The following is a 60,948-nucleotide window of genomic DNA, read 5'->3' as shown; positions in this document are numbered from 1 at the left end:
AGACGCTCAGACACAGGATTTTCTCCCCTGTGGTGCCACTAACAACAGTGAATATTACTGTTGTGTTCTGAATGATGATCCATACATGCCTGCGGAAAAAACGGCCTGGTTTGATCACTAAGGGCATCATGTTTCTCCAGGACAATGCACAAGCTCATACTGCTCACCGCAGTACGTACACATTACAGCAACTTGGCTTGGAGGTATTGCCATATCCCCCTTACAGCACACAACTCGCTTAGAGTGATTTCCACCTGTTTGGACCCCAATGGTCAGCATTTCAGCACTGAGGACAAAGTGAAGTAGACTGTCCTAGGATGGTTCAGGCGTACTGACAAATCTTTCTATGCCAAAGCTTTCCAGTCATTAGTTAAATGCCGGGATAAGTGTATAAATGTAGCAGGGGACTATGTCGAGAAATAAAGTTTCCACCCCCTGAAATTTGTTCTTTTATTATATGAACTCAAAAGTCTTGGTTTGACTTGAATGTCCCTCATACAAAACAGGATTTGACTCTACGTTCCTGTGGTCATTCTCACCACATTCCTCCACATAGAGGCTCAGGCTAGCCTTCCAATTCCAGTTCTGAAATTCTGGAGGAAGGTCCTTAATAAATTTGTTTTTTGAACATTTTATAAATATATGCCTTAGGTCCGGTTCACACTGAGGCAGCACGACTTACAGCGCGACTGCCTCAGGCGACCTGGACGCGACTGCTGCGGCGACTTGCAAAACGACTTCTGTATAGAAGTCAATGCAAGTCGCCCGCAAAGTCGTACAGGTACCTTTTTCTAAGTCGGAGCGACTTGAGTTGCTCCGATTAGAACGGTTCCATCGTACAGAACGGCACGCTACTTGTCAGGCGGCTAAGTCGCCTGACAAGTCGTCCTAGTGTGAACCGACCCTTATTCTGCCACTGATCATGATGCTTTCAAAAAGATACAAATTTGCCCATATTGTTTACAACATGGTCTTTATATTTCATACATAAATTCTGATTAGACATTTAGCTGATACAAATTAACCAAATGGGATGTAGTTTATTCTTTTTAGGGAAAGAGTTGTGATTTATATTTTGTTACGCTTCATTTTAGACATTTTCCATTGAGTGGACTAAACAAATTGACATGCGTATTAAACCAAAACTTTTTCTGCTAGGTTTGTGTAGATGAGTCAGGTTTTTACTGCTATTTAGTGTTCCATCAGACAAATGAACCCTCATGTCCTGTTCTGTTCTGTAGCAGCAACACAGACAGGCTTATGCCGCGTACACACGGGCGGACTGTATGGCGTACTTAGTCCGTCTAAACACATTTCAGCGGACAGTCCGCTCGTGTGTGGGCTTCAGCGGACTTTTTCAGCGTGCAGTCTGGTGTACTAAGTATTTCGGATTTTTCGAAATTCTGTCCGTCGTACTTTGGTTTCAGCGGACAATCTGCTCGTCAGTAGGCTAGTTCGACGGACTAAGAATGGCGCATGCCCAGAAAGGATTTACACGGCGGAAGGGTGCTTTGCTGTGTATTGGACTTCCTATTTCTAGTCCCGTCGTATGTGCTGTACACGTCATCGCGCAAGCTTTCGACAGACTGTTTGGGTATCCGTGTGTGGTCAAGTCCGTTCAGTCGAAATTATGACGGACTGTCCGTCAGATTGTATGACGGACTAAGTACGCCATACAGTTCACTCGTGTGTACGCGGCAATACAATTATTTTTCTTTAGTGGAGCATAGCAGGGTTAAAATCCATTTCAGATTTTTATTTCACTTTTTGTGTGGTAAAAAAACACAACAGGAGTTCTAATTGCTCCCCATTGGAAATTAGAAGAACGTTTTGGCTTGACATGCACTTTAGATCTGATTTGTAGCCACACCTATAGATTAGATTTAAATTTCTGATGTCCAGTTATGTTCTAAATGTATTAACCATATTTTTTGAACTGGATAGACTTGTGTCTTTTTTTCAACCAGACTAACTATGTAACTAGGTAACCTGTAAATTCCAAAGCTTTTTATCTGAAATAAATAAATTTTTCATACTGACAGTCCATGAAGAGCAGTGTGGAATGTCTGTGACCATTGAGGGAATGTCTGTGACCAGGAGGAAAGTCCGTGATCAGGAAGGAATGTGGTGGTCACTGGGGAATGTCTGTGGCCCATATGTAAAAAAACTCCTATGAGATAGAATAGTGTAGCCAACAAACACAGCCATTTCCCACCCTCCACTAGACAGCCTAGCAGGAGACAATTATTGAACATAAACTGAAACCGAAACTAAAATTTTACATGGGAATGATATGGATTGGAACAAATGCTATTCCAGCTACATTTGATAGCATGGACAGATGCTACAGTTCAGCTGTGAGATGAACAAGCAATGTACTAGTGATGGGCAGTTAGGCCTTGTTCACACAGGCATACTATAGTGTACACCCGTGCAAGGGCCGCGTTGCCCACAGGCTCAAGTGTTCCATGTATTGCTGTGCAGGCAGCTAAACTCATATTAATTGGGATGCAGTGGTTGCCCGGACACAGTCGCTGCTCCCAATTGGCTGCAGGTGCATGGCCCCAAATCCCCGTGTGGGCAAACACGGCCCTAGTACAGACTTAAGATATAGTACGCCTGGGCAAATAAGGCCTTATTATTATTATTATTATGATTTTTTGTATTATTTGTACCATTGTTTCATAGAAATGCTAATAAGCATCCTTTATGTACTTTTTCCACATTCCCAAGTACCAGGTATTTCTCAAGGCCTTGATGACAGACCAGAATATCAGAGGGCAATAAGGTAGTTACTGTATATACAGTTGTGTGAAAAAAGTATTTGCCCCCTTCCTGATTTTTTTTCATATTTCTCACATATTTCTCACACTTAAATGATTCAGATCATCAAACACATTTTAATATTACACAAAGATAACCTGAGTAAATCTAAGATGCTATTTCAAATATATTATTTCATTTATTAAGGGAAAAGGGGTGTTCAAACCTGCCTGGCCATATGTGAAAAAGCAATTGCCCCTTCTCATGCTGAATCACGAATGAACTGTAATTAACCACAATTTTTTGGAAAGCTGAGTTAAATTTCACTTGCCACACCCAGGCCTGATTACTGGCAGACCTGTTGAATCAAGAAATCACATAAATAAAAGCTGTTTGACAAAGTGGAGCATGCTAACAGATCACAAAAAGCCACACATCATGCCACAATCTAAAAAAAAAAATTAAGAACAGATTAGAAACAAGGGTTTTAAAGCCATTTCTAAAGCTTTGGAACTCTAGTGAACCAAGGGGAGAGCCATTATCCACAAATAGAGATAATTTGGAACAGTGGCAAACCTTCCCAGGAGTGGCCGGCCTACAAAAATTACTCCAGGAGCATGACGACGACTTATCCAGGGGTCACAGAATGAAACTAAATGGATATTTGAGCTCCAAACTTTGACACCATTAGGGTTGAATGTGGAACTAGACCTCAACTGCTTCATTACAGATTATTAATGATTTTAATATTGTCTTAATCCTAAGAAATTTCTAAACTGTTCCCTCCAGTCCTTTAAACAATATTTACTTATGACCAAATAAGCTCTTATAGACATGTACTATTAGGGCTAATTTCTAATTGATAGTTAATGTTGTGATTCACATTACACTATTGATTTTTAATTAATGAATCCTTCTAATTAATTTTTAATTAATTTGATTTTTTCAATTCATTATTGTATTAATATATATAATTTAAATCACAGTGTCACTAAGTATAATTTTATATCACCTTAATATTCACTTTATTTGTCCTATTGAATTACATCCCATTAATCTACCTATTTATAGTTAAATTGTAAAACAAATTAATTGTAAACCTATTTTTCCCCACTAGATGGCCACATAAACGTCACTATCTTTCTGATGGTATTTGCTTTATGACCACTAGAGGACATTTTCACTATGTATTTCTAATTATTGACTCACTTATATACATATATTATTTTTTTTATATTATTTATATTTTCAAATATTTATAGATATTATGGCATATTAAGTAATAGTATATGTAATATTGTATTTCATTGTTCTAGAGGCTACTAAGCAGTAGCAATTAGATTGTAAGCTTCCTCAAGGTATATAGCAGGTGAGTCACACAAACAATTAACGATATCTGAAGTAAGGGTATAAATGCCCTCAACCAATATGGCGGAACTAAAACTCCCTGATGATGGCCCTGTAATTGGCCGAAACGAGTCAAGGTTTTACGATGATCAATGGACAATGATCTGAAGCACCACAGCAAGTCTACCTCCAAATGGTTCAAACAAAATAGAATTTGGGTTTTGGAGTGGCCTAGTCAAAGCGCAGACTTAAATCCAATTGAGATGCTGTATCATGACCTCACACAGGCCCGTTCATGCTGGAAAACCCTCCAATGTGGCTGAATTAAAACAATTCAGCAAAGTTTACTCCATAGTAATGTGAAAGACAAATTGCCAGTTATCGCAAACGCTTGATAGAAGTTGTTGCAGCCTAGGGTGGCACAAGCTGTTATTAGGTTTAGGGGCATTTACATTTAGACATAAAGCCAGGCAGGTCTGGACAGCATTTGTGTCTTAATAAATTAATAAATTAAACCATCATTTAAAAACCACACTTTGTATTTACTCGGGTTATCTTTGTGTAATAATAAAATTAGTTTGATGAGTCATTTAATGTGTAACAAATATGCAAAAAAAATAAAAATAATCAGAAAGGGGGCAAATACTTTTTCACACAACTGTTCATGATGTATACTGACAGGCCTTTTTCCCACATGGGTTTCTGCTTATATAAGAGCACAACAACAAGCATTGACAAAGTATTTGCAGAGCTTTCAGCAGGCTTTGTTGAAGCCTTTAAAGTACCATTCAACTCCAGTTTGTAAACGTTGAACACATATCCTAATAGAAGTGGTGATTGCCACTAAACAAGCTGCTAGCAAGCTTCATGACTTCTTGAAGAATGTTGAAAGCCTGCTAGCAGCTTGCTTAAGATGGTTATCAATACTCCCAGTAGGACATGTGTTCAACATTTACAAACTGGAGCTGAATAAAACTTTAAAAGCTTCAACAGAGCTTACTGAAAGCTCTGCAAAATGCTTTGTCAAAGCTTGCTGTTCATACTGCTCTTATACAAGCTAAAGCCCATGTGGTGCAGGCCGTAGGGTCCCATAAAAATGTCACATTCACATTTGACAGTGGAAGCTTTTGTTACAAAACATTTAGTTTCAATGATTTAAGGTATCAATGCACTACTGATAGGGTTGCCACCTCATCCCTTTAAACCCGAACACATATTACACAAGTTCTGAGGCTAATTTAATGCTGATAAGGCACCTATTGAGTTTAATTACCACCTTAATCAGCCACAGAACCTGTATAATGAATGTGTGTTCAGGTTTAAAGTGATGAGGTGACAACCCTACAACACAACTACTGACCATGTATGCTAAATATAAGTTGAACTGTGCACAAATCTCAAAGTGTGCCAGGGATATGGGAGCACATACATTGGGAAGTTGGCATGACTGAACTGCCGTGCGTTGTACAATTCTATATACTGTTATTTGAAACTGTAAAAAAAAAAAATCCCTTTAAATTACAAAAAGTATTGAAAAAAAAAATCTCTTTATGTGAAAATCTTCTGCATGCCAGGTTGGTGATACTGAATGCGGCACTGAGTAAAGATTTTGGCATGTGTTGTTAGCAGAAAAAACAATGCAAATGACTGAGCAACCTTCAAATACTTAAATCTGCATATATTTTATTTGTTTGTATATACAATTTGCAAGCATTTAAAAAAAAAACTTTAATGAACAATACTGAACATATTGATTTGATAGGTAGTACAGAAATAACACGTAAGCCAATATTTGTAAAAGGACCTTCATGTTGCAATATAAGACTCGGGGCTATAGTGGTCTGACAATTCTTCAGTGGCGGACACAAAAGCCACCACTAGACGAAGTCCACCGAGGTCGCCATTGTGTCGATGCCGCACAAGTTAACATTACGCTCCAACTTTGCATAACCTTTGTCTCCCCAACTTTCCGCCCAGCTAGAAAAGAAAAAAGAAGAGCAAAATGTATCCTTTAACTTAACTTATAGACTGAACAAAGTTAGATATGGAAGGAATTGGTCAGTATGTACTAATGTCGGTGATACATAAGTCTAAGTTCTATTGTGCTAAAAATGGCGCCTGCCAACTGACCTGAAACAGCCACTGCTGTCTCTCCAATGTGAAAGCCCTGAGGGCTTTCACACAGCAGCGGTGCGCTAGCAGAACAGTAAAAAAGGTCCTGCTAGCAGCATCTTTGGAGCGTTGACGGAGCGGTGTATACACTGCTCCTTCACCGCTCCTGCCCATTGAAATCAATGGGGCAGTGCGGCTATACCTGTAGAGGAGCTTTGCGGTGGTTTGTAACCCTTTCTCAGCCACTAGCGGGGGTAAAGCCACCCTGCTAGTGGCCGAATAGTACTGCAAATCTGATGGTAAAGCGCCGCTCATTTACTATGCTCTGAAGCAACTGCTCTTGCAGAGTGCAACTGCACTTTGCCAAGTGCACAGTCTATTTGCCTTTAGTAAATCAATTCTTTAGTAAATTAATTTTTACATACTCAACACAGATGAGAACAAGCTAGATGGTAGTAGGGTTCTTTCACATGGACAGCTGGGGGTATGGGAGGAGGGAGCTGTAATAAAAAGTGGCTGAGCTGCAGTTTTACTACGTCTCAGTTGCCCACCCAAATTCTAACATTGCAGTTTCACAGGGCTGTATACATGGTGCAGCTGCGATGCTTTGCTTTATGGCTGTGGTATTTGGTATTTGGTTTTTGTGGCACTGCCTGTCAAACTTGTCCATTGAGATCAATAGGGTTGCACCACAACTGTGAGCCAAACGCCTGGAAGAAATCTGAAGCATGTTTTAAAAAATGTGCTTCTTGCAACTTTGTTTTTCATCAATCAAATGAATTAAATAAATAATAATCTGATTACTATGGGTAAAAATTCACTTTTCTTCAAATTCTTGCCTTCTCTGTATTTTCAACAAGGTAGGGGTCCACCTTGATATCTAAAACCAACTTTGTAAAAGTGTATGTGGTATTCTAAAGACATTACAGTCATTTTTTGCATTAAAGCGGATCTCCAGGTTCTTTCAGAAAAAAATAAAAGTCAGCAGCTACAAATACTGTAGCTGCTGACTTTTAATATTAGGACACTTACCTGTCCACAAATCCAGTGGGGCCCTCACTCGAGCCGTTGTCTCAGCTAGGGGAAACCAGCAGTAAAGCCTTTCAGCTTCACAGCTGGTTCCCTAAAGCAGTGGTCATCAACCCTGTCCTCAGGGCCCACTAAAAGGCCAGGGTTTATGTATTACCTTGGAGAGATGCAGACTAGAATACTGCAATCACTGAGCAGCAAATAATATCACCTGTAATGTATTTCAGTTATCCTGCAAACCTGGCCTGTTAGTGGGCCCCAAGGACAGGGTTGATGACCACTGCCCTAAAGCATACTGCTCTTTGTGAATGGCCCGGTGGCAGGGGAAGGGGGGCAGGGGCCAACCAAGCTTCCGGCTGAATTCGCTGTGCCGAACTCACCCGGAAGGGAAGTGAGAGCGGGTACCTGTCAAAACCAGGTACCCACTCCCCCACCCCTTTTGGGTGGAGCTCCGCTTTAATATTTAATGATCTCTAAGCCTTTTAACATGAACAACATTTTTGAAAGGTCAAAATTCTGAAACAACACATTAAAACGAATTCATAATAGTAAGCACTTTGACTAAACCAAACTGAATTGTTTGTAGTCTGAATAGATTTAATTGAAAAAAGTAAAGTCAAAATGAAGGCAAAACTTTTTTCAGTAAAAACCCTAGGTTATAACCCCTGTCAGTCTTTTTTTGTCATTGGGGAATCCCATAGTCCAACAGGAACCACCAGAACGAGTCTTGTAAGATTTCCCCTCTATTCCTGTCCTGTTCTGGTGACAACTGAAAATTTGGGATTTTCTTTTAGTTCCACTTTCGGTGAGATTGATCATTAGGACAAATAGAGAAGTTGACTCTCCCTAGCGGGGACAGTTTTGCCATCAGCTATACCTTAACCCCCTGTATACCATGGTATGCTTATTAACGCCATGGTAAACAATTGGTTAAATCATACTCACAGCTCCTGCTGCAGTTGTAAATGTGATACCGGCTTAAAGAGCCAGCAAAAGGCTTTTGTACAAAAGTGACAAGCAGTTCCAGGGTGCAATTTTAAGACTTGACATGTTTGGTATCTGTTTACTCAACACAAGCTTATATTTTAAATTTGACCAAAAAATCGGTATAATATTTGTTTTGTTTATTTGCACTAAAATGTATTCTAGTGCACCATTTTATTCCCCAGGGTCTCTGCTTTTTAGAAAAGATATATTTTTGGGAGGGTTTTACAGTCATTTCTGGCAAAAAGAATGGGTCCATCTGAACCTTCAAGTTATTTTAACCATACTTCTCATGTGAGCCACAGGAGTGCACTTAGTTCTGCACTCCTGTGACCAGAGGCATTGCTAGGTCTACAGAAGATCTGGGGCTAGAGCCCATAGCAGCATCGTAAAGAAAGTCATAAGCTTGGGTGGGCATACACACCCTTGGGTACCCCTGCAGAGACTCAGGACAATGGGCCCTAGATTCGGGGCTATAGCCCCAAAAGCCACCCCCTAGCGATGCCACTGCATGTGACCAGGGCTGTCTTTAATATTGATTGGACCCTGGGTAAAAAAATTTCTAGGGGCCCCCCCCCCCCCGCCATGTAATTTTGCTCTCCACCTGCTCTGAGACATACAATAAATAGCTACTGGACTCAAAATCAGTTTACTGTATCAGATCAGGGAGCAATTGCGATTGGTTGCCAGAGGTTACAGTATATCATTACCGCTTATTGACTGGTTGCTAGAGATTACAGCACACATATGGCTCACATTAGTTGCTAGAGGTTACAACACATGATTTCTGCTTGTTGGTTCCTAGAGATTACTGTACAGTAATACCGCTCACTGATTGGTTGCTAGAGGTTACAGCACACCATCTCCTCACTGCCTGCATACCATGGACTGGAGTGGTGAATGGACCCATCAATAGACAGAAAACTCAAAGGGATCCTAGAACTCCGTGGATCAGTGGCAGTACTGGGGGGAGGGGAGGGTGTGACCAATGGCAATGCTGATTTTTTTTTACTGACTACCAATATAAAGACGAGTCTAACACTGGCCACCAATTTAATAGGGGTGTACACTGACCACTAATGTAATAAAAGCATTCACAGTAACCACCAATGTAAGGGATTTACACTGACCACTAATGTAAGGGGAGCATTCACACTGGCCAAGAGTGTGAATGAAAGGATTCTACACCAAGCCTCAATGTAATGAGAAGATTTAGCCTGCGTTCACATATGTGTGTTGGGAACACATGCAACATCGCTTTCCTGACACCACAGAAATGTGCTGCCCTTTAGCAGATACATAGCAGTGCCTCTGCACCCCCAAACCTCCCCCATCCTCTCCACTCCAACCCTCCCCCCTTTAACTCTACCTGCCTCCTCTGCTCATCTTTGCACCCACCTTCCTTACCTCCATACATCCCCTCCTTGCTCACCTGTGCACCCCAAGCTGTAATTCCTTCTCTGCCTACCTTTGCACACTACCCTCCCCCCACCAATTTGATTACCTTTACAGAACAGGCTGATGGTAGGCTTAATGACCACAATTACAGGCAGGACTTTCAAGCATGCCCCTCCCCAGTGGGCAGCATTCAGTATAGGTGATGGTGGATATGACCTCAGGGGAGCATGATATGCATAAGAATGCCACCTTTATTTACATATCAGTGCTGCAGGACGCTGCTATTTACATATAAATGCCGGTTATTTACATGTAAACACCGGGTCTGCAGGTGAGTCATCCATACACAACAATAGGGCAAAGCTGGGCAGCATTAGTAGCAGCACTTTGCACTGAGATATCAGAACACAGCACAGGACTAAAACTTCAAGGGACAAGGGAATTTAAACCAGGGTAGTTGGGAAGTATGAGGCAGCTGCTTTGGGCCCCCCAACAATGCAGGGCCCAGGGCAGCTGCCCCTTTTGCCCTGCATGTGACCCAGGTTCAGCCAACAGTGAGCTAAAGTCCAATAGTTATTTTTAAACAATCTAATATAAACCTAATTGAAACATTTCCTTTTTATATTTGGAGTGCTGCCTGTCTGCTGCCATCTCTTTTCACAACTTCCAGGATTTCCTGCATGCTTTGTAGCTTCTCCTCTGCTGTTTGCTTTCAATTTCTAAAAACTATATATCCCATGGTACCTTGCTGCCAACAAACAGTGATTTCTGTACTGACTCCGCCTCCTGAAACACAAGAGTGCCTACTCACAGGGCATAGTGACTGACTACATGTCACAGAATTAATGGAAGTAAATGTGTGGGGGTCTTTATAAAAGGATAACTAAAGGAAAAACATTTTTTTTTGGATAGAGTGGAGAGGGATTAGAACGCTTGTCATTTTTTATTGCTGCCTGTGTCCCGTTGTCCTGATTACCATTATCATTGAAATGAAAGTAAAAGAAAATCCAAAATTTCGGGTTGTCCTCAGAAAAGTAATAGGGGAAACCCTTCAATGGGGACAATAGTTCTGGTGATCTGGGGGTCCCCAAGGAATTCCCTTTTCTCTTACGTTCACTGACTGACACAGCTCCTTTAATCTTGACCATTGGGTTGTTACGCCACCTTCAGGAGAGGACTAAGCAGAACATGTAAACATGTACAAGAAAACAGAACTTTCTAGTTCCGCCCAAGGGGCGGTCCCTTCAGTAACAACCCCCGAGCCTGCTTCCTGCAGCCTCAGTTTTTTTCTGCCTAGTGAAGGAGTTGGATCTAGGAACCCTGTGTGTCCATCGGTCCGGGGATTTTTTTTGCAGAAGTTTTTGTCTTTTGCGCAAGATTAAGATCCTGTGATCTGCTATCAACAGCCGGCTGGGTGACAGGCTGCATACTCTTATTCTTGTAGTCTCCCCAGCCTGGCCAGCTAGCACGTGCAGACCATAGCTACACGGTGGGTCGGGCACAACATGCCCCTCAGGCTCCAGGGATGGCCGGTGAGTGCAATGCTTCAGGGCACACATATGACCGGGCTACTGATGTCACAGTGTGCCGTGGCCAGCAGCCACCCCGTACTGATCGAAGAGTGGGTATGTGATGGCATGTCCCCAGCTCATCCGGAATAGTAAGTACAGCTCTCGCTGCCTCGTGGGGCTGAGCAGCTGGGCATTCCCTTGGAGGTCGATTCAGGGGTCCCTCTCCTCCCTCTCTTCTCTCCCTGTCCCTATCTCCCCCCCCCCGTGGGGGATGCTGCATGGGCTGCTGAGTGGTGTGTGTGCCATATAGATAGGGGTCCTCTGGGGGGCTCTCACCTTGGGTGGGAGGCTGCGCTGGGTGGCTGTGCCTCTGGGTGTCTGTTGTCTCCCCGTTTGGTGTCTGGGGGTCTGCACATGCTGGTCACCATAGCGTTGTTCTACCGCAATTTTCTCTGTCTTTTTTCACTGTCCCTCTCTGTGTACAGTTGTTTGGCGGCCATGCTTGGTGTGACTCAGGGAGAAGCATGGTCAGGAACCATTACTGTAGTTCGGCGGCCATTTTCCATGTGATTATGTCCTTTATACTGAAAGCTTGACGGTCATTTTGTTGTAGCTCGGCTCAGTTTTTTTTCCCAGCACTGGTGCCTGACGGCTCAGAACAGCCCGATTTCTTCTCACAGACACCTGGAAGCTGTCACAGGACACAGGCATGACTAGCTGAATGGCACAGAACTCGGTCAGGGTGGTGAGTCCTGCGGTGGGGGACCCTCAGCCTGCAGCAGCTAGGAGGGTGGGACTGTGCACCTGTCCTAAGTCCCCAACAGGTGGCAGACAGGGTTGGTCAACATGGCTTCAGAAACTGATGTTTCTTCCACCTAACTCCCTGCAACCGGCTCGTCTGCAAACAGTGCAGTGCCTTTGGACGCCTTGTCGGTGGTCTTGAAAATGTTCATTGCCAGGGTGGAGGTGGTGTGCGGGCGCAAGGTGGTAGAAAGCGGCCCCTGCCCCCCCATCCTCCGGAGAGAGCTCTGACCCAGACCCGGGCTCTGCTGAGACTGGTGGCCCCTGCTCTGTCGTTTCAGATGACGCTGACCAGGACCGATTGGACAGTGAGGATGAGTCCGGGTCCGCACAAGAGAAGCGCTAGTTGGAGCACTTATCACAGCTAAGCGTGATACCCTGAAGATCAGGATACAGCAGGTCCTTCTGCTGCAGTAGTGGTCCCTTTTGGGTCCCATAAGCCAGCCCGTACACCTAAGGTGTTTACCGTATCTGACTTATTTCAATAAGTTCCTATACAGGAATGGGGGCAACCGTAACGGACCCTTTTGGTCCCAAAAAGCATGGCGGTGCATTACCCCCTTGTGGAGAGCCTTCTGTAATAATGGTCGGCTCCTCTGGTCGTGGAACCCCAAGTATCCAGGTTAGATAAGGTAACCACAATCCCGATAGAGGGGGCTCCTGTGGTTAAGGACACCACGGGCAAGAACCGAGGCAGTGGCCCGTTCCTTATTTACGGTTATGGGGTCAGCAATACGACCAGTACTGACCACAGCACTTGTGTTGCAGACACTTACTGAATGGGCAAACTTTTGCACCGGAGAAGCAGCAAGCCACTGTCGTCTGCATGGAACTAGCAGACCAGTTAGTGCACGGTCTTACGTACGCTTGGGATGCGGCTCTGGATACGCTTCCTCTGCTGTCCAGGGTTTCAGTGTCAGCAGTGGTGCTGAGGCGCCTGATTTGGCTGAAATGCTGGTTGGCGGACCAGGCATATAAAAAAGCCTTGACGGATCTACCCTTCCTTGGTGTGCGGCTCTTTGGAGCCTCGTTGGTGGGAAGAGTACCTTGCTCCCACAGGCCAGGAAGGCTAAGGAGCCACGCCACAGGCAATGCCCCTAATTTTCCGCTCAAAAGAGTTTTTTTTATCCATCCAGGACTTCGGCTAAATGCTCCCAGTCCAACAGGACGACCTCTGAGGGACAAAAGCATCCCTGGAACTGCAAGCCTAACAAGCCTGTGAGCAAAAGTGCTACCGCATGAAGGTTGACCCCGCCCGTCATACAGGTGGGGGTTCGCCTTCAGGAGTTGCAGCCCAGTGGGCCTCTCGGCTATCTGACCAGTGGGTCTACAAACTGATTTCCTCTGGCTACAAGATAGAGTTCCTGTCAGGTCACCTTGAGCCGAGGTGACAGATGCATACCGTAGGGATCAGGAGTGCACCGCAAGGTTGTGAACCCTAAGGCTGACTGCTGCGGACAGGAGACAGATTCCACCGAGGTTAGAGCGTACAATTCCCTGGGGAGCGGAGTCTAAGAGCCAGCAGGTGTTCACCAGAGCCTCTAGTGGTGAGGATGGACTTGGCTGCAACTGGCTCCAGGTCGCGACCCCCAGGGTCCCCCAGCTCGCACCCACAGTAGGCAACAGGAGGATAGGGATAGTGAGGCATAAATCTAAGGTCAGGGCCACAAGCAGACAGGAATAGTCAGGGACACACCAATCGGTCAGGATCACAGGCAAACAGGGATAGTCAAGGACACGCCAAAGTCGGTAACGGAACCACAGAAGAGCACACGGCAGGTAACAGGAAGCTAAACACACAAAGGAATACACAATGGTTGATCAGCAGGGTTGGCCTGCAGTGCACAGGTTAATATAGAGTTCTCTGATAGGAGCTAGGGTGGAGTCATGCCAGAGGATGGATTACAAAAGCAGTCAGGTGAGGGTCGGTTGGCCTCTAGAGATGAACACATGGAAACAGGTAAGCAGACAAACTCTATTGCATAACCATGACAGTTCCTCTCTTGGCCATCAAACAGACTCTTTCCCTCCAGCATACCCTTACTCCCAGGTTGCTGGGAGGCCCTATTGGGGGCAGTATGGGACCTGCTAAACTGCAGGGTGGTAGTGCCTGTTCTGGAGTCGGAAAGGTTTCAGGAGTTCTACTCCAATCTGTTTGTAGTCCCCAAAAAGGAAGGTCTACATCCAATCTTGGACCTGATAGCCTCAATTCAAGGTTCAGAATGGAATCGCAGGTGGTCGTCGCTGTGTTTCTGCATGCGAGTTCTGGGCCTCATGACTGGCCTCCTTCGAGGCGGTACCATAGCCCAGTTTCACACCAGAGTCTTGCAGAAGGAGATATTGATGAAATGGGGCAAATCTCTTTTATCCCTGGATTGGCAGATTCAGGTGAGCCACTCAGTCAGGCGTTGCTTCTCCACATGGTCGATGAGACTACGAGTGCGTCTGATCAGGATCAGATCAGACAACGCAAAGGCATATGTCTACCTTCATGGAGGAACAAGTAGCTCGGGTTCAGCATGGGAGGTCGCTCAGATCCTTCAGTGGACAGAGCGACAGGTACCGGCCTTTTCGGTCATTTACATCCTGGGAGTGGAAAACTGGCAGGTGGACTACCTAAGTCGCCAGATGCTGGGCCCAGGAGGATGGGCATTGCATCTAGATATGTTCAGGCTACTGTGCCTGAGGTGGGGCACACCAGACGTGGATTTCCTGGCCTCCCGTCTCAATCGGTAGAGGCAGAGATTTGTATCAAGGATAAGAGATCCTTGGGCAGATGCGTCGATCGCACAGGTGGTTCCATGGGATCAGCACCGACTGATCTACGACTTTCCTCCGATAAAGTTACTTCCACATCTGCTCCGCAGAGTGGTGACCGTGGAGGTCCAAGTAATACTAGCGCCCCGGATTGGCCTCGGCGTGCCTGATGCGCTGACCTAGTACGCCTGGTTGCGAAGGCTCACTGGTGACAGCTGTTGCGAGAGGACCTTCTGTGTCAAGGTCTGATTCTCCATCTTGTTTTACCATCGCTGGTTTTACGGTGTGGCTGTTGAGAGCCAGATGCTAAGGTACCGAGGCCTATCGGACTCAGTGATCTCAACTATGTTGGGAGCATGGAAATCTTCTTCTTGGAAGATATACCGTCGTACCTGGAAGGCATACTGTACATCTCTATGCGTGAGTAGAAAGGATGGCATCCGTGCACCTATTCAATTTACAGGATCCTGCTGTTTCCACAACGAGGAGTAGACCAGAAGTTGGCTTTAAGCACCATTAATGGACCAATATCAGCCTTGGCTGTCTTTTTTCAGCGACCCTGCCATCTCATTCTCTAGTGAGCACTTTTGCGCAGGGGGTCCAATTTGTAGTTCCTCCGGTGTGTACACCGTTACCCCGTGGGATCTGAACCTGGTGTTATTGGTGCTTCAGAAACCGCCATTTGAGAACATCAGAAAAAAATTCCCTTGTTGACTCTTTCCCAGAAAGTGGTCTTGCTAGTGACCATTACATCGGGCAGGAGGGTTTTGGAACTGGCGGCCTTGTATTACAAGTCATCCTATATGGTTACCCATAAGGATAAGGTGGTGTTGCGTCCGCAACCTTCCTTTCTGCCGAAGGTGGTTTCGGCGTTCCACATCAATGAAGATATTGTGTTACCATCTCTGTGTCCTAAACCGACACATCCTAAGAGGTGGCCCTTTATTCCCTGGACGTGGTCAGGGCTATAAAGATATATATTCGTCTGCCACTTCTCGTGGACCACCATTTCCAGGTGGATCAGACAGATGTGGTACAGGCCTACTCCTTGAAGGGGCAGGTGCCCCCCTTTCCTACCATGGCCCATTCCACCAGGACAATTGGGGCCTCTTGGGCTTCTGACCTCGAGTGTCTGTAGGCGGCGATTTTGTCGTCCATTCACATTTTTACCAAATTCTACAGAGTGGATGTAAGTGCATCGTCTGATGCATGCATTGGCCGCAAAGTTTTTTGCGGGCGGCTGTATAATGTTGTAATTCTGCATTTCTTTTTTCTGTTTAAAGAAAATACAGTTACCTTTGAGTATAATGCACTGTTACATTGTTACCGCAAGTTCTGATGCGGTTAGATAAGGTGGTGTCTCCCCTGTTAGGGAGCACTTCTGATTGTGGGAGAAGTTCTTTTATGCTGTTTCTCACACCTCATTATGATACTGCTTGGGGACGTCCCAATGGTCAAGAATAAAGGGGCTGTGTCAGCCAGTGAACGTAAGAGAAAATAGGATTTTTGTATTTACCGTAAAATCCTTTTCTCTGTAGTTCACTGGCTGATACAGCACCCTCCCCTCTTATTGATTGCGTTATACTGCTTGTTGACGTACTGAGGCTGCAGGAAGCAGGCTGGGGGGTTGTTACTGAAGGGGCCGGGGAACTAGAAAGTTCTGTTTTTTGTACATGTTAACATGTTCTGCTTAGTCCTCTCCTGAAGGTGGCATAACAACCCAATGATGAAGAATAAAGGAGCTGTGTCAATCAGTGAACTACACAGAAAATGATTTTACAGTGAGTACAAAAATCCTATTATTTTTCAGGGATTTCCACTAACTTCCTGTGTGGCTATGGGAGATCTTTGCAATGGGAAACAGATGGCAAAAAAAATCTGACAGGGGTTATAACCCTCCTTTACTCTATCTGAAATGAAAAAGAAAAGTTTTGCCTATAGTTCTACTTTAAGTTAATTTACCAGCATCAATATCATTCAGAGTAATAGGAGTAGGCTAGAAATAATTAAAATACAATGTGGAAATGAGTATACACTTTTACATTTTTAGCATAGGTACTCTAAGCCCTTGTACACGCGGTCGGACATTCCGACAACCAAATCCGTCGGATTTTGTCCGAAACTGTTGCATACACACAGTCGGACAAATTTGTCAGAAAATCCGATCGTACTTAACGTGATGACCTTATTTCGTTAGGACGAGACTACGTTCAGGCTAGTAGCCAATAGCTTTGGTCTAGGAATTTGATCTGAGCATGCGTGGCACTTTGTCCGATCGGAATTCGCTACACAAAATCGGACAAAGTCTGATCGGATCATGTTGTCGGAAAATTTTATAGCCCAGCTGGAAAACGTGGTCCGTCGGATACTCCGGATTATCCGACAACACGGTCCTATCGGAATGTCCGATCGTGTGTACAAGGGCTAAGTGAGAGGGAATATAGTTATAAAAAAAGTGAAAAAAGTCCAACCTATCTGTGTGATTATATATCAGTATTACATTGTATATCCCTGTATGTTGCAGTCGTTCAGGTGCTTATCTAATCTAAGTTTTGTTACGCTTATCTTATCTAAGTTTTTTGAAATTATCAATGCTCCCTGCTGAAACCACCACCTGTGGAAGGGAATTCAACATCCTTACTGCTCTTAGATGGCATTTTCGGCCGCTAGCGGGGCACTTTTACCCCCCGCTAGCACCAGAGAAAAGGTTAAAACTGCCCGCAATACTCCGCAATAGCGGCATTTTGCCGGCGGTATTTCAGTGCTGCCCCATTGATTACATTGGGGAGCAGTGGTGGAGGAGCGGTAAACACACCGCTCCTTCACAGCTCCAAAGAAGATGCTGGCAGGACTTTTCTTGATGTCCTGCCAGCACACCGCTCCAGTGTGAAAGCCCTCTGGCTTTCACACTGGAGACAATGGTGCAGCAGTTTGAGGGTGGATTGCAGATACTATTTCTAACTCTATAGCGCCTGCAAAACGCCCTTGATGTGAAAGGGGTCTTACAGTAAAGAACCCTCTACACAGTGTAAGGATATCATTTTTATCATATTGTAACAGGCTCAGCAACACATATTTTATCAGCTGTAAAGAAAAATATGCTAGAAGCTTTTTGTTTTTACTAGCATTTGGTAAAAAATAGTCAGATCTTTGTGGCATGTACTTGCCTAGTATTCTAGACAGTATTACATTAAAAATCTGGTCATCAGGAATATTTAAGTTAAGAAACATACCTGTTTTTTATTATCCAGTAGTCAGTGTCCTGACTGGTCTTTTCATCATATTCTGTGCCATATCCTACTATAATGACTGCATGAGTTACCTTTTCAGTACAGCTTCCAGTAAAGATACCTGATATTAATGTAGAGAGTAAGAGAAAAATCTGTGATTTCAGTCTACAGTAAAACCTTGGTTTGAGAGCATTTTGCAAGACAAGCAAAAATTTTAAATATATTTTGACTTGATATACAAGCGATGTCTTGATATACAAGTAGCGTCATGTCACAATTGAGTATAAAAGAGAAGAGAGGAGCCTCCAAGTGTAGCAATATGGTTACATTTAACGAAGGTACAACATTTAGCAACATATTTCTACACTTAGAGGCGCCTCTCTTCTCTTTTATACTCTGTAGCTCCTGCTGGGTTTTGCTTCTAATCCCCTTGTGGAGGCTTACATTTGTGGATGGACATTTTATGGTTACACAACCTGGTCACATTGCTATAATCTTTTTATAAGGACTATAAACTGAAGAACCTATGAATAAATGGTTGTGGAACAAATCATTTGAGTTTCCATGAATTCTTATGGGAAAATTTGCTTTGATATCAGTAGCAGCCCCTGCACTGTGGGTGCACGGACGCCCCCCCCCCCCCCCCCATCCATGCGCCTAGCCCCTTTCAGGACGCCGGACACATGGATTCCTATGGATTCCTAGAGGCTCTAATAGGCTTCAAAATAGGGTGGGCTCGGGGTGCATGTCCCCATCTTATCTACAGCGACTTTACTTTCAAGTGCTCTTGCAGTGCAAAGTGGATTTTCCTTTAGTAAATAACCCCCATTGTGGGTTTTTTTTGTGGAATTTATTAAAATGTATTAAAAAAAATACAAAGCACCTGACTTTGTGTATTATTATTGCGGTACCACACTGCACCCCACCTACAAGTAGTGCCACTGGGAAGTGACAGTGCTATAAAAGAACAACAATTGTGAGCCAGGTTCCTACATATTATGTGTGGATGCACTCACATAGGTATAACAATAGCGATCGGCCAGAAAACTCCATCCTGCCCACTGATTCAGCCAGGGGATGTCTGCAGAGGTTGTATATATATATATATATATATATATATACATATATATATATATATATAAACATACACACATATACACATGGTATATACATACATTTACTGTATGTTCTATAGTGTATTCTTTATTTTTGCCAATTGTAGCTTACCGGTTTTGTATAGCATAAAATCTTCACTTGCATCAATTCCAACTGCGATAGGTCCATCTCGTGCCAATGATGATGCCATGTTGTTTTCTTCAAGCAGAGTATAGAATTTGCTCACATTAAATTGTATCGCATCGTCATTTTTTAACAAGCAGGCGGATTGCTAAATTAGATGGCATGGAAAATATGGGGAAAAAAAGTCATAAATAATGTTTTGTAAGAACATTTTTGGAAGAAAAGAAAAGGCTTTTTTAACCTTGGTATGCAACTTCACTATCTCACTATGCACTTTTGTAAAGTATTTCACTTAAGCACTTTTTTATTTGCATTTTTACTCTGCCCTCTCTGTATAATTTCCACATTGACTTCTTCAATAAAATTATTTGTTTCTGCAACACAGGTGGATTGAAGGACAACCAAAGTTTTGCAGAGCATAGCTGGATTCTTACTGCTGTCTTCCTGGTTTGGTTTCACACAACGTGGTACTTATAAGGAGACATATTATTACCAAAGAAGCATAAGCAAATAACTTCCACCAAATGAAGAAAGGACTTATGTTTAAGGCCATATTTTACACATAAATCCGTTGTATATGTAATTCTTGAGGTGTTTCAAATATTAACCAGAACTACCAAACTTGTGCTAATGAGCTTACAGGTCTGCCATGCAAAATATGGCATTCACCAAAGTTTTTTCTCCTCAATGATCTGGGTCATTTCCTGGTTTACTGGCCTTCATCCTTTATTTCTTTAGAAAAACTATGCCTAGAAGCCAGCATAACTAAGTATGGGATTTAAAATAGAGTCTGCTTATGATATTGTCCCTATGGTACCAGACAGGAATGGATCTCCATTGGATGTACCCTTCCACTCCTATAGAGAGTTGGGAGAAGGTTGTTTCACTGTTACATATCTGATGGGGTTGTCCCTTAATCTCTCCCTTCTGGCAAAAAATCTTCACCTCTTACAATTCAATGTTTATTTCTAATATACAGGCATCCCCAGCAGTGGCTTTGCTGTTGATGATTCCTGGTTCCATCTCAAAGGTAAAAAAAAGTGTTCTGCAGCACAGCTTACTGGCAGCTCACACCGCTATCTCCCGACACTGTAAATTTACCTCTCCCCCCAGTTTATGGGAATGGACCTAGATACTTAATGAGATTATGGTCATGGAGACACTGGTTGTGGAAGACAGCCCCAGTTCCGAAAAAGACTGCACCTCCTGGATGTGCTAGAGGGCCTAGAACGATACAGATGCTTTTCGAGCCTTAATCTCCTAGTGATTGGCCTTTTTTCTTCTAGTGATTTTGATTGCTTAGTTATTCCTTTTCTCTCTCTCCCTTCTCTCCCACTCCCCTCCTTTTTCTTCTTTCGTGTTCCCCATTCTCACCATGTGATATTTGCTGTCACTATTGGCTTAAAACTGATTGTTTTATTCTCATGAGTACAATGTAGTTGGCATGATCTTCTACTCAACACATGTTGTTGAATCTTCTTTTTTTAATGCAAACAGTATGTTGCTCTTTTCTGTTAGGGGGTTTCGCCTGACATGTTTTTACTCACCATTTTCAACTGTTATTTCCTGTCCATGTATCAAAATACTTAACATTTTTAATAAAAAGATGTTTAATCTAAAATAGGGTATGCTTATGAAGCGTTTAGTCATACAAAACAAAACTTTGGGGCAAAAACAATTATATTAAATACTCCTACCTTTTCATTATATTCATAGTCTTTAGCCTTCATGACACCATGATGTACAACATAATCCAAGGCCTTTGCTGGAATTCCTCCACAGCAGCCTTCATTTGATTTGTCACAATCCACCAACTGCTGTTCACTTAGTTCAACAAGGTTTTTTGATTTAAGACAGTTTTGGGTTTCAAGCATACCCACCTTTAACCACACAATAGGAAATAATAATAATAATGGTTACTTTTGAAAATGTTACTTTACAATGTTGAAATTTAAGAAAAGTGCAAAGGCAGAATAAAACAATATACAGTTCAAAAGTTTCATATATGCTATAGGCATTGTTTATTATCATGACGTTACATTACTATCATGACACAAATGTTTATCAAAAACTAATGATGCAGGGACTCTATCACTGATTTCCAGCTCCATACCAACATCCCTATGTAAACATATTACAAGAGGGATATTTAGAACTTGGGACTTTAATGGTACTAGACAAGATTCAATATTCCACACGTGTTTTAGTGAAATAATAGCCTCTTACCAGATATTCATGATCTCTAAATTATAGGAGATCATTAAAAATGTAGAACACAGAGGTCTCCTTAGAAAAGCTGATCTTGTTCTAACATCTGCACCTCTTAGCCCTTGTACGCACGGTCGGACATTCCGACAACCAAATCCGTCGGATTTTGTCCGAAATTGTTGCATACACACGGTCGGACAAAGTTGTCGGAAAATCCAATCATTCAGAATGTGATGACGTTATTTCGTTACGACGGGACTACGTTCAGGCTAGTAGCCAATAGCTTTGGTGTAGGAATTTGATCTGAGCATGCGTGGCACTTTGTCCGATGGGAATTCTCTACACATGATCGGACAAGGTCCAATCGGATCATGTTGTCGGAAAATTTTACTGACAAGTTGGAAAACTTGGCCCGTCGGATACTCCGACGGAAACAGTCCGATGGAGACCACACACAGTCGGATTATCCGACAAAACAGTCCGATCGGACACATTCCGTCAGAATCTCCAACCGTGTGTACAAGGGCTTAGACTGGATCCTGTGCTGTATGGTTAGTGTCCCAGCCTCCACAAACCCTTATCCCAGTGTATACAACTTGAGTCAGCTGTATCTTTCACTCGGGCAGCAATAAGAAGCTCATGCATGAGAAAGAAAGGGGGTCATCGTGCAATGTTGTCACTCTATTTATTAATGAATGTTTAAAAAATATTGCACTTTCAAGATAAAGGATAATATCAAGTGGTAACGATAGGAACTAACCACAGAATGAACTAGCAGGTCAGAAATATAATGACGTCACAACGCCTGTATACACCCGGCACGTTCCCCTGTAAAAGGCTTCATCTGGGGTTGGAGGATGGAGCTGTGATGTCAGTTTCTAGTTTTTAAAGTGGTTGAGACACTGGAAGAGCATGTTAAGCATGCTAACCAGGAGTCACAGCACAATAACTGCTAACATATAGATAACACTACAAAAAAATAATTTTAATCAAAGCTTTTCAAGCAAAGAGAAATTATTCAATCAGAACTAAATTTAGTGAATTATTAACGAATCCCCATAAATAAATATTTTTAATTGGTTACATGCTAACGCTCTACATATAATACATATAAATGGTACAATGCCAATGGTACATTAAAATTCATAAATTTATAGCTACACTCAGCAAAGAATATTCTATATAAAAATATTATATTAAAAAATTGTAAAATAAGTAAAATAGTATATAAAACAAAAGGGCAATACTAAACAAGAAGAAGAAGTCTTATTCGTGTCAGCTGTTATTAACAAATTAATTAATAACCCATTCTGTGTTGAGACCCCAGTGCCTCAATGATTTTAAGTCAAAGATCCAGTGCGTTTCCTGTATGTGTCACCTAAGATCACTACCCCACCAATGAGGGTTGTATTTCTCTATCCCAATTACTTGCAAATAAGAGGGGTCTCTATCATGTTGCTGAGCAAAATTCTTGGAAAGACTGCGTTCCCTAAACCCCTTGCGTATATTCGTCAGATGTTCTCCTATCTGCACATTTAATGCCCGTGTGGTACTGCCAACAAATTGATAACCACATGTATACCTCAAAAGGTATGCTGCATGTGATAAAATCTTGAATTGTGTATGTTTTATTAGTGGAGCTGGAAGTAAATGACATGGTCCGTAGAGGTTTTACACACTTTACACCTCCTACAAGGAAAAAAGCCATTCGGATTGGCAAACATCATAGGTTTCAAAGGTTTATCTATTATATTGGGGGGCAAAACATCTAGTAGGATATGTGATCTCCTAAAGATCTCTTTAGGTCATTCAGGAAGGGCTGGTCTTAAAATTGTATGTTCTTTTAAGATTTGCCAATGCTAACTAAAAAGTTTAGTGACCCAAGAGACTAGAAAATGTAGTTAAAAAATTCATGGGAGTTTCCATCGGGGTGGGAGATTCCAATCATGGGAGAGCTAGAGGAGGCCCCCACAGATACAATAATCATAGAGGTGGTGGTTATGGGTATTACCCCCTACCCTTATCGTGGAGAGTATAATTTATAATATGATCTCAGGCAACACATATCAAGACAGGTAACCTGCTGGATCTTTGATTCAGAATCATTTAGGTCCTGGGTCTTAACAAAGAATGAGATATTGATTAATTTATTAATAACAGCTGACACCAATATTGCCCTGATGTTTTTTTCATATATATATATATATATATATATATATATATATATATATATATATATATATATATATATATATATATATATATATTCATTATTTTTTATATAGAATATTTTTTGTTGAGTGTATCTATAAATTGATGAATTGTAATGTACCATTGGTGTTGTACAATGTATTATATGTGGAGTGTTAGCATGTAACCAATTAAATATATTTATTTATGGGGATTAGTTATTAATTTACTAAAGTTGGTTCTGATTGAATCATTTATCTCTGCTTGAAAAGCTTTGATTCAAATGATTGGTTTTTGTAGTGTTATCTGTATGTTAGCAGTCATTGTGCTGTGACTCCTGTTTAACATGCTTAACATTGCTCTTCCAGTGTCTCTATCACTTTAAAAATTAGAGACTGATGTCACAGCTCCATTCTCCAACCCAGATGATGCCTTCTATGGGGAAACCCATCGGGTAGATACATAAGTTGTAACGTTCCTACATTTCTGACCTGCTGGTTCATTCCATGGTCGGTTCCTATCTTTACCTTTTGATTTTATCCTTTATCTTGTAAGTGCAATAATTTTTAAACATACATTAAATAGTGCGACAATATTGCATGATGACCCCCTTTCTTTCTCATGCATGAGCTTCCTATTGCTGCCCGAGTGAAAGATACAGCTGACTCGTGGTGTATGTACTGGGATAAGCATGTGTGGAGGCTGGGACACTAACCATACAGCACAGGATCCAGTCTGAGTTGTGCAGTTGTTAGGACAAGATCTCCTATAATTTAGAAATCATGAATATCTGGTAAGAGGCTATTATTTCACTAAAACACGTGTTGGGTATTGAAGCACCTTGGATTGGTCACATTTTTTTATTTGTTATTTTTTGGTTGATGCATTTGTAGGCCTTTTTTCACATTTGATTTTTTCATACTTTATTGTAGGTTCCTAGGTAGCAGACAGCACAATCTTTAAAATTTTTTCCATCTATCTGTATCATAGAGGTCCAGTAGGGAGGCTGTAACTCTACATGTTTCTTGGATCAAAGTCCATTTCTTTAGGAGGAAAGAAGTGTATTTATATATATCATGCATATTAATTAATAATATTATACAGTATGAAACGTTCACCAGGCTGAAACATCCAGAACCTGATGTTTTCAAGTCGCAAATGAAAATTACAATTTAAAATTAAATTTGAATGGTAAATCATAGATTTATAATAAGTGTGGGTAACTCAGGGATATACTGACTTCCAACATGATATTATAGTGGTAATTAGAAGTTGTCTCTGTTACTCTACTTAGGTCTGACCAATGGCAGTAGGTGCTCCATTGTTGGTCCCCTATAGCACTTCCCTTATTCTTCTCATGACCTCCACTTACAGCAGAATATATATGGTTTTATGTCCAAGACTTTGCACAGTGTTATTTATTTGTAAGTGTTGCCAGAGGGTCTGGATATTTCCGGTGATGGCTTTTTACTGTATTATACATAATGTATTTCTACTAGTTATATTTTATATATTACATACAATTTATAGATACACCTCCTTTCTCTTAAGAAAATGGACTTTGATCTACGACATATGTAGAGTTTCCGCGTTCCCTGATAGACCATTGGACCTCAGTAATATTGAAAGATGGACTATTGCACATTAAGGCTATGGGGGTTATTTACGAAAGGCAAATCCACTTTGCACTGCAAGTGCACTTGAAAGTGCAGTCACTCTAAATCTAAGGGGTAGGTCTGAAATCAGTGGAAGCTCTTCTGATTTTATCATCCAATCATATGCAAGCTAAAATGCTGTTTTTTATTCTCCTTGCATGTCCCCCTCAGATCTACAGCGTCTTTACTTCCAAGTGCACTTTCAGTGCAAAGTGGATTTTCCTTTAGTAAATAACCCCCTATGTGTACATGGAGTGTCTAGCCCCCGTGAATCCATTTTAGTGTACCAGGAGGCACAGGTGCAGTGTTCAGCCCTGTTGCCTGCAGCGTGTCCAAGTCTATCACAGGATGAAATACACTGCTGGATGTTGTACCGAGCGATACTTGTGTTTAGGAACCTATGCATTCAGGGACAAATGTCTGGAATGCAGATATGTTGCATTCTGTCTTTCATCTCTGAATGCTTATGTCCCTAAAGTGTTTTTACATAAGGATTTCACTAGTAGTTTACTATTAAAGCCACAAGTTCTATATTTCTGTATATTTAATTATTTTATTGACCCAGAACAAGTATACACATCAGAAAATTTTAGAAAAATCTGTTTTTTTTCCCCGCATATTGTTCTAGGTTGGGAACTCAAAATATTGAAGCAAGGGCATGAGCATTTTCAGTAGATCAGCAGTAGCACTCTATATTTTTCTCATGACATATTTATTTGACAGACTTAAGAGTAAAACACACACAGACTGACCGATAAAGGGCACAAAATCCAGTTCCAAATATCTGTAAAGCCTCGTACACACAATCGGATTGTTGGCCAACAAAACCGTGGACTTTTGTCCGAAGGGGATTGGCCCAAACTTGTCTTGCATACAGAAACACACAATGTTGGCCAACAATCACGAATGTAGTGACGTACTACATGGTTTTTCAGCTCTTTTCTTTATGCCGCGTATACACGTATCAGACTATCCGGTGGACAAACCGCCAGACTGTCCGCCGGACTTTCCAAACGAGCTACCTGCCCACACACGGTACTTTTGAGGTGGACTAGGTCCGCCGGTCTATCTGCCGTACTTTTGAAATGAACGGACTCGCCCACACACACGGAGGAAAATCCATTCATTTTGAGCGCGGCTCCAGGTAGCCGGGACCAGCGAAGGAAGTGCCGCTGGCCCCGTCATCTGGTATGGACTTAAAGAGGAATCCCTACGCTGAAAAAATGGCGTGGGGGTCCCCCTCTAGGTCCATATCAGACCCTTATCCAAGCACACTACCCGGCCGGTCAGGAAAGGGGGTGGGGACGAGCGAGCGCCCCCCATCCTGAGCCATACCAGGCCGCGTGCCCTCAACATGGGGGGTGCTTTGGGGAAGGGGGCCGCGCGGCCCCCCACCTCAAAGCACCTTGTCCCCATGTTGATGAGGACAAGAGCCTCTTCCCGACAACCCTGGCCGTTGGTTGTCGGGATCTGCGGGCGGGGGGCTTATCGGAATCCGGGAGCCCCCTTTTATAAGGGGGCCCCCGGATCCCGGCCCCCAACCCTATGTGAATGAGTATGGGATACAATGTATCCCTACCCATTCACCTGTGAAAAAAATGTAAAAAAAACACAACACACAAGGGTTAAAATAGTTTATTGCACAACTCCGGGGTCTTCTTCCATCTTCGGGGGTCTTCTCGCCGGACTCCTCCGCTATCTCCTGCTAGCTCTTTTACTAGTGGAGGAGCCCAGCTTTCTTCTTCGCCGCCACCCTCTTCTTTCCGACTTCGGGGGACTTGTCCCCCTCTTCGGTTCTTCTTGCCGGGCCACCGCGCCTTCTTCTAGCTCTTTTACAAGTGGTGGCCCGGTCTTCTGTCACAGTCCCAGAGGATGCTGGACTGTGACATCATAATGGGCGTGGACATCATCCGGCGATGTCCCTATATAAGTCGCTGCACGCCGCATGCCTGTCATTGTGATCAGAGACAGCGACGAGGCAACAGCTCAAGAAAAGAAGAAGAGAAGAACAGAAGGCGGTGACAGAAGACCGCTTGTAAAAGAGCTAGAAGAAGGCTCGGTGGCCTGGCAAGAAGAACTGAAGAGGGGGCCAAGAGCCCCGAAGAGGGGGACAAGACCCCCGAAGTCGGAAGAAGAGGGTGGCGGCGAAGAAGAAAGCCGGGCTCCTCCGCTAGTAAAAGAGCTAGCAGAAGATAGCGGAGGAGTCCGGCGAAAAGACCCCAGAAGACAGAAGAAGACCCCCGGAGCTGTGCAATAAACTATTTTAACCCTTGTGTGTTGTGTTTTTTTTACATTTTTTCACAGGTGAATGGGTAGGGGTACATTGTACCCCATACTCATTCACATAGGGTGGGGGGCTGGGATCCGGGGGCCCCCTTATCAAAGGGGGCTCCCGGATTCCGATAAGCCCCCCGCCCGCAGACCCCGGCAACCAACGGCCAGGGTTGTCGGGAAGAGGCCCTTGTCCCCATCAACATGGGGACAAGGTGCTTTGGGGTGGGGGGGCCGCATGGCCACCCATTCCCCAAAGCACCCCCCCATTTTGAGGGCACGTGGCCTGGTACGGCTCAGGAGGGGGGGCGCTCGCTCGTCCCCACCCCCTTTCCTGACCGTCCGGTAGCATGCTCGGATAAGGGTCTGATATGGACCTAGGGGGGACCCCCACGCTGTTTTTTCGGCGTAGGGATTCCCCTTTAACTCCATACCAGGTGACGGGGCCAGCGACGCCTCCTTCGCTGGTCCCGGCTACCTGGAGTCGTGCTCAAAATGAGCAGACTTTTCTCCGGGCGGGAAAAGTCTGTTCATTTCAAAAGTACGGTAGACTAGCACACACACAGCCTTACTGTCCGCCAAAATGCGAGTCCAGCGGACATATTTAGGTGCAAAACTACTTTCTTATTCTTCCGGACTTTTGGTTAAAAAAAGTCTGCCGGAGCCTACACACAGGTGGATTGTCCGGCGGACTTTTCCACCAGAGTGTTTGATCGTGTGCACGCGGCTTTAGCGCTAACCTTTGGGCTCCTTCTGCTAATATCATGTTAGTAGAAGTTTAGTGAGTGTTGATTTGCGCTTTTCGTTTCTCTCTTCAGTGTGCGCTTTTCATTTCACGCTTTTCATTTAGTTCCTGAACAGCCGTTCGTCAACCAGACATGTTGCGGAATTGGAAGAGATAACGTGTTATTTATTATTGGCCTTGGAGTTATTGCTTTAAAATTATTTTTTTTGGTTGGATAACGATTTGATTTGGTATATTTTCTATATTTTTGGATGCATAGAATGCACTTTTTGGTTAAGTTCTATTGGCAGATAGCATGTCTAATTATATTTGTTTTCTTTTTTAATACACAATGAAAAAAAATGGCTATGTGTTTTACTTCAAATGACAGTTTGGGAGTAGACAGTTATATTTAAAAAATACAATGTAAAATTGACAAGGGACACCAACATAATTGTCTCTTTGATCTTAAAAACGACAGGATAATGGTGTTGTGGTAACTTGCCCAAAAAAAAAAAATAATAATAATAATAATAATATTCATGATATCACTAGAAAAAAAAAGCTTTTGAAAATTTGTTTGCAATAACTCCATCAGTATCACCAGCAAAGCAGCTTCATTATCATCCCATTAAAGAAGAAGAGAATGTGCGCTTCATTTCGAGATTTCAAGCATTCTATAATAGATGAGCACAACATTTTTCACAGTTTTGCATTATTTTAATACTGACTTACTTTGAAGCTCATTTAGTTTTATAGCATCTCAGAGCCAAAAAGGAAGTCAATGATGGATTAAAGTGATGACAAGTCTGAAAAGGGACCAGATAGCTTTATAACATCCAGCACTTGCCACTTGCAGTGGTTCCCATTCATGGGCCAATTGGTGGGGAAATTGTATATTTCCTTAGTATTATTGGCTTTCAATATCTAAAAATTCTAAGCCTGGTTGCCTTAGATGACCTAATGCTAAAGGAATGCCATTATTTAAATGCACGTGCCTGATTTTGATCATCAGTGCCAAGCCAAAATACAAACGGACAGGACTCCTTAGCTAAAAGGCATCAATAATTAAGTGGTCTTGTTAAATTTTCCAATTTTTATTTATTTATTTTTTATCTGTATCTGTCATTACTTGATTAAATGTTATACATATAAGTGTTTGTGTGATCTTTCTTTACACATCTCGAATAAAGCCCCCAAAAAATAACTGTGATAAAATACTACAAGCCCAACATATACTATGACCGATTGTGAGCCCAGACTGTACATATGTATCTGTTCAATGGGTTGCTGTAAAGCAGAATAGGAAATGATTTAATTACCGTTGCAAATGCCCAGCAGGATCCACAGAGACCTTGATCTTTAACGCGGGCAACACATCCCGAGTCCCGCCAGTCAACTGATGGTGGAAGTTCGATGTTTTCTGAATAAGCCTTCACAGGGATGCCTGACCTCAAGGGGCTTTTTTTTTTATCAGAAATACAGCTTCGAGTGCTGCGTTCCTCTGTTGTCTGAAGAGAAACAATAGAAGAATTTTAGATCCTACAACTGGTGTTTAAAGCAGTATTAAACCCAAAATCAAAAATTTCATATATTGCAGCTTACAATCATTAGATATGGTAGCTACATTTGTTTTCTTTTTTTTAGGTTTCCCCTTTATTTTCACCTAGTAATCAGGCCAGTAAAACACATCCTGTATTAGAATGCCCCCACTCTGGATGAAGTAGCACAGGGTGCACCTTGGAAGGTAGCATTGTCCATACCTCCCAATTTTTTGAGATGGGAATGAGGGACACCTATCAGCAAAAGTAAGCAGGCATAGGGCATGCTCCCTAGTCACACCCCCTTAAAGGAGAATTGTGCAAAAAAACAAGATTGGTTAAACCCACAAGTGCTTTTTTTTATACCACTACTATTCCTTTATAATGCCTTTGGGATTTACAAATGCAGCAATTTAGAAATCAGATGAAAGGTTTAGCGCCAGAAAAAATTTTGATAGATAAAAAGTGCATTTTATATACAGCTATATAGATCAGACCAAAATGAGGGACACATGATGAGGAATGAGGGACAGAGGGACATTGCTCCAAATCAGGGACAGTCCCTCCAAATCAGGGACAGTGCTATGGCATTGTCAGCCTAAGGGAAGGGAAGTGTAAGATGGACTAGCAGATTTAGACTGCTAACAAATTGAAGCCAAACACGAGCTAACACTGCAGTTAGATAAGCAGTTACAGCAACAGATTTTTTTTTTCTTTTATAATAAAGGTTTTACGTGAATAAATAAAAGCTGATCATTGTAAGAACTCCTGTCAGTAATAAATGGTTTGTCTCAAAACTTTAATTGCTACATTTGCAGGAGAGTTTTTCTGTAAAACAGCAAACGTAGTGGCCAGATCGCAAACTGAAAATAAACGGAAGCCTACAAAAGAAAACAAAGCAGCCATCACACCTAAGAATTGGTAATCTGCATGTGTTTTTTTTTGGGTTCTATTTGTTTATTTATTTATTACAGGTATTTATATAGCACCAACAATTTGCTCAGCTCTTTTTTTTTTTTTTTTTTTTAATACTGTTTTTTTATTCGTCTTCATCACATACAAGATACACTTGTTAATCTTATTACAAGTACAATTGCTTATACATTGTGCTCAGCTCTTTATGTATATATTGTACATTCACATCAGTCTAAGGTCCCAGACTCGCATTCATACACTAGGGCTAATTTAGACAGGAACCGATTTCTTATCACTGCAGGGCTTTTAGAGTTCCCAATAATGTACGAAGGAAGATATACTGTTAAAGTAGATCTAAAGGCAAAACTTTTTGTCATTTTGGATTGTCAGTTTATTATTTGCCACCTGTGTCCCATTGGGGAGATTTACCTTCACTTCCTGTCCCTTAGTCAAGACAGGAAGTGAGAGGAAATCCCTGCAAATGGTTCAAAAGCCTTAAAGGTGTTGTAAAGTCTCAGGGTTTTTAACCGTAATGCACTGCTGAGTAACTTATTGATTTTCCAGTAAAGATTCAATAATTGGGTTAAGGTTTACCTAAACTCAATAAAAAAAGTAACATATTGCAGCTTACAGTCCTTATGTACTGGCTGCATTTGTTTTCTTTTTTTTTTTTGTTTAAGCTAAGAACATTTTTAGCTAATAAAGAAAACACCCCTTGATCTTGCCAGAAATGCAAAGTCTTTGTCACGTCCTGTGAGCATCGCCGAAGATTATCTTCCTTACTAGCTATTTACTGTAGAATACTAATTGCCCTGCCGCCCCCATTTAATGAAGATGAAAAGTGATATGGTCGTGTTTGGAGTCCATATCCGGACAGTAGCCTAGGGTGACAACCATGGCTCCCACCATAGATACAGTGGAGTTATGATGTAGCCATGCAGGGACAGGATGTATGTTAATAGCAGGGTTGCCAGATGAAAATAAAGCAAAAGAAGTAAAATAAAAAATAAAAATACAGCCACCACACCAAGCACTAATAAACTGCAAAATATTATGTTTTTAGTATTGGGTTTAGATACACTGTAACTATGGTGGGTTTAGATACACTTTAAGATGAATGGCAAACCCACACATTTTCTGCCATTTTAGGCCCTGGTATTTTCCATAGGTGAAAAAACTAAAAAGTTTACCACGCTATCAAACAAAACAAGAAAGATAAAATAAAAATAAAAATAGCTGCAGTTCAAAAATTGTGAGATATGCACAAAGCAATATATGTATGAATACAAGTAAAATACAAGTGACAATATAAATATTGAAAATAGATAAAAAGTCCCAATTGTGTCACTCAAAAACAGAAAACAATTATTAGATCCGTGAAATCAGATATAAAATTGTCCAATATAGTGAAGGTGAAACCACGAGTGAAATAATTATCCAGTGAAGTAAATTAAAATGACACCCAATTTTTTCCATTTTCCATAGGTGCCAGATTATCAGTCTAGGCCTGTGTTCTTTCTTTTACACAATATGTAGATTTTACCTAATTTCTTACATTTATGTTTGCCAAGATATAGTAGAAGTTTATACTTACCATATCTGCAAAATGATTCATCTCCATGCTGTATTTTGCCAGCCCTTGTTCATATTTTTGATTGTGGTTCTGCACCTTATGCCATGTTGCCTCCCAGGCATTCCTCCGAAATGTCTCATCATATGAAGTGGGATAGTTCTTTCCTAAAAGAAGGTAATTAAACAGCACTAATCAGTTTAGGAGGTCAACCATTTGAAATCAAAGCTACTGAATATACTGTACTCAGGGCAGGACTTACCATTGGGCTTGACTGGGCTCAAGCCCATGGGCCCCGCCCAATAGGGGACCCCGTCGAGATACATAGTGTACTCGGCTAGGCTCCGCTCACAGTCACACCCAGTCCTGCCCTAAGATGAACATAACACAGAGAATGGGTGTGACTGTGAGACACTCGGCTACTCTTGGCTCCACTCGGGACTGCGAGAGGACCCGAAAGCCACTGTAAGGACATATTCGGCGACCCATCGCGGTTTGCTACGGAAGTGACGTTCCGTCGCAGCCATCTTGCTACACCCCACACTCGTCCACAGTAAGGATACACTAATAAGGGGTAAAGCGGACATGTTGTTATACCCACCGGAGTTTTGCATTTTACACGTATTTAGTCAGTTTATATAGTGAAATACACTACTTACAACTCCGTCTGACTACTTGAAGATGTTGAATTTTAAAAGAAGCGATCTTCTGTCAGGTTAGCAAACCTGTGAGATGAGCAGGGTTGCTGCTGCTTTTAAAATTCAAGATCTAAGTAGTCAGACGGAGTTGTAAATCCTGTATTTTACTATATAAACTGACTTTACTGTTATAAATATGTGTAAAATGCAAAACTCTGGTGGGTGTAACAACATGTCTGCTTTACCCCTTCTTAGTGTATCCTTACTGTGGGGTGTAGCAAGATGGCGGCGACGGAACGTCACTTCCGTAGCAAACTGCAATGGGTCGCCGAATATGTTGTTACACTGACGAAAGGACCCGAGAGGCGCCAAGATACACAGGACTCTGTATCATGGCAGCGCCATTTTTAAACTTCAAGACTACAATGACAAGGCTGAAAATTATACTGGACATGGCTGCAGATGGATGGGCAAGGCTGCAGATGGACACTGATAAGGCTGCATTGATGGGCATTTAAATGTAAGTTTTTTTCCTTAAACTTCCCTCCTAAACTTGAGGTGCGTGTTATACACAGAGAAATATGGTAATGTATAGAAGGTAGGGCCCAAAAAAGTGACTCAAGCCCAGGGGCCTCCACCACCCTAAGTCCTGCCCTGACTGTACTGTATGCTAGTTGAATGACTCACTGTTTAAAGGCAACTACTTACGTTTTCTGCTGTTCACACTGGCTGAAACATGCTAAAATATTCTGCATCCAGCACACTTTCTTTATTTTGAATGCCTGATCCCCCACTGCATGCTGTGGTTCCTTCCACCAGCCCCTATGTCCTTCCTTTATCCTGTAGTGACGTAGAGGCTGGGTGATTGGAACAACAACGTGTAGAGGGGAGGGTAGGTATCTGACACTCTTAGTTGGATCCTAAAGATTCCTCAGCTTCCATAGCTCTGCAACAGAGCAAAGATCAGTGGCACAGGTCATCTAAGTATTTACCCTTTTCTTTACAAATGACAGTAGCCACTTCCAGGGGTGTTGCTAGGTCTGCAAAAGATCTGGGGCTAAAGCCCATAGCAGCGGTTACCAACCTTTTTGCAGGCCCGTGGGGAGTGGTAAGGCATATTTTGCGGGCAATGGCTGATGTTGGTGCTTCAATCATCATGGCACCATGGTTGATATGGTGTCAGGGTGATTGAAGCGCATTGTTTCTATTGTTACATTCTAATATATAATGAAGTGGTTCAATTCACCATAATTCAGAATCAGTGGGAGCCCTGGGTGTGTCACTTGCCCTATCTCTGGCCAACAGATGCAGCATGTTACTTGCCACCGTCACCTGCCCCCAGATGTGGATTGTCGCTTGCCACTTTCACCTGCCAGCAGATGTGGATTGTCACTTGCCGCTTCCACCTGCCAGCAGATGTGGATTGTCACTTGCCAATTTCACCTAGCAGCACATGAGGATTGTCACTTGCCACGTCACCTGCCACCATTTGCAGAGTTCACTTGCCAAGTCACTGGCCACCAGATGTCCATTGTCACTTGCCAACTGATGTGGATTGTCACTTGCCATGCCAGCCAATGCCACCAAAAGTGCATTGATGCTGCATTGGTGGCAGGCTGGCAGCACTGGTCCATTTAGTGAAGGCAGAAGAGTGGTGATGTGGGGCAGGCAGTGAGAGATGATGCCATCTCGCTGCTCTCCGCTGCACCTCCGACATTGAAGCAAGGGGGTCTGGCTGCAAAGTGGAGCTCCTCTGATGACAGGAAGCACGTGACCTCCACTCCACCACACTGTGAGGGAGGAAGAGTGCTGATGTGTGGTGGGTAGTGAGAGATGATGTAATTTCTCTGCTCCCCGCTGCACCTTGCTCCCACATTGAAGAGGCCCGGCAGTGAAGAGCTCTGATGTGGAGCGGGCAGAGAGAGATGTCATCCCGCTCACTTCTCCCCTCTCCTCCGCTTGTCTCATGCAGCTAGCCCATGGCAGCTGCATTGTATCCAGCAGTGTTTCCGGGCCTGGGACCATCCACATCATCTATCCCTCTGACAGATTTACAGCTGATGGCCTCTCCTCTCTGATGGCGACTAGCGGATGCTGAAATTATTATAATGCCCATCTATGAACCACTTTTGTGAGTGTATTTATTTTTTAAATCTTATTCAAATTTACAGTTTTACTGCACTTAGAAGGTGCCGTTCCTCTTCCATTTGTCTTTTTCAGAGCACTTTTTACATTTATACTCGGAACTGGCAGCCCCCTATGGTTAGTTTCTTTTTGATTATTTTAACAATTTTAATTATTTTACCTTATACTTCATGGACATTACTGACTGTAACAGCCCATTGTGGTCATTAATACTATTTATACTCTATGTTCACTCCCATTCAACACCATATGAGTTTGTTTACTAGTCATATTCAGAGTGCGCCGTATTATCTTTTGTTTTTTTATATCATAGCAAGAGCCCAGCAGCTATTGGGGACTCAATGTCCACCGGCACCTGCGAATGATCTAGGAGAGAGGCAGAGCGGCGGTCTGCCTATATAAATAAGGCAGATCGCCGTTCTGTCAGTAGGGAAGGCACGGATCATGTGTTCCTGCAAAGCAGGGACACAGATCCATGCCTTCCCCTAGTAAAAGCACCTTTAAACACAGTACACAAACAGAGGCTAGGCACACATTTAGCCCTTTGATCGCCCCTGATGTTAACCCATTCCCAGCCAGTGCCATTAGTACAGTGACAGTGCAGATTTTTCAGCACCGATCGCTAATAAGGTCACTGGTCCCGAAAAGTGTCAAGAGTGTCAGTTAGTGTGTGTTCTTTGTAAGCTGCAATATCTTAGTCCCGCTATAATGCGTTAGTCACTGCCATTACTAGTAAAAAAAAAAATTTGCGCAAACAATAATATACGCTTATTGGGATTTTATTTTTAACCAAAAATATCTAACAGAATACATACTGGCCTAAATTTATGAAGAAATTAGATTTTTAAAATTTTTGTATTGGATATGTTTTATAGCGGAAAGTAAGAAATATTGTTTTTATTTTTTTCAAAATAGTTTTGTAGCACAAATAAACCCCCAAAAAACGCAGAGGTGGTCAAATACCACAAAAAAACAAAGCTCTATTTGTGGGAATAAAAGGACGTAGATTTTATTTGGGTACAGCGTGGCACTGCCATTGCATGCCATTGTCACTCAAAGTGACACAGTGACGTATCGCAAAAAATGGCCTGGTCATGAAGGGCGTAAATCTTCCAGAGATCGAAAGGTTAAGCTATCTGCACATAGTAAATAGTCTTGTTCACAATAAGCCTGTTCAGTATATTCATTCTAGATTTCAAACTAGCACCATTCCAACTTAAGAGTTTGTATTAAACAAGTTTATATATATTTTATATATACTGTACCATATTTGACTTTCCAGACATTCCATTCTTGGTCAAGGAAGCGTGAAGAAGACACACAAATGATGACAGCAGACAAAACCAGGAGGTACTTATCCAAATGCATCCTACATGTAAAATATTTACAGGCAAATTACGACCAAAATTCAAGTTGTGTTTTCAATGTGAGCGGGCTTTTTAACATATTCAAACTCCACATATATGCCATTATTTTTTTATTGGATTGAACTAATATTTGAATATACTTTATGGTTGATGAACCCTATTCATGCTCCAGTTCCTGTGTATTGTGGCAGAGCAAATATCATACCATTGTTTGCATAAGTTAATGAGCGACCCTATCAAGCGTTATTTGTATGTAAAATGACAACAAAACCTAATATACTGCATGTAAAATAATGGAGTTGGTATACGTCCTGTCTGGAGCACTTGCACAAGTTTGTAAGTGTTTTTATGTTCTATGTGGTTGATGTACTGTAAGGCCTCATGCACACTGACCTCCTCTTCTAATATGCCTGTAAACGCCTATCTGTGCATGGACACATAGGGGTTAATTTACAAAAAATGGCGCATGCAAAATCTGGTGCAGCTGTGCATAGAAACCAATCAGCTTCCATTTTTTTTGACAAAGCTTAACCTCCCTGGCGGTATGATTATTTCAGCTTTTAGGTGCTGAAAGTGGTATAATTATTTTGCATGGAAATTTGGCATTTCATATTGTAGGCCTGTAATTCTTAAGCCTCATACACACGATAGGACTTTGTACAAACTTTCCCTTGGATATTTGTACAAAGGGCGTCGGCCCTGAACTTGCATTGCATACACACAGCAGGACTTTTTCAGCCAACTTTCACCAAATCATGTGTTTTTTTCATGCTCGTTACCGCCACCTTTGGTCAACTTCTGTATTGTTGGCTGATCTTTTGCATTGGTTCTGAGCATGCCTGTTTGTACTTTGTACAAAAGTCCTAAGGTTTTCTGTACACACGATCAGACTTTGCTCCATCGGACTTTTGTTGCCAGAAAGTTTGTCCGTTCGCACAGCCAACAAAAGTCAGATGAAAACCAAAAAAGTTTGTCAGATGGAGTGTACACACGGTCAGATGTTGCTCCAAAACAGCTAATTTGCATGTTTGTTGTCAAAAAGTCTGATCGTGTGCATGGGCCTTTAGGAATAACTCACTTAAATCTGTCTTGTAGACATCCCGGGTATGATAAAGTTTGAAAACACAAAATCATAAATTATAATATAATAAACAACTATAAATAATTATAACAAATAATAATATAATAAAAATAAAAATGATTCAATAATGTAATCAAATCAAAAACACTGAAATTTGCTCAGTTGCAGAATTGTTGCTGTCATTACTTTCAGTGTTTGATGACGAATTTCCCCACAAATCGCTATCACTTAATTCTGCAAGTGATTATAATTTATTATTGCTGATTTCTAGCTGGTCTAAAAGCATTTTTGACGTAAACTGACATTTTTTGGTTGCTATGGACAATCTCCAGTTTTCTATTTATTTTAAAGCCCGAGGGCTTTCACACTGTAGCGGTGCGCTTGCAGGACGGTCAAAAAAGTCTAAAGTCAATTTACCGCTCCTACAGCGCCCCTTCCCATAGAAAACAATGGGGCAGCACTGCAAACCTGCCTGCAAAGCGCCGCTTTGTGGGCAGTTTTAACCCTTTTTGGACTGCTAGCGGGGGATAAAATTGCCCCACTAGTGGCCGCATAGCGCCGCTAAAACAACAGTAAAGTGCCGCCAGCGCCCGCAACGCCCCAGTGTGAAAGTAGCCTTAATGAACCCCACACTTGCCTGAGACCTAATGTTATAATTGAATAGGGGTTACTTCTTGTACTCCACACATTGTAAATTCGATCTGACTGAATAAATGGCATTATTTTTTCCATTGAAAACTGATATTTAAGTGATGAATGGATGTTTGTGAACTAACATTTTGCTTTGGGTATTTTTTGAGGACTCAGAAAGTGAGGTGATCTTGTAGAGATATAGGGGGTTATTTATGAAAAGAAAATCCATTTTGCACTACAAGTGCACTTCGAAGTAAAGTCGCTGTAGATCCGAGGGGGACATGCAAGGAAAAAAAAACAAAAAACAGCATTTTAGCTTGCACATGATTGGATGATAAAATCAGCAGAGCTTCCCCTCATTTCAGATCTACCCCTTAGATTTAGAGCGACTGCACTTTCAAGTGCACTTGCAGTGCAAAGTGGATTTACCTTTCGTAAATAACCCCCATGGGTTTGCATCCCCTTATTGTAGATCCTATAAAGTTAAAATCCAACTAGATTGAGATTTCATGGGCTGAGGTCACATTTGGCATTTCCCAGAAGTACAAGTAATAGGTGGATGAATCTTTCTGGCACTAAATCTCAAATATCAGTTCTGAACACCTTAGTCAGATTAGCCAGATTAGAGCATACTTTATTAAGCAATTAATCCCTAGCTGATATGTAGAAATTGAAAGCTGAGAGCTGAAGTATTTACAGCCCAACCCCAGTCAATACCTTTTCAATTGGGGATGGAATGTGGAATGATTAAAACGTAATACCTTTAACATCCTGGCAGGGGAAGCTAATTATAAAGTTTTAACCCATTGGTACCTTGTGCCTTCTAGAGTGGCCAAATTCGCGCCTACTTATTTCAGCTCATTGCTCTCATGGCTGCTCTGATTTAGGTACACGCCTACATATTTGGTTGGACCTGTCCGATAGCCCAAACTTATTGGAAAAAAATCTTTGAAATTGCCACCAGAATGTTTGAACTAATGATACAGACAGAACCAACCACTGCACTGCTTAATCTAAAACCAGAATGTTTAACACATGCCCAATTCAAACTCTTTGTTCAACTCCTTACCACCGAAAAAACAAATGATTGCAAAGGCATGGAAGTCCCCCACTTTGGTGGTGGCTGAGACAAAACATAGAATGAATGTGTCCATGTCTCACGCCAACATGGCGGCGATTGAACGAGATGAACTCTCCAAATTTGAAAAAAAATGGTACCCCTGGATAAATTATCACCCTCCGCCAACATTTGATGAATCTGTCTTTCTGCCATGGTGACTGATTTAAATATTTAGATATTTGGATGTTTAGACATCCAGATATTTAATTGTTTGGGAGTTTATATGTTTGAATATTTGGATATTTGAATATCAATATATATAGTCATACCGTAACGTGTATAGGCTGACCCTGTGGACTTCTCTTGTCTCTCTACCCCTCATTCTCCCTCTTTGTTCTTTAACTTATTTTGTTTTCACAACTCATTATCCTACTATATACAACTCACTCCTCCAATATTACCGCAACATTTCCAATGGGTTTGGTTTAATAATACCAGATTGAATATATTGCTACACAACTCTACACCAAACCCTCAGGTTGTATTTAATCTTAAACGAATTGTAAGATATTACAAGCCTTCCTTTTACATATACAAATTTGTATATCACTAAGCTTTATTATTTCATTACTGTATTGTCTTTTTTCTTATGTGTTATTGACATACCTGTTATTACCTGTATGATTAATAAAAACTTTTGACGAGAAAAACGTACTATCATTGGATTGCTATCTGTGACTCAATTTGGGACTTCCTGATTTTTTGACAGATGTCAGGCAAAACAGGAAATAAAACACATTGGGGTTAATTTACTAAAGCTGGAGAGTGCAAAATCTGGTGCAGCTGTGCATGGTAGCCAATCAGCTTCTAACTTCAGCTTATTCAATTAACCTTTGACAAACAAACCTGGAAGCTCTATGCACCTGATTTTGCACTCTCCAGTTTTAGTAAATCAACCCCATTGTCTAGCACAATGAGAGAAGTTTGGAACTTCAATCAAACTTTTATTGATATGTGTGTCCCTATGACTGAGAGCTTCACTCACTTCCTGTCGAGGTAACTGGTATCAGACAGAAGAGAAGAAGAATCCTTTTGGGGACACAAGCAACATTTAAAATCTGACCTAAATCACCTAACTGCAGAAACGGAATTCTAATCTAACCCTTCTAGACTACTATATGCTTAAAAAACAGCGGGCTGAACAAAAAGAACAAACAGATTCCTCCAAAAGAACAAACAGATTCCTCCATCCAGACAAGCGTGGTGGATGGAGAAAACCAAAACAAAAACCGAAGAAATTCCCGGCTCACTTTACCGACCAGCCTGCAACCAACCAAATTATCCTGTCTGACAGTATGCCTTAAAAACAGGGGTTTTGTTTGCACATATTTGCAAATACAAGCTACAGAGCCCCGTCAAGGCCCCCCGGTATTTTCTGTAGTCCTAATTTTAACTGCACAGTGGAAGCACACGCATTATAATGGATAGTCAAAAGGCATTATGCTGCCTATCAGCTTCCAGGATTTATTGTCAAAGTTTACTTGAACAAGCTGAAGTTAGAAGCTGATTGGCTACCATGCACAGCTACACCAAATTTTGCACTCTCCAGTTTTAGTAAATCAACCCCAGTGTTCTTTTTTTACATCTCAAAGGAAGTGACAAATACTTCAGTATTTTTCGGACCATAAGATGCACTTTTTTCCAGAAATATGGGGGAAAATGTACCTGTGTTTTTTGGTGCGAATATACGCTTTGGCTTAGCTCTGGAGCAGCGCCCATCTTGATACACCCGGCGTTTGCAATGTGATCGCTCCGTCAAATGACGAACCGATCACTTGTGAACAAACCGGCGTCATGATGACGCCGGTTCCTCTCTCCTCTCTGTGTACAGATCTGTACAGTGGAGGGGAGAGATCGGATGGCAGCATCACTGTGGGCTGCATCTGTAGTGCCCACAGCGCTGCTCTGTGACAAGTGCAGTCACAGCCATCCCTCCATACTCTGCCAATACTCTGCCATACTCTGCAATACCCTGCCAATACTCTGCAATACCCTGTCAATACTCTGCAATACCCTGTCAATACTCTGCCAATACCCTGTTAATACTCTGCCAATACCCTGTCAATACTCTGCCAATACCCTGCAATATCCTGTCAATACCCTGCAATACCCTGCCAATACTCTGCCAATACCCCGCCAATACTCTGCCAATACCCTGCCAATACCCTGCCATACCCAGCCAATACCCTGCCAATACTCTGCCAATACCCTGCCTATACCCTGCCAATACTCTGCCTATGCTCTGCCAATACTCTGCCAATACCCTGCCAATACTCTGCCATACCCTGCCAATAGTTTCTATGGTAATGGTCACTCTGCATTTTCTATGGTAATGGTCACTCTGCATTTCATGGGCACTGGAAAATATTTTAGTACACCATTTGGTTCAGAATATTTTTTTTTCTTATTTTCAACCTCTAAAACCTAGGTGCGTCTTATTGTCAGGTGCGTCTTATGGAGCGAAAAATACGGTACATTGCATTTCTGGCAAAATTGACAGGTATTTCCACTACTTGCTGAAAATGCTCTTAGCCTAAAAAATTAAAACTAACGCTGTCATCAAATATTATCTGCAATGTATAAAAATTATGTTTTTACATTTAGGTATGCTTTAAGAGTCAGCAGGCACTGAAATGTAATAATTTAGTGTTGTAGACTTTGGTAATGTTTGCTGTGTCAGGTGTCCTATAGCACCCAGGATTAAGGTGCCAAATTATGCCTGAGCAACAGCAATGAATAAACAAAGGAAGGGAATGACAAAGTTAATAAGGGTCAACTTTTTAACAATACATTTTAGAGTAAAAATAATCAGCTTTAACTGCAATTTTTTTTCTATAAAAAAAAGTCATTTTTCTGCTATAAAACATTTTTGTATTTTGGCACTACAAATGCGAATGTAAAAAAATGTACATATAAACAATAAAATAAAAAATCTGCAAAAAGAAAAAAAAATATTAAGTAGGAAGCGAAGGTAAAGAAATTATGAGGGTTCGCTCAGGGCTATGAAGTAGCTAAGAAACGATTTTGTTTAAATTTTTATTTTTTATTTTTTTACTTATACTCTAAAAGCTTTTCTTGATTGAAAGCTACAATAGTTTATTCCTAAATTACCGCAAAGCAGTACCCGAGCTGTCAAACTGAAAGCTCAGTCCTGTAGCTCTCCTTGTGTGATTCTGAGAGCTGCATTACATTTTAGGAGTATGGAACAATTCCAAATTGGTTATAGGGTTTGTACAGCATTAGACATTATCTATGCAACCAATACAATGGCCATTCCTGGCAGCATAAAAGTATATATTGCTAGAATTGTAAATTCCGGATAATTTCTACTGTCATGTTGGTAGTGGATAATGAATAATCTTAACTAGAAAAAAAGAAAAAATACAGTTGGCATGTAATTATTTGTTGTGTTTAACTGTGTAATCTGTCTTCAAGCCATTGTATACAGTTTTAACCACTTGCCGACCACTGCACGCCCATATACATCTGCACAATGGCAGCGGTGGGCAAATGGGCATACCTGTATGTACCCTTTAATTGGCGGGGTTAGCGGGCGCTCATGCCCGCCGGGTACAGTGTGACCATGCCCACTGGACCCTCGGACTCGATGTCCGCCGGTCTCCAGCTGATCGTGTCACGGAGCTGCAGAAGGGGGAAGTGCCTTGTGTCATGACAGAGATCACTGCTCCCCGTCATCGGGAGCAGTGATCGCTGTCATGTGAGTTGTAGCCCACCCCCCCCCCCACAGTTCCACAGTTAGAATCACTCCCTATGACACACTTAACCTCTTCATTGCCCACTAGTGTTTAACCCCTTCCCTGCCACTGTCATTTACACAGTAATCAGTGCATTTTTATAGCACTGATCGCTGTATAAATGACAATGGTCCCAAAATAGTGTCAAAAGTGTCTGATGTGTCCGCCATAATGTGGCAGTCATGATAAAAATCGCAGATCACCGCCATTACTAATAAATAAATTAAAAAAACATGCCATAAAACTATCCCCTATTTTGTAGATGCTATAACTTTTGCGCAAACCAAACCATATACTCTTATTGCATTTTTTTTACCAAAAAAAGAACACATATTGGCCTAAACTGAAGAAAAAAATGCTCTGGTCAGGAAGGGGGTAAAATCTACTAGGCTGAAGCTGTTAATATTTAAGGCACCTCATAATAATTATTAATTAAAATATATCTATTGCCAAAACTTTTTATTTCGTTTTGGATAAAGTACGGAATGGTTAGCACCCCTGTCAATTTTGTTTTTGCTCTTTGTGTCCTGTGAGATTTCCTGAGATTTCCCCTCACTTCCTGTCCTGGAGACACAGCAGGATGCAAGTTGCTATCTCAACAAGGTGAAAGCAAATCCCCTGTTAGGCTGGGTTCACATCTTGGCGAATTGGAGGCGTTTTTAACCATGTCCAATTTGCATGACATGTGAATGTGACTGACCCTCAATGGAGCTGGTTCACACATGTCCGGGGCAGCCTCAGTTCAGTTTCAAAAAGGGTCGTGTGCGTTTTTGGGTCAGGTTCAAGTGCACCCGGACTGGTGAACAGAAACGCACCAAACTCCAGACTGCAAACCTCAGCCACACACATGTGAACCCGGCCTTACACAATATTCACCAGAATAGGTCCCCATTGGAAGATCTACCCTCACATCTTGATTCAATGATAGCTGTAAAATGTTGGATATCCTATCACTTTCTCTCCCAATGACAATGGTCGGGCAGATAGAGGAGGTGACTCTACCCAGCAGGGACACAGACTTCACCACACTAAAACAAAAAATAAAACCTTTCTCTAGACATACACTTTAAGAATATTTTCCTTATACTGGTATTGACATTCTTTATGGTCTGACCTTACAAAATAAATGTCTACATCTATTAGCCTTCTAGATTACAGTTCATTTATAATGAGACGGTACTTACCTGAATGATTTGTGAGAAGTGAGCTCTGATATAAGCCATGTACATCTCCATCTATATATGGGTTATACATTTTCCATTGGCATCATAATTAATCGATGAATCACCCACAACGGTCCTCAGAAGAATCTGATAACTGCCAACGGTAGGATAGCTAATGTCTTGTGATATTTCATCACATATCAGAAACAAGGATAAAGAAAAACAGTCACAGCACAAGATCATTTGTATTTTTATCTATAATTAATTAAGAGATGTAAAAGAAATTGTTCATAAAACAAGTAAATGAAGTTAGCCATTGAAGCAGTTTTTATAGAAAGTAAAGCTTTAAACAAAATCACAAGGGGATGTATTGGGAATTCTTATGAAGGTATTGGGAATTTTGAAAACTTTATTAAAAATATACATAGTTGTATAGTAGGATATAAGCCATTTACAGATTAAGCTTAAAGGTGTTGTAAACCCTTATTTTTTCATTTATAAAATGAAACAAACATGCCTATACTTACTTGCTCTGTGCAATTGTTTTTCACAGAGCAGCCCCGATCCTCTTCTTCTGGGGTCCCCCGCCGCCACTCCAGGCCCCTCCTCTTCAACGGGTTCCCCCATGGAAAGCCACTCGCCACTCGTGTTACTGGACAGCCATTGGCTCCCGCTGCTATCAATCTATCCAATGAGGAGAGAGACAGTGGCTGGAGCTGCTGCGCTTTTACACATTGGATCGGATTGGGTTCAGGTAAGAAAAAGGGGGGGGGGGGTGTCTGGGGGGAGCTGCATCACAGAAGGTTTATCACCTTAATGTATAGAATGCATTAACCACTTCAGCCCCGGAAGATTTGGCTGCTCAATGGCCAGGCCATTTTTTGCAATTTGGCACTGCGCCGCTTTAACTGAAAATTGCACGGTCATGCGATGTTGTACCCAAACAAAATTGACATAATTTTTTTCCCAAAAATAGAGCTTTCTTTTGGTGGTATTTGATCTCTGCAGTTTTTATTTTTTTGCGCTATAAACAAAAGAAGAGCGACAATTTTGAGAAAAAAAGCAATATTTTTTACTTTTTGCTATAATAAAGGGGTTAAATGTGTTCCCTATGTGTGTTTCTAACTGTGGGGGGATGGGAATATCTAGGAGAAGAGAGAGATCAGTGTTCATATGCGATCTTTCTCCTCTCCCCTGAAAGAATTGGGATCTGTGTTTACACACACAGATCCTGGTTCTCGCTCTGTCGTGAGCAATCGAGGGAGCCTGGCAGTCATTGTGCCCACCGGGCACTTGCATCGGCTCCGGGCACACCATCCAGGCATGCACACGCCCTTAGTGGCCAAAAGGCGAAGCAACGCAAAGTAATGTTTCGCCCAGCCGTGCCATTCTGCCGCAGTAAAACTGCGGCGGCTGGTTGGCAAGCGGTTAAGGTGATAAAACCTTGAGGCTTTACAACCACTTTTAGGTGTTCATAGAAGTGAGATGAAGTTGCTATTACCAATAGTTTTCTTACATAAGCGTGTACAATCGTACTGATCCTGGAAATACATTCTATTGGTTATATGTGGAAAATCAGAGATCGATGACAATTGATTGAGTTTACCTTACAACAAGGCATGTAAATTCCAAAGCATAAATGTGTAACAGGATGGAGCACCCTCTTGGGTAGGTGCTAGAAGAGAGTATAGTTTTTGGGTCTTTCTGCTTATGAGGAAGGCTATCAGGTGGGTTTGGATGCTCTCTGCCTACCAGTGAGCAGGGATCCATTGATTTGGTCTGCTCATGGTGTTCAGGTGCAGCTCATGCTGTCTGAATGTTTCACACTGGTCCGGGGGGGGGGGGGGGGGGGCATATTGGACAGTGGGAAGAGACAAGAGAGATGAGAGCACAGGCATGGTTGCAGCACTGGCCATTGGCAGAGGAAAGTACTTCAGTACATACTGGGTGACAGTATATATACCTGGAGCACATGTGCTCTGGGTCCTCGGCTGGAAAGTGGGGTCCTGGGGGGAGGGGGCGGCTTCCCCTCCTCTGTAGAAGCTGCCATGTGGCCTTAGGTGCCTGACTCGAGGGCCTGAAACTGAGAATAGTTGCAACTCAAATGTCCTGCAGAGCTGACGGGAAGGGAGACACATTAGGAAAGATTTGATTCAGCCTACTATGAGTACAGATCTGTATCATGGGACCTGTCCTGTGAGGGCCACCCCTTCAGCTAGTAGAGTCAGAGGACGGGTGTTGGCAAAGAGGGGATGCTAGTGAGTATTGTGAAGATAAACAGTTCACTAAGTCTGCTGCCACAGCAAGCAAAGAACTTATTCTTCCCATACAAGTGTTGTATGGTATAGCAGTAGGTCTGCACAGTAAAATCGTCAGTGTTAAATTTAACTCTGTGTCATTATATAAACACTTGACTGAGGGACCTGCAGAATGCTTTCAGTGCCATCTGACGAAATCTGTACCACTGGAAACAAGACAAAGCATCAGTCACTGAGTTATCAACTCCTGCAACTTGCACAATTCCATGGACAGTACAATGGGAAAACAGTTCCCAAACAGCCAAATTATGCACTAAACCAACCTCCCTCCATTCCACTGGACACTGTACCATAGAATCATTAATTAAGTTGGCCTTACCCGCTAGCGACATTTTTAGGTTATTCCATGTATTTATTTTATCCCAAAACCTAGATAATAAAGGGTTTATATTTAGGGAACAGTAATCCCCAAGTTTTGGCGAAACCTGTACCCCCAGGTATTTAAAACTGGTGACCAGAGGAATGGGGCAAGAGTCGGGAAGGACCACCTCCTTCCCAACTCCTTCCGGTGACATTCTATCTGCCATTCTAATTGTCGCGGAGAGGCATAGGGCACGCAACAAACCCGAAGCCAAATTTACCCAGAACTGCCCACAGATATCTCCAACTGACACTGTCAAATGCCTTGTTGGCAACTAGGGATAGGAGGGCTCTGCGTCCCCCATTGTCTGCTTGCGTTTGCATGTTGACAAATAGTCTCCTTAGATTTGTGGCTGTGGATTTCTGTGGCATAAAGCCTGCCTGATCCTGGTGAACAATAAATGCTACTACTTGACCCGCAGCGCCAGGACCTTGGCTAAGATTTTTATATCGCTCTGCAGCAGAGAGATAGGCCTATAAGAGCCAGGGGCGGATCCAGGGGGGGGGCAACGGGACAATTGCCCCCCCCCAAAATAGTAGCACTGTCTGCACTGACATGACATGTCTCCCATTCTCTGTCACTGCCTCTGCCGAGTCTCTCTCACATCAGCCGATCAGCGGTGCAGAGAGAGAGACTCGACTAATACCAGGAGCAGGAGGAACAGGTGGGTGGAGCCTCTTCCCTGCACTCGTTGCTAACGCCTGGGCCACCTGGCGTCTAGCAACGAGTGACGTCAGTGAGTCACGTCGGACTCCAGTCTCACTCTCAGAGCCGACGTGACTCACTGTAACAGGCCAGGGAGAGAACAGTTGCAGTCACACTCGCAGTTGCACTGAGACTTGAGTCTCAGACGAGTGACGTCAGTGAGTCACGTCGGACTCAAGTCTCAGAGCCGATGTGACAGGAGCTGAAGCCTCAAATAGGGGAACAGTTGTTGCTGCAGTTTAGAGTTTAGACAGACTGTTAAAATGTCCAGCGTCCACTGTAAGTGGCTGAGCGACAGTATTCTTCCTTCTCCGCCCCCAACTTGTGGCAAGTGACAATCTGAAAAGTGTGGCAGGTGACGTGGCAAGTGACAATTCACAACATGTGGTAGATGACGTGGCAGGTGGACAATCCGCAACGTGTGGCAGGTGACGTGGCAAGTGACAATTCACAACATGTGGCAGATGACGTGGCAGGTGGACAATCCGCAACGTGTGGCAGGTGACGTGGCAAGGGACAATCCGCAACGCATGGCAGGTGACGTGGCAAGTGACAATTCGCAAAATGTGGCAGGTGACGCGGCAGGTGGACAATCCGCAACGTGTAGCAGGTGACATGGCAGGTGGACAATCCGCAACGTGTGGCAGGTGACGTGGCAAGGGACAATCCACAACGTTTGGCAGGTGACGTGGAAAGTGGACAATCCGCAACGCGTGGTAGGTGACGTGGCAAGTGACAATTCGCAACATATGGCAGGTGGACAATCCGCAACGTGTGGCAGATGACATGGCAAGTGACACGCTCAGGGCTCCCAATGATTCTGCATTAAGGTGAGTTGAACCATTTCATTTTATATTGCAGTGCAATAATATAAATAATGCTCTTCAATCATCCTGACACCATAACAACTATGGTGCCATGATGATTGAAGCGCCAACACCAGCCATTTCCCTCATAAATTGCCCGCAAAAAAAAAAAATTATTTTCTGGCAGTGCCCCTCCCGAGAGTAAACTCTGGATCCGCCCCTGATAAGAGCTCGGGTCAACTGGATCCTTCCCCGGTTTTAGTAACAGGATCACATTTTCTTTGGCCATGGAATCTGGAAGTTTACTTTCATCAAGGCATGCATTAAATATCTTCAACAGTTCTGGCAATATTTGTTCTTCAAATTGGGTATACACCTCCATGGGGAGGCCATCCTCTCCAGGTGCTGTGCAGGTAGGAAAAGACCGGGCCGCCTGGTGCAGCTTCTCTATAGTGATAGGGGCCTCTAATTGTTCTGTGGCCTCTGCAGACAGCGAGGGTAAATTTATGTTGGATATGTATGTAGCCAAGTCCTCGTCTGTGTAAGTCTCCCTTGACCTATATAGGTCCGCATAAAAAGAGGCTAACTTCTTTACAATGATTTCTGGGGTATTAACCACCTTGTCAGTTGAATCATGGCACTAATGGCTGGTGACTATTGTTGGGATCTTGCTATTTTGGCTAGAAGGCAGCCTGTCTTTTCCCCCCTCCTCGTAAAATGCGAGTTTTGTAAAGAACCTTTTGCGCTCTGCAGTGGAGGATCTCAGGCAATCCAATGAATCTTGGGCCGACATCCATGCCTCTATTGCAGAGTCAGTAGGATTGGTCACATATGTCAGTTCCATCCATTTCACCAGACTCCCCGCCCTCTCCAATAACTCAGAGGAGTTTGGTTTCACAATTTGTATTTCCTGTATAAACATACCTCTCAAAAAGGCTTTAAAGTTTTCCCATTTTGTCAGGCTGTTCGTATGCTGCCTATGTGACTGGAAAAAGTCCTGTATCGGTGACCGGAAGTCGAAGTGGACGGACGTGCCAGGGCTGAGCTCCGCCGAGGCCTCTCAGCATCCCCGTCCATCCTCGCTCGTCGGGCGTTTTTTCGCCCCACCGGATCCTCCATCTGACCGGGGGAACGTCCTAGCTCCGGACGGAGCCATTATTTTCAGCCGATCCACCGCTGAGCCTGTAAACAGGGCCGCAGACGACGTGACAGGCTGGTCTCCGCCGCCATCTTGCGGCCTACTCCGCATCGCGGAACGTGCGAACGGCGCCTCGCGGGGCTCACACCGGGCCGGCATCCAGGACATCGCCCACCGCTGGGCTCATGGGACCCCCCCGCTGGGGACAGGGAGCTGCGGATCGTTCGTTGGGACCTGGAGGAGAACCAGCGCTGAGAGGTGAGACCCGGCGGCCATTTTGGTACACCTGAGGCCTACTACAGTTCACCTGCACCCTTCCTCCCAGCTGTCCTGCATAATCCTTCAACGAGGACAGTACCCCAGTTTATGCACAGCCTGTCCCCCCCCCCTGGATGGCTGCCTGCCTGGATCACCCTTTTCTTTGAGTCCTTTGTATAGTCTAGGCCTTGTCGGCGGCCATTTTGGTACACCCGGTCCCTTCTTCCATCCTCCTGAGGCCTACTTCTGCCCATTCTACAGCCTGTTTAGTGCCTGGACTCTCCCTGTACCTTAGTGTGGCGGTGTTTCTTGGACTCCCCCTCCCCCACTAGCTCTCTAACCTGATACATTCCGCTTCGGGGTCACACTCCGGGTCCCTCTGCTTGACAGACATGTGATCACTTCTTGTGAGTCCTACCCGCCTTCCAATGCTCCCTTACCGCTTACAGTCGCTTCTTTCCCATGGGGAGCTCCACGTGTAATTGAATGTATGCCTAGTCCCATCGCCTCATGGTGAAGTACGGAACGAAACACCTCCCTCAGTCGCTGTCTCCTGATCTGCGGCCCTCACAGACTCTAGATCGCTTTCTAAGCAGACCGGCCTCCCCTGTTCCAACTCCAGGCTCTTCTACATATGCACAAGTGGCTTCCCAGTTGTCCGCACCAGATAACCCAAGTCCTCTGTCTAGGAGCCACTTGGACACGATGTCCGCCCCTGTTACCGTCGAAGTACTGGATGATAAACTGCGAGCTCTCCTGCAGGACTTGACCAGCAATGTCTCTAAGGAAATGGGTAAACTCGCCCATGAATTGCGGGGGGAGCTTGCTCAGATTGGGGAACGGACCGACGTTCTGGAAACCAAATTTGACGACCTACTGCAATATGTACACGTCTTGGAAGAAGACAACGCCGGTTTGAAGCAATCAGTCTCGCAGCTCCAATCTCAACAGGAGGATCTGGAGAACAGGGAACGCCGCCAAAACCTACGCATCAGAGGAGTCCCTGAGACGGTTAGTGAGGGGGAGATTAAACCATACCTACTCAGCCTCTTCAATGTTGTCGCCCCTAAAATTCCAGACATAGATTGGAGATTGGATAGGGCCCACAGATCTCTAGCCCCAAAGCCCCCAGCTGGAGCCAACCCTAGAGACATCATTGTGCGCTTCCACTACTACGACAGCAAAGAAGCGCTGACCATGTCCACCCGTAACAAGTCCCGTCTGGAATTTAAAGGGGCCAAGATACAAATCTTCAGCGACTTATCCCCTATAACCTTGGCCAAACGTCGCAGCTTTCGTCCTGTGACTACGCATCTGCAAAATCATCAGTTCCCGTATCGCTGGGGTTTCCCCTTTCGTCTCTCGGCCTCTAAAGATGGGACTCAATACTCCATGAGAGATCTTCAGGAAAGTGAGGCTTTCATACGCAATCTGGGTTTACCACCCCTGCCAGATGAAGACCCCATCCCGCTTCCAACGACGCCCAGAGCCTCGTCTATCCCGGCACTGATTTGGACACCAGCTCGCCAGAAATCGCAGAAACCCTTCTCTACTCCCCAGCGTAACTTGCACCCCAGATTGCCTCCTTGAAGAGAAATCTCAAACGTCAGGTTTGGTTGGACTCGATTTCGGTCCTTGTTTCACCATGTTTTTTCCCCTTGACAGGGGATGTACGCACCCTTAGTTATAGGTTGTGACTTTTCTTTTCTTCCCATTTTTGGGTGCCTGGGACTATGGTATATTGTTCCTATTGATTGTAACGTTTGCTGGAAGGTGGCGGGGTCTCTCCAGATGAGCTGGAACCCCTGATGTGCCTCCTTTTGTTCCGCGGCCGCGGCTGCGGACTCCTGGGTGGTTTTTACCCCCCAGGCCTTTTTTCTGTTACCTATGGTTTATTTTTCAATTTTTTAGGCCTTTTTTTTGGCCTTTTTTTCATTTTTTGCTTATTTTGGATGCCTTCTTTATCACTCATTAGATGCATTGTTGATATGTTATGTTTTCACGTGCTTTTCATCCCTAGGATACACCACGATTTCCAGTATTTCCTTGGTCTGTACAGGTATATTTGGTTACTGTATGTTAATTATGGGTACTTTAAGCTCCAATTACTTCATGCACAATGGCTTTGAGGGTACTTACTTATAATGTTAAGGGCTTGAACTCTGTTCATAAGCGTTGGTTGGCTCTGAAGGAGTTCAAGTCCTCCAACGCAGATGTGGTCCTAGTCCAGGAGACTCACTTCCGCCCAGGGAGTTCTCTTAAATTTGCTGCCAAGCATTTTCCAGTTTCTTTTATGGCCTCCGACCCCTCTGGTAAAGCCGGGGTCGCGATACTGATTAAAAAAACCTGTCCGTTGCGGGTGAAGTCCTCTTTCCTTGACCCGCAGGGTAGATATATTCTCCTGGACTGTGACTACCTATCTCGCTCTCTTACTATAATTAATATTTATGCCCCCAACTCGGGTCAGGTTCAGTTCCTCACTGGGGTCTTGGATACGCTGGGCGCATATGCCCAGCCGTTCATGATCATCGGCGGGGACTTTAACATGACTATGTCCGCTAGGAGGGATAGACAAACCCTATTTTCAGGTAACCCTTCCTGTAAATCTGAACGCCAATCCACTGCGTTTCGCAAACTCACTAGGTCCCATAACCTCCTAGACATTTGGAGGATTAAACACCCGACACATCGGCAATTTTCTTTCTATTCCCCCCCCCATAAGATGTACTCTAGATTAGATTATATTTTTGTAACGGCACCTCTATTGACGTCGGCAGTAGCCGCGGAGTTGAACCCCATGACATGGTCGGATCATGCCTCGGTTCAGCTTGACCTTGCCCTCTCCACTTCTACACCCCGGACTTGCCACTGGAGACTTAATGATTTCCTTCTCCGTGACCCGGTCACTGAAGCTCACTTGTCCCAAAGTTTAACTGACTTTTTTCAACTGAATGTAGGATCTGTGCGGGACGTGTCCACCTTATGGGAGGCTCACAAGGCCTTCTTCAGAGGAATATGTATTTCTGCCGGCTCCCGCCTTAAGCGAGACTCGGCTGCGCAGAGACTTGACATCCTTTCGCAATTGCAAAAAGCTGAGGCTCTGCTCTTATCCTCCCCTTCGGTGCCCCGTCTTCGCACAGTGACCTCCTTACGCGAAAGGTTAAAATCTCTGGACATGCATAAATGCTCTAAAGCCCTACTCTGGGCAAAACAGAAATTTTACGAGTTCGCCAACAAGCCTCATAGGATGCTGGTGAATAAGCTTAAACCCCGCCCATTTCACTCTTATCCTGATCTTCTTATACAGTCAGATGGCACTCCGACTTACTGCCCCTTAACAATGACTAAAGTTTTTGGTGCTTTTTATAAAAAATTATATAACTGCCTGACCTCCGATCCCAACCATGTGTTCTCTCAAGAACACTTTAATGACTTTTGTACCTCTTTGAAATTGCCTTTGTTGTCCTCTTCTCAGGTGGACACCCTGAATGCTGCCGTCACGCCTGAGGAGTTGGCAGCGGTAGTAAAGGCACTCCCGTCCCACAAATCCCCAGGCCCAGACGGACTTCCTTATATCTATTATAAATCTTTCCTCCCGACGCTTAGCCCTCATTTACTAAATCTTTTTTCCTCTTTACAGAAAGGAATAGTACCTCATTCCCAGTTTCTACATGCTCACATAACGGTTATCCCGAAGCCGGGTAAATCCCCTACCCTACCGGATAATTACAGACCCATAGCTTTACTTAACTCCGATTATAAGATCTTTACCAAAATTCTAGCTAATCGACTTTCCTTGATGATTCCCGCCCTGGTCCATAATGATCAGGTGGGATTTGTCCTGGGTAGACGAGCTGGTGACAACACTAGACGTACCATCGACCTCATAGACCTGCTCGACAAGACATCCCGCCCTGCCATTATTTTAAGTTTAGATGCACAAAAAGCTTTTGACAGGCTGGGATGGCCGTATATGTTTGCCACACTTCAGCGTTTTGGATTTTCTGGTTCTTTCCTGTCAGCTCTGCAGGCCTTGTACTCGCTACCCACGTCTCAGGTCCAACTGGCATCTTATAGGTCACCACTCTTTACGCATAGTAATGGTACTAGACAGGGATGTCCTCTTTCCCCCCTGTTGTTTATATTATGCCTTGAGCCCTTGGCCGCAGCTATAAGGGATGACCCGGACATAAGCGGCGTCTCCCTCAGGTCGAAGGACTATAAGCTGTCTCTTTTTGCCGATGACATTCTCCTCACCTTGACGAAACCCCACATCTCCCTTCCCAAACTTCATACACTCCTAGATGCATTCAGTAGACTCTCGGGATATAAGGTCAACACGACTAAAACTGAAGCGCTCCCCATTCACATCCCTCCCCCACTTCTGGCTTAGTTAAAAAATGAATTCCCCTACCATTGGTGCCCTGTCTCCCTCAAGTACCTTGGCATTAATTTAACTGCTACATATGATTCCTTATACGTAGCAAACTTTGTTTCTCTGATTGCGGAAACACATAGTTTGCTCCGAAGCTGGTCGACTTGCCCGCTATCCCTCCTGGGTAGGATTAATGTACTAAAAATGGCCATACTCCCTAAGTTTTTATATCTCTTTGAAACGTTACCAATTGCTATACCCATGCCTCAGCTTAGAAATATTCAACGGGCCTTCACCAAATTCATATGGGGAAATAAAATGCACAGAATCGCCCAGACCGTGGTCTTTGCTCCACGATCCCAAGGGGGGTTGGGAGCCCCTGATATATTGAAGTATTTCTATGCGACTCACCTCCTGCCGGCTATCTCCTGGTCGTCGTATTTTGCTTCCAGTAGATGGTCGGAACTAGAGATGAGCGTTGTCAGTCCGGTTCACCCATGCTCTATGCTGTGGTCAGATTTGCCCTCATCTATGGTCCAGCTTAGACGCATACTTCTTGGGCCGATGCTATTTTCTTTATCCATATGGAAAAAATGTCACAAGAGGTTCTCTCTCTCTTCTCCATGCTCACCTTTGCTGAATGTTATTTTCAACCCAGACCTTCCAGACAGCCTTTCCCTGAAGAACATGTTCCCCTGGTTTAGTTCGGGTATCTTCCAACTTCGCCACTTGGTACATCCGATATCCCGTAAATTCCTATCCTTTCTAGAGCTTCAGAATAAGTATGATATCCCGAACCAACTTCTTTTCTCATATCTTCAATTCAAACACTATTTTCATTCCAGATCCCCAGATCTGGCTTTGGTCAACCCTAGTACCTTTGAAACCTTATGCTCCCAGGGTCCTTGCCAGAAGGGTCTAATATCCTCCATATATAGCATACTTCATAACTCAACCACCCCCAACACGGACACTCACCTCTATATGAGAAGATGGTCCTCTGTTTTACAGTCTCCCTTAACTATCTCTCAATGGCAGGATATCTGGATGTCTACCTCCAAAGTCTCTAGGTGTGTGGAGCAGAGAGAGACGGCTTATAAGATACTGATGTTCTGGTACAAGACTCCTGAAATGTTGCATAAATACGATCCCTCTATATCTAAGCTGTGTTGGAGATGTCTGCGACATGAGGGCACTCATTATCATATTTTTTGGAGTTGCCCTATGATTGTACCCTTTTGGTCTATGGTCCAATCCCTGCTCCATACTGTGCTGGGGATTGATATCCCTTTGGATCCTAGGCATTATTTATTGGGCTTGCCGGTGGCAACACTATCTAAAAGTGCTAAGAAGCTGACAGCTTATGTCCTTCTAGCTGCCAAAAGAGTGATTCCTGCGCTTTGGCTGTCCTCCTCCCCACCCACTCACTCGCAATTGATATCCGCGGTGGCAAACATACGCAGAATGGAACATATGACTGCCTTGGCACAGGACTCCCTACCTAAATTTTTTAAAATATGGGATAGATGGGACAACTCCATACTGAACCCTGAGGCAACACCCTACTGTATGGATGTGAGCCCCCGAGTCAGCCTCCCTGAGGCTTCCCCCCGGGATCCTATCCCTGCATCACCTATATAGTTTACGGCATTTGGTTTACTTATGCATCTTTACTTGCAGACCTGTGGTGTATCCTTTTTCCTTTCCCCCCTATGTTTTATATCAAGATATCAACATTTGATGTCCCGCCTGCGGCGGTTTTTGCTGTTACATTTGCAATGTTAATTTTGTCTGTATGTATTGAAAGCAATCTTATTTTTGTTCTGTAAATGAAAAATTTTTCTCAATAAATATACATTTAAAAAAAAAAAAAAAAAGAGTCCTGTATCTGTATGGTCATTCCGTCCTGGGAGGTAAACAGCTTGAGCCAAAATGCATTTAGCTTCCATGAGGCTCTGGGCAGGGAGCTTGGCGGTTGGGTAGTTAACCATATGACCAGTGGAGAGTGATCTGACACTCCCCGAGGAAGTACTCCAGTTTGGCAGTGTAATTGACCAGGTCAGGGGTGCCCACACACAGGTCGATGCGAGACAGTGAGCTGTGGGTATTGAAAAAACATAAAAATTGTTTACTGTCCGGGTTGCGTATATGCCACAGTCTGTTCACCCCACCTCCGTCATCAGTCGGCTAAGAGCAGTTCCCCGGGCACCCCCGGGGGGGTGGCATGGGGGGGGTGTCTGTCCAGTCTGGGATCCAAATAGCAGTTAAGGTCACCCATGATCAGGATTGGGATGCCCGGCTTGTTAGATAAGTAGGATAACAGTAACTGCAGCACTTCCCGAGAGAACAGGGTGGGGGAAGGGGCACATATACGAATGCTAGAATCATAGTAAAGGTATACAGTTTACAACTGTATACCCTTACCATATCTACCAGATATGTCAACAAGGGAGTCCAGCTCCTGGTATGCCAGGGCTTTGTGTATCAATACACTCACTCCACGAGAGAAGGCGGAGTAAGTGGAGTGATAGGCCTTTCCAACCCATGCATACTGTAAAATCCCACCGTGTCTCCCTGCAAATGAGTCTCTTGTAAACCAATTATGGCTTGATGAAATTTCCGGATCCCCGCAGAGATCATAGTCCTCTTCAATGGGTCATTAACCCCCCTGACATTCCAAGCCACTATTGTTGTAGATGACATGATAGGTCTAAGTAGGTCTAATCAGAAGGGTAAATCCGTGACATAGTCATCGAGACTGTTCCCACCGGAAGGCCAGCCCGTGAACAGACCGGAGGAATATTCCGGTGGTACAACATGTGTGAGGTAGCAATGAAGTAGCATGCACATTGAAGAGTCATCAAGTAGTTGAGGTAGAACATCTTGCGAAACTGCGCAGCAGAAACAACAGAAGAGTGTAGGGGTGGCTATCAGCCATAGGCCCGCTTTCAACTAGCTGGGCGTAGCAGGAGCTTCCCCCAAGTGTCCGGTTTTAACTTTGTATGCTCTCATTGTGCCAACAGGGCACAGAAACTTGGACCACATCAACCATGGCAACAAATAAACAAGTGATGTTGTGCTCCATCTGCTTTCACCTGTACCCATGCACTGGACTGCAGGAAGGAGTGCATGGGGAGTTGTGCTCGCTGCTATTCATAAACTGGTATGTGCCATCTTTTAACCACATCAAGATTGCAAATATAAATCCTCATAACCCGACCTGAAAAATAAATACAATATCAACCTTCTCTGTTTTCTTGACCCTGACGGATTGCTTGTTCATTATGATCCAGCCACCCTGCGGCATCCTGAGTGTTTTTAAAAAAAGTGGTTCTGGTCCCTGGCTGTTATTCTCAATTTAGCTGGGAACAGCATGGCATATTTTAGCTGTAGCCTCTGTAGGCGCTTTTTAACATCTGCAAATTTGGACCTTTTGCGTTGTACTTCTGCCGAAAAGTCTGGGTAGAATGATATTTTGGAGCCATTGTACTGCACCGCACCCTTCTCCCTAGCCAGGCGCAGCACCACTTCCCAGTCCTTATAGTTCAGGAGTCTGGCCAGCATTGATCTTGGGGGGTTACCTGGTGGCACCCTGTGCACCCTTTCTACTGCATATATGTCAGGGCTGGCTTAGCCCTTCCTTCTCTGGGCTGGCCGCTCAGCTGTCGGCTAATTGCCAGCTCTCTTCTCTCTCCACAGTTACCAGCTAATCCTGATGATGCTTGTCTGACCTGCCTACTTAAAGCCTTCCAGCTCATTTCAGCTCTGCCTTCGCCTTGGTCACATCACTAGAAACCATCTCCTGCGGTTTGTTTAAAGACTGGCTTGCTGACATCCCTTCTGGCTCCTTATCCTGCTTGCTGTTGCTCTACTTGGATCCCTGACTTCTGGCCTGGCTGATTACCCGATCTGGTTACTGGCTATCCTTGACTATGCTTTTTCTATTTACCCTTTTATTTTTATTAATAAACAAGTGTGATTTAATTGTACTTCTGTCTCAGTCTGATTCATGGTTTCTGACAGCAGGCGAAGGCCATGAATTCAGAAGATACAGTCAATTCACTTGTTGGTAATATTTTTTCCAGATGAGCAAGATCACCGCATGGATCAGTTTGCCATGGCGTTACAAAAGCTCCTGAATCCCCCATGGTGGCTGCTCCGGTACAACCTGAGTCGCAGGCTGTCCCTGCTGCTGCTCCAGTCTCTGTGCAGGCACCCGCCTCGAGTATTACCTCTATAAGAGGTATGTCTGGTTCTGCTCTGCTTCCCCAGCAATTTGGGGCCAATCCAGTTCAGCGCCTAGAGGCGATTCAGTTCGCATTGTGCGCTATATAAGTATTTCATTCATTCATTCATTCAATGCAGAAGGTTTCTCAATCAGGTTGAGATATACTTCGAGATGCTGCCCCAAGCGTTTCCCACAGACAGAAGCAAAGTAGGTTTTGTGATATCTTTGCTTTCTGAGAGGGCCTTGGCCTGGGCTAACCCTCTATGGGAGATGCAAAAAACTGTTGTCTTGAGTTACCCTCAGTTTGTGGACTCCTTTAAAAGGGTATTTGACATTCCCACATGCTCCGCTTCTGCTGCCAAGTGCCTCATGTCTATCAAACAGAGTACGAGAACTGTTGCCGACTACGCAATTGTATTCTGTAGTCTGGCAGCAGAGGTTGCTTGGAACAATGAGGCCCTCATGGTCTCTCGGATTCCTTCAAGGATGAGATAGCAGCCCGAGATATACCCACTGAGCTGGAGAGCTTGATCTCGTTTGCCATCCTCATTGACTCCAGACTCAGAGAAAGACTCTCTTAAAGAGCGCTTGCAGAAGCCTCCTGTACGTTTGCCTCCGAGCTTTGTAGTCCCACCCATGCCTCCCTCGCCTCCCATGCCTCCTGGTACTGAGTTGGTCAGTGAAAATGAACCCATGCACCTGGGCTTCACGCGTCTCTCTGCGGATGAGAGAGCCTTTAGGAGGAAGGAGAGATTGTGCCTTTATTGTGGCCAGGCAGGTCACTTTTTAAAGTCTTGTCCTACCCGTCCAGGGAACGCCCGAACCTTGATGTTCTGTCATGGACACACCTTAGGTGGCTTTGTTTTGTCCCCAGTTATCCAGAAGGATAAGCCCCTGGTTTTGGTCACCCTTTCTTGGGCTGAGACGTCCATCGAGATACAGGCTCTAATTGACTCTAGGGCTGCAGGCCTGTTCATTGAAGCTGCATTTGTTTCTCAGCACTCGATTCCACCGCAGCTGCATGGCACTCCACTTGCCATTGAGGCTCTTGATGGGAGACCTTTACAGCCTGCCCATGTGACTCATGAGATGGTTCCGTTGCCCATGGCCGTAGGGGCTCTTCACCATGACATAATCCAATTCCAAGTTATTTCCTCACCCAGGTTTCCACTGGTTATTGGTTATCCTTGGACTCAATCATGTCACGATTAAGAATGCCTACCTGATTCCATTGATTACAGAGTTATTTGACTGCCTCAAGGGAGCAACGGTTTTCACGAAGCTTTACTTGAGAGGGGCATACAATCTCGTGTGCATTAAGGAGGGTGACGAGTGGAAAACTGCGTTTAATACCAGAACAGGCCATTATGAATACCTGGTAATGCTTTTTGGCCTTTGTAATGCCCCAGCAGTTTTCCAGGAATTTATTAACGATATCCTCCGAGATTTGTTGCAGTTGTGTGTGGTGGTTTATCTCAATGATATCCTCATATTTTCCAAGTCCCTGGAGAGCCACCACACAGATGTCTGTCGTGTGCTTCTGAAACTAAGAGAGAACAATCTCTATTGTAAACTGGAGAAGTGCGAGTTCCATCGTGAACAGGTTACATTCCTGGGCTATGTCATTTCCACTGCTGGTTTTTCAATGGACCCAGAGAAACTTTCGGCAGTCCTACAGTGGCCTCAACCCGTGGGTTTACGTCCTCTGCAGCGTTTCCTGGGCTTTGACAACTACTATCGGAAGTTTATTCGTAACTTCTCGTCTCTGGTCAAGCCCCTGACTGATATGACCAGAAAGAACAGTAACCCAGAGAGTTGGTCTCCGGAGTCCATTAAGGCCTTTGAGACTCTCAAGGCTGCCTTTGTTTCTGCTCCTGTGTTAGCGCATTCTGATCCTACGTTGCCTTTTAGCCTAAAAGTTGATGCTTCTGAGACTGGAGTTGGCACCCTTCTGTCTCAACGTCCTAACTCTGAGAGCGCTATGCATCCGTGTGGCTAGTTTTCCAAGAAATTGTCACCTGCTGAGTGCAATTATGAGATTGGTGACAGAGAGCTGTTGGCGATCATTTTAGCCCTGTAAAAATGGAGACATCTCCTTGAAGGTACCACTGTGCCTGTTCTTATTCTTACTGACCATAAGAATCTTACATTCTTGTCTGAGGCTAAGCAACTCTCTCCCAGAAGGGCACGATGGGCTCTTTTCTTGTTGAGCTTTAATCACATTGTCTCATTCTTACCCGGTACTAAGAATGTAAGGGCTGATGCCTTGTCACGACAATTTTCCTCCACTTCCAAGTCGCAGTCAGTTCCAGTTCCTATGATTCTGTCACATACCTTACAGCGGAGTCAGACTGCTGAGGGTGGCCTCTCGCACGGTTCCGGTCACCACGCCCCTGGAGATGGGAACAGGGAGCGTGAGGACACGAAAGGGTGCAGGTGCCTGCAGATGGAAGTAGAAGGCCTTGGAGATGCTGGGTCCTCACGGTAGAAGAGGTGTAGACTGGTTACGTAGGTAGGCACCGGAAGATCAGCAGGTGTGCAGGGAGCACTACGTGTCAGGAACAGGCAGGATCGGCAACTGGCAGGCAATGCGGTACAATAACAAGAGACAG

General features: G+C 43.6%; 1 protein-coding gene across 1 annotated transcript; it reads right to left on the bottom strand.

The window, feature by feature from the left end:
- Positions 1–5,799: 5,799 nt before the first annotated feature.
- On the bottom strand, positions 5,800–44,279 carry LOC143964288 (cathepsin L-like proteinase). The gene is made up of 8 exons (XM_077473990.1): positions 44,169–44,279; positions 36,294–36,397; positions 32,270–32,412; positions 29,542–29,730; positions 20,869–21,051; positions 19,160–19,319; positions 17,936–18,053; positions 5,800–6,087 (listed from the first exon to the last, which is right to left on the bottom strand). Exons 2-8 carry the CDS (start codon positions 36,394–36,396, stop codon positions 5,988–5,990), a joined length of 996 nt encoding a protein of 331 aa, XP_077330116.1. The 5' UTR covers position 36,397; positions 44,169–44,279; the 3' UTR covers positions 5,800–5,987.
- Positions 44,280–60,948: the final 16,669 nt, after the last annotated feature.

This window comes from Lithobates pipiens, unplaced genomic scaffold (assembly GCF_037356315.1).
Source record: "Lithobates pipiens isolate NorthernLeopardFrog02 unplaced genomic scaffold, aLitPip1_a1.2 Scaffold_8, whole genome shotgun sequence".
Classification (NCBI taxonomy): Eukaryota; Metazoa; Chordata; class Amphibia; order Anura; family Ranidae; genus Lithobates; species Lithobates pipiens.
This window is presented reverse-complemented; position numbering and strand designations above follow the sequence as displayed.

What these genes read in the sequence shown, in the direction of transcription:
- LOC143964288 (XM_077473990.1), bottom strand. Translation starts at nt 36,396, where the DNA reads ATGCATTTGGATAAGTACCTCCTGGTTTTGTCTGCTGTCATCATTTGT. An exon ending in TGTCTGGAAAGTCAAATATG is followed by an intron (nt 32,413 to 36,293) that starts GTACAGTATATA and finishes ACCTTCTTTTAG; the next exon opens with GAAAGAACTATCCCACTTCA. An exon ending in ACTATGAATATAATGAAAAG is followed by an intron (nt 19,320 to 20,868) that starts GTAGGAGTATTT and finishes CATCTAATTTAG; the next exon opens with CAATCCGCCTGCTTGTTAAA.